General features: G+C 48.3%; 2 protein-coding genes and 1 long non-coding RNA gene across 3 annotated transcripts in view; 2 read left to right on the top strand and 1 right to left on the bottom strand.

Moving 5' to 3' along the window:
• The window catches only part of LOC147095714 (uncharacterized), a 16946-nt gene extending 15993 nt beyond the window's left edge, over positions 1-953 (top strand). The window contains exon 3 of the long non-coding RNA XR_015074818.1: positions 849-953. This is a non-coding gene — a long non-coding RNA (uncharacterized LOC147095714). The remainder of the gene's footprint in view (positions 1-848) is intronic.
• A 13410-nt stretch (positions 954-14363) lies between these two features.
• On the top strand, positions 14364-25716 carry LOC147095713 (zinc-binding protein A33-like). Its single transcript, XM_085973698.1, has 3 exons — positions 14364-14450; positions 14559-14680; positions 25172-25716. The coding sequence occupies exons 2-3, from the start codon at positions 14659-14661 to the stop codon at positions 25714-25716; spliced, it is 567 nt and encodes a 188-aa protein (XP_085829824.1). The 5' UTR covers positions 14364-14450; positions 14559-14658.
• Positions 25717-36770: 11054 nt separating this feature from the next.
• Positions 36771-57070, bottom strand: LOC147095712 (major histocompatibility complex class I-related protein 1-like). Its single transcript, XM_085973697.1, has 5 exons — positions 57031-57070; positions 56081-56344; positions 53621-53896; positions 52322-52594; positions 36771-36940 (listed from the first exon to the last, which is right to left on the bottom strand). Exons 1-5 carry the CDS (start codon positions 57068-57070, stop codon positions 36771-36773), a joined length of 1023 nt encoding a protein of 340 aa, XP_085829823.1.
• Positions 57071-71714: the final 14644 nt, after the last annotated feature.

Below are 71714 nucleotides of genomic sequence, written 5' to 3'. Positions count from 1 at the left end.
ATATCTCGCTTCTCTCAGTTTCTCACCTTACCACTCAGATATCACAAGAATAAATGTGATCATGGCTGGGATGCTAACATGTCCACTTCATTGACGTTTCCCAGGCACTGAGCACATGAGTTGCCCTGAAGCGAAACATCACATTGGCCACGAAAGGAGAAAATTCATTTCTCCGCAGTGGAAAAATGTGCGCTGCCAACCCAGTGTGCAATTCATTTGCCAGAAGAACAACTGCCATGGAAGGAGTTCTGCGAAGATTCACAAGGCTGATCCCTGGGATGGCAGGAATGACGTATGAGGAGAGATTGGGTCGATTGGGCTTATACTCGCTGGAGTTTAGAAGAATGAGACGGGATCTCATCGAAACTTATAAAATTCTGACAGGTCTGGACAAACTAGGTGCAGGTAGAATGTTCCTGATGGAAGGAGAGTCCAGAACCAGGGGTCATAGTCTAAGGATAAGGGGTAAGCCATTTAGGACAGAGATGAAGAATTTCTTCACCCAGAGAGTGGTGAACCTATGGAATTCTCTACCACAGAAGGCGGTTGAGGCCAAGTCTTTAAATATATTCAAGAAGGAGTTCGATATATTTCTTAGAGCTAAAGGTATCAAGGGATATGGGGAGAAAGCAGGGACAGGGTACTGAGTTTGGATGATCAGCCATGATCTCATCAAATGGCGGAGCAGGCTTGAGGCACCGAATGGCCTACTCCTGCTCCTATCTTCTATGTTTCTATGTAACAGTAGCGCACTGGTAACGCAAATTTTTTTTTTTATCGAATAGTGAGAGCGACGTCTTGCCCAAACTAATTACCTCACTGTTGGTCTTTTGATTTATTTATTTTAGGGTGGAATTGGTGAACTAGAAAGCGACATTTCCATGACAGCCTTTGTTACCATAGCACTGATGCATTCCCTGCCTGCCTTTCAGCAAGATCCTGATCAAGAGCAACAAGTGGTAAGTCTCAATCATATGTGTTTATCCAAGCATTGTGTTTGTATGTTTGTCGCAGAGGTGACGATGAAGTGAATGGAAATTAAAAATCGGGAGAGAGATAAAACGGGCTGCAGACTCGCTATCGCCAGTTTCACACCATCGCTTAAAGTGAAAATTACCCCCAGAGACACAGGGTAAAATTCAACTCCGAGTGGGGCACAGAACGGGCGATAGTGGCTCTACCGCCTATTATAAATTCCGTCTGATTTTCCTTATCATTGACATCAGGTCCAGTGAACCATTTCAATATTTTAGAAACTTAGGGCTGGATTTTGTCAGCCCTGCGGAGGCAGGTGTGGAGGCGGGACTGCCGGGAAAATGGCAGAATCCTGGGGCAGGTGCCCAACCCGCCTCCGTGCCATCTTGCCGGGAGGCGGGTAGCCGTCCCGGGCCGAGTCCCATCTCCTTGGAGGTGGGAAGGGATTACAGCCACTGAACTGCCTGTTAACAGGTAGTTAACAGGCAGAAAATAGGACTATCCCCATTTTACCTACACAAGTGCGGGCTTCCCGAAGGCTCCGAAACCTGCCAGGGTCACCGAGACAAGTAGTGGGTCTGCGGGGTGAAAAAGAGCGCTGTGGAGGTAGGTGATGGGTGCAAGTGTGGAGAGGTGAGTAGGTGAGGTAAGTGGAAAGTGTTCGAAAAAGTTTACTTACCTTAGTCTCTCCCTGCAGGCTTCAATCGGTGGGGATGCGGAGAGTCTCGCATTCTCCAATGCAGCAACCATCTAATTTCTGCAAAAGAAAGAGGTTTGATGAGGTCTTGAATACAATAACTCATCAAACTACAGAGAATGTCAGTGTTTGACAGCTTCACAGAGCTGTCAAATGATGACAATTCATCTGTCAGTAATTTTTGACAGATGAAACTTCATACGCTGACGTTCCTATGTCTGTATTTATATACATAAATAATCAATAACACCATAAATTGTTACACAAATTGCAAACAGCGAATTCTCTGTGATAACAGGCTATGATGCCAGAACCCAGTTTGTTATATTTTCTGTGTGACAAACGGGATCAAACTACGATTCCAGATCTCAGGCTGAATTTCTTTTCTGCACTCATTCATAAAAGAAAAATGAGATTAAACCTCTTGTAGAAGTCACTGAGATGCCTTTTTCGTGAAACATAAACCTATTTCACAATTAAAACGTCCCCTCTTACTACGAACTGTACAGAACTGAAAAGGACTTGAATATAATTCTTCAAATCATCACACTACCTGCACATTTCCCACTAACTATAATAAAATGTATGTAATCTGTGTATATAACACGTGTGAGACTTGTGTCACACACTTGTCACTAATGAAGATTTCTGGGTGGTGTAGATGTAAACAATTGAACCCAGTGCTATCACTTTTGTGTACAGCGTGACACCAGCAATGTTTCGTTACCAACCTGACTCTGTGCCTTTGAGAAGGTTTCTCGGGTGACTCCTGTGAGAGAGTGATCCGAAGGTTTTAGGGGGAGAAATTCGGTATCACCCCGTTTGGGGTGCAATTATTGGCCAGGCGCAAAGTTTAGCGCCTGGCGCTAATTATCGCCACCGACTGTGAACTTGGCTTCTATCGCCCCTGGAAGTGATTGGCGCACTAAATCAGGCGCTACACACCTCTCTTAAGGTGCTAACACCGAGGAGTGAGGCGCTACCTCAGAGCGCTGGCGAAGCTCATGTGATGTCAGTCAGCAATGGAACACAGACACACTGGCGCCGGCCAGTTCTTAAAGGGGAGGGTCGATCTTGCTCTCCATCCACATCCTGCTCATTGCAGCCTTGAATCTCGGCCTGGAGAGACCGGTTCATCAAATCTGCTGGAAAGAACAATGGAGAGGCCCAGGGAAAGAGCTCAGAGTGCAGCCCCCATAGTCTCTTTTAAATCGATGCAAGGAAGGTCAAATCAAAATGAACCTACAAAGTGCTGCTCAGTACCCAAAACTCCTTCACACAGCGTTGAATCTCTCCAGAAGCCTCTCTCTCTCTCTCTGTCTCAGAATGCGTGGTGCATAAATGTCAGCAACAAAAAAAGGCAGGAAGTGGTTGCCTTTAAATTGCGCTCCCCCAGTCCCTTCCCGACTACAAAACGCTCCCCTCAACCTGTCGTTGCTAGTGGCAGGCGGTAAGGCAGGGGGCGCCACTCAATATCCGGTCCGGGGCGCTACCAGGGCGTTGCACGCTTGACTGAAGGCACAATCTGCGGGCGCAGGAGATCGTGGCGGTAGTGTTTAGCGCCGCCGCAAAATGTCTGGTCAATATCGCGAGCGGCGCAAACATCATTCCCCCTGGGCGCTAGTTGCTTTGCGCCCCATTACTGCCCTCTTAGGGTGCTAACGGGAGGCACAAAGCAACCAAATTTTTCCCCCAAAAGGTACAATGTGTTATTCTTTAATTTGGGGAAATGCCTTCTTATCGCCAAACATTTTAATTATGTATTGAACTTAACGAGCTCTTTACCCTAATGAAACTTCAGGCACAAACAATGACTTTGTAATGAGTACAATCACTTATTAAATACTGGAAAATCAACACTAGAATCAAACAACATCTTTGTTTCATGCACGATTTAGAATTGCTTTAATACCGATTTTAAAAATGCACCTTCTGACTTCCCAAAATGCATACCCTTTTGGAAAACAAAAGTCTATCTTAGACAAATGCCTAAACGACATTTTATATGCACTTACGGTTTTTCTCAGACTTGTCGAGACCCTCTAGATATCTTGCTTGACATCGACTCCATCCCTCTCCCTGGCAAATGTCTGATGCTGAACCAGACCGTTTGCAATCTTGGTGTCCTATTTGACCCCGAGGTGAGCTTCCAACCACATATCTGTGCCATCACTAAGACCGCCCATTTCCACCTCAGTAACATCGCCCAACTCCGCCCGTTCCTCAGCACACCTGTTACTGAAACCCTCATCCATGCCTTTGTTACCTCTAGACTCGACTACTCCGATGCTCTTCTAGCCGGCCTCCCACGTTCCACCCTCCATAAACTTGAGCTCATCCAAAACTCTGCTGCCCTTGTCCTAACTCGCACCAAGTCCCATTCGCCCCTCAACCCCTGTGCTCGCTGACCTACATTGGCTCTCAGTTCAGCAAAGCCTCGATTCTAAAATTCCCATCCTTGTTTTCAAATCCCTCCAAGGCCTCGCCCCTCCCTATCTCTGTAATCTCCTCCAGCCCTACAACCCTGCAAGAACTCTGCACTCCTCCATTTCTGGCCTCTTGCACATCCCCTGTTTTAATCGCTCCACCATTGGCTTTCTGCTGCCTGAGGTATACTCTGGAATTCGCTCCCTAAACGCCGCCTCTCTACCTCGCTCTTCTCATTTAAGACGATCCTAAAAACCTACCCCTTTGACCAAGCTTTTGGTCATCTGTCCTAATATCTGCTTATGTGGCTCGGTGTCAAATATTGCCTGATTACGCTCCTGGTAAGCACCTTGGGATGTTTTACTACGTAAAGGTGCTATATAAGTGAAAGCTGCTGGTGTTGTTGAGTCGTGATTCACCACACGGTTTTCTCTTGTAGTCACGTTGGCCGTCCCAGACGTAATCTGTAAGGCTGCATCCATGCAGAATGCAGTGAGGTAGCTCGGAGCAGCAAGGAAGCGAACCCTTCCTTTACATGGTTGGGTTTGTCGTCTTTTCCCATTCAAGTTGTGAGGAGGATGCAAAGAGGCTTCAAGGGGATATAGACAGGCTAAGTGAATGGGCAAGAACATGGCAAATGGAATATAATGTGGAGAAATGTGAAGTTATCCACTTTGGTAGCAAAAATAGAAAAGCAGAGTATTTTTTAAATGGTGAGAGATTGGGAAATGTTGGTGTTCAGAGGGACCTGGGTGTCCTTGTACACGAATCATTGAAAGTTAACATGCAGGTACAGCAAGCAACTAGGAAAGCAAATGGTATATTGGCCTGTATTACAAGAGGATTTGAGTATAAAGTAAAGACGTCGTACTGCAATTATATCGGGCCCTGGTGAGACCACACCTGGAGTATTGTGTACAGTTTTGGTCTCCTTACCTAAGGAAGGATATACTTGCCATAGGGGGAGTGCAACGAAGGTTCACCAGACTGGTTCCTGGGATGGGGGGATTGTTCTATGAGGAGAGATTGAGTATTCTAGGCCTATATTCTCTAGAGTTTAGAAGAATTCGAGGTAATCTCATTGAAACATACAAAATTCTAACAGGGCTTGACAGGGTAGATGCAGGGAGGATGTTTCCCCTGGCTGGGAGTCTAGAACCAGGAGTTATAGTCTCAGAATAAGGGGACTGCCATTTAGGACTGAGATGAGGAGAAATGTCTTCACTCAGAGGGTGGTGAATCTTTGGAATTCTCTACACCAGAGGCTCAGTGGTTGAGTATATTCAAGACAGAGATCGATAGATTTTTGAATATTAAGGGAATCAAGGGATATGGGGATAGTGCAGGAAAGTGGAGATGAGGCAGAAGATCAGCCATGATCTTATTGAATGGCGGAGCAGGCTCGAGGGGCCGAATGTCCTACTCCTGCTCCTATTTATGTTCTTATTTTGAACTACACCTCTGAGAGGGGGTTTCTTGCCAGCTGTGGTTGCTTCTTCAAGTACAAACCCAGGAATGATTGACACTCCATTTGTCTTCTTTCAGTGTCTTTCCTGCAGCCAAATTAAATAAGCCACCAACCGATCTGGAGCCAGGTTGTGTGGCAAGTTGCTATGGCGATCCATTCTTCTCTGTGTGGTCTTTACCAAGGTGTCACATAATAGCCCTATTTTCCTTCAGCCTGCTGGGGCCGAATTTCCGTTAATTAAACTTGCCTTCAATCATTTATATTTTTCCGGCAAGATGTCGTGAGATAAATATGAAATAATGGTTGTTGTAGCAAGTTTTTCTAGATTGACAGAGGCCCGCCACAACCTCTGAGACTTGTCTCAGATTCAGAAAAATTACAGGATTCTCTCTCATTTTACGTTTCTTTGTGACATCGGTGTGACAGATGCTGTCCAACGTTTTATATAAATTGGCAGATCTCCCGCGCCATTGCTCATTGTAAATGAGACTTTTTTCATTCGTTCGCGGGATGTGGGCGCTGCTGGCAAGCCCAGCATTTATTGCCCATCCCTAATTGCCCTTGAGAAGGTGGTGGTGAGCCACCTTCTTGAACTGCTGCAGTCCGTGTGGCGAAGGTACTCCCACAGTGCTGTTAGGGAGGGAGTTCCAGGATTTTGACAGCGACGATGAAGGAATGGCGATATATTTCCAAGTCAGGATGGTGTGTGACTTGGAGGGGAACTTGGAGGTGGTGGTGTTCCCATGCGCCTGCTGCCCTTGTCCTTCTAGGTGGAAGAGGTCGCGGGTTTGGGAGGTGCTGCCGAAGAAGCCTTGGCGAGTTGCTGCAGTGCATCTTGTAGATGGTTCCCACTGTAGCCACGGTACACCAGTGGTGGAGGGAGTGAATGTTTAAGGTGGTGGATGGGGTGCCAAACAAACGGGCTGCTTTGTCCTGGATGGTGTCGAGCTTCTTGAGTGTTGTTGGAGCTGCACTCATCCAGGCAGGTGGAGAGTATTCCATCACACTCCTTACTTGTGACTTGTAGATGGTGGAAAGGCTTTGGGGAGTCAGGAGGTGAGACACTCGCCGCATTGGAGCATTCACAATGCTGAGAGGGTCGTGGATAACATGTTTGATGAGGAGGTCACACCGCAGGTAAGGGCGGCACAGGCAGAAGGGAAATGGGTGACCATCAGGCAGAGCAGTAGAGGCAGGCAGGTAGTGCAGGGGACCCCTGTGGCCATCCCCCTCTCAAACAGGTATACCGATTTGGATACTGTTGAGGGGGATGACTTACCAGAGGAAGGCAGCAGCAGCCGCCAACTTCCCAGCACCAGGGGTGCTTCTGCTGCTCAGGAAGGGAGGAAAAAGTGTGGGAGAGCAATAGTGGTAGGGGATTCTATCGTAAGGGGAACAGATAGGCGTTTCTGTGGCCGTAGACGTGACTCGAGGATGGTTTGTTGCCTCCCTGGTGCCAGGGTCAAGGATGTCACTGAACGGCTGCAGGGCATTCTGAAGGGGGAGGGTGAACAGTCAGAGGTCGTGGTTCACATTGGGACCAATGACATGGGTAGGAAGAGAGATGAGGTCCTGCAGCAAGAATTTAGGGAGCTAGGTAGCAGATTAAAGAGCAGGACCTCAAAGGTTGTAATCTCTGGAATACTCCCGGTGCCACGTGCTAGTTAGTATAGGAATAGAAGGATAGAGCAGATGAATGCGCGGCTAAAGAGTTGGTGCAGGAGGGAGGGCTTTAGTTTCCTGGATCACTGGGCCTGCTTCTGGGGAAGGTGGGACTTGTACAAGGCGGACGGGTTGCACCTGAACCAGAGCGGGACAAATATCCTTGCGGGGAGGTTTGCTAGCACTGTTCGGGGGGGTTTAAACTAAAATGGCAGGGGGCTGGGAACCTGAGCAGGGAGACAGAGGAAAGGGAAACAGGGATAAAAGCAAAAGATAGGAAGGAGAAAAACAAAAGTGGCAGTCAGAGAAATCAACGGTTTAAATCAAACGTGGCCACAGTAAATAATAATTCGAATAGGTCTAAGAGCGTTAAAAAAACAAGCCTGAAGGCTTTGTGTCTTAATGCGAGGAGCATTTGTAATAAGGTGGACAAATTGGCTGCACAAATAGAGGTAAACGAATATGATTTGGTTGGGATTACGGAAATGTGGCTCAAGGTTGGCCAAGACTGGGAACTCAACATCCAGGGGTATTCGATATTCAGGAAAGATAGGCAAAAAGGAAAGGGAGGTGGGGTAGCATTACTGGTTAAAGAAGGGATTAATACAATTGTAATGAAGGATATTAGCTCTGATGATGTGAAATCTGTATGGGTAGAATTGAGAAATACTAAGGGGAAAAGAACATTAGTGGGAGTGGTATATAGACCTCCCAACAGTAAGGCGGAGGTTGGGGATGGCATAAAAAGGGAAATTAAAGAAGCATGCAATAAGGGCACAGCAGTCATCATGGGTGACTTTAATCTACATATAGATTGGGCCAACCAAATTAGTAACAATACTGTGGAGGAGGAATTCCTGGAGTGTTTACGGGATGGCTTCCTGGACCAATATGTCGAGGAACCAACCAGAGATCAGGCCATCTTAGACTGGGTATTATGTAACGAGAAAGGATTAATTAGCAATCTTGCTGTACGAGGCCCCTTGGGTCTGAGCGATCATAATACGATCGAATTCTTCATTAAGATGGAGAATGAAGTAGTTGACTCAGAGACTAGGGTCCTCAATTTAAATAAAGGAAACTACGATGGTCTGAGGAGCGAGTTGGGTAGGATTGATTGGGGAATGGCACTCAAAGGGTTGACGGTGGATAGGCAATGACAAACATTCAAAGACTGAAAGGATGAGCTACAGAATTTGTTCATCCCAGTTTGGCATAAACATAAAACAAAAAAGGTGACTCAACCGTGGCTAACAAGGGAAATTAGGGATAGCATAAGATCCAAGGAGACGACATATAAATTGGCCAGAAAAAGCAATAATCCTGAGGATTGGGAGCAGTTTAGGATTCAACAAAGGAGGACAAAGGGATTAATTAAGAAAGGGAAAATAGAATATGAGAGTAAGCTATCAGGGAACATAAAAACTGACTGTAAAAGCTTTTATAGATATGTGAAGAGAAAAAGATTGGTGAAGTCAAGCGTAGGTTCCTTGCAGTTAGAATCAGGGGAATTTATAATGGGAAACAAAGAAATGGCATCCCCAACTAAATTCATACTTTGGCTCTGTCTTCAAAAAGGAGGACACAAATAACCTCCCAGAGATGCCGGGGAACATAGGGCCTGATGAAAAGGTGGAACTGAAAGAAATCAGTATTTGTAGGGAAATGGTGTTAGGAAAATTGATGGGACTGAAGGCCGATAAATCCCCAGGGCCTGATAATCTACATCCCAGGGTACTTAAGGAAGTGGCCCTAGAAATAGTAGATGCATTGCTGGTCATCTTCCAGAACTCGATAGACTCTGGAACAGTACCCATGGATTGGAGGGTAGCTAATGTTACCCCACTATTCAAAAAACGTGGTAGAGAAAAAGCGGGGAATTATAGACCGGTAAGCCTGATATCGGTAGTAGGGAAAATGCTAGAATCTATTATAAAAGATATAATAGCAGAGCACTTGGTAAGCAGTGACAGGATCGGACAAAGTCAACATGGATTTACAAAAGGTAAATCATGCTTGACTAATCTACTGGAATTTTTTGAGGATGTAACTGGTAAAATAGATAAGGGAGAACCAGTGGATGTGGTGTATTTGGACTTTCAGAAGGCTTTCGATAAGGTCCCACATAAGAGATTAGCGTGCAAAATTAAGGCACATGGGATTGGGGGCAAGGTATTGACTTGGATAGAGAACTGGTTGGCGGACAGAAGGCAGAGAGTTGGAATAAATGGGTCGTTTTCCGAGTGGCAGGCAGTGACTAGTGGGGTACCGCAAGGATCGGTCCTAGGACCCCAGCTGTTCACAATATATATTAATGATCTGGACGAGGGAATTGGATGTAATATCTCCAAATTTGCAGATGACACAAAGCTGGGTGGGAGGGTAAGCTGTGAGGAGGATGTCGAGAAACTCCAGTACGATTTGGACAGATTGGGTGATTGGGCAGAAACATGGCAAATGCACTATAATGTGGATAAATGTGAGGTTATCCACTTTGGTGGCAAAAAGAGGAAGGCAGATTATTATTTGAATGGCAATAGATTGGGAGAAGGGGAAGTGCAGAGAGACCTGGGTGTTCTTGTACACCAGTCGCTGAAGGTAAGCATGCAGGTGCAGCAGGCAATTAAGAAGGCAAATGCTATGTTGGCCTTCGTAGCAAGAGGGTTCGAGTACAGGAACAAGGATGTCTTGCTACAGTTGTACAGGGCCTTGGTGAGACCGCACCTTGAGTATTGTGTGCAGTTTTGGTCGCCTTACCTGAGGAAGGACGTTCTTGCCATGGAAGGAGTGCAGTGAAGATTCACCAGGCTGATACCTGGGATGGCAGGAATGATGTATGAGGAGAGATTGTGTCGATTGGGCTTATACTCACTGGAGTTTAGAAGATTGAGAGGGGATCTCATCGAAACCTATAAAATTCTGTCAGGCCTGGACAGACTAGATGCAGGAAGGATGTTTATGATGGCTGGGGAGTCCCGAACCAGGGGTCATAGTCTAAGGATAAGGGGTAAGCCATTTAGGACTGAAATGAGGAGGAATTTCTTCACCCAGAGAGTGGTGAACCTGTGGAATTCTCTGCCACAGAGGGCGGTGGAGGCCAGTTCATCTATTTATCTATCTATATATATAAAACGGTATGTCTCTCTGTCTGTCTTTCTGTCTCTCTGTCCGGCTATACAATCGAAAGGTATAGAGCGTACCTACACGTGTGTTACATCCAAAGAAAGCTTACGATTCCAGAACGGTCGTAAGCATATTTACGTTTCGGTGAGACAAAAATTGTGCCCGCGGTATCTGAAAAACGCTCAAAATTCCGCTCATTATCTGCTCATTAGCATTGAGTGACATCGAGGTCGACCAATCGTACGGTCGAGCGACCCGACGGTCGTCCAATTGGTGCGTGTGTGGGCGGGCCTTATCGTTCTGAACCGAGGTGAGTCGCCGCCATCTTGATTCCAAACTTTTCATTTCTTTTTCTCGTTTTCTGCGACTTAAAAAAAAAAGTTGCTTTTAAAACACTGTGGGCTAGATTTTCAGTATAGACAGTTTTGGGGCGCTAACCTTAGCGCCCGCCCGAAGTTAGCGTCCACCCCAAAGTAGTGCCCCGTTGCCGGAAATTCAGTGGCTTCGCCCTAAGAGGTTGGTGGAATGCTAAAAGAGGCGTTCCACTACTATCTTTAGGCGCTAAGCCGGCGGTGCAGAGCGCAACACCCGAGCTCGGGCGCAGCGCACGGCAGACACTCTGGTGCCAGTGAGCTCTTAAAGGGGAAGGGTGCATGTGTTTTTTTCAAAGGCAGGAGGAGGAGGAGGAGGAGGAGGAGGAGGAGGTGGTGGTGGTGGTGGTGGTGGCCGGAAATATAAATACACCGTTCACAACAACACACTGGATCCTTCCACACAACACATGCAGACTGCCTTTTATAGTGCAGGAGGGGTGCCCTTTAATTTGCGCTCCCCAGGGTGTGTTGCGTTCCATTTTACAAACGCTCTGGATGCCAGCCGCACAATGGGGCGGTCCGACTGAAGTTTGGATTCGGGGCGGCCAAAGGGCGTTGCACGAGGATGTGACGTCATTTTCTGCGCGCGCATCCGGGCGGCCGCTAAACTTTGCGCCGGCGCTAACGGGCAACTTAATTTGGGGCGGGGTGCAAACTGCGCTGCGCCCGGGCGCTACACGCATAGCGCCCGAAAATCACTTCTCTTAAGGCGCTAACTGCTGACGCAAGCAACTGAAAATCTAGCCCTATGTGTTTGCCTGGTGTGTAGATCAGTTCAAAGTCATATCTTTGCAGCTTCAGCATGAGTCGTTGAATCCTTGGAGACATCTCATTCAGATTTTTTTTTTATGATGGCAACCAGTGGGCAGTGGTCTGTCTCAACTGTGAAGGTGGGAAGTCCATATATGTAGCCATGGAACTTTTCTAGTCCAACTACCAAGCCTAGACATTCCTTTTCAATCTGGGCGTATCGACACTCAGAATCAGTCATAGACCTGGAGGCATAGGCAACAGGCTTCCAATCTTCACCCTCTGCTTGTAGCAAGACCACGCCAAGGCCATCTTTTCATGCATCCATTGACACTTTGATTCTCTTTGTTGGTTCAAAGAAGGTGAGTACAGGTGTGGTTGTCAGCACTATTTGAGGTTCATCCACTCTTGTTCATGTCTTTCTGTCCATGCGAACTCATTTGTTTTATGTAGCAGGTCTTGCAGACAGGCTGTCTTGGCTGACAAGTTAGGAATGAACTTTCCAATGAAGTTTATCATCCCCCTGATGCGTAGCACTCCTTTTTTGTCAGTGGGTCGGGGCATTTTAAGTATGGCGTTTACTTTTTCCATATCTGGCTCTATTCCTTTACCAGATAGATTATCTCCTAGGAAAGTGACTTCCTGGACGCCAAACTGACACTTGGCTTTGTTGAGCTTCAGTCCATTCCGGCGTATGCTCTGTAGCACTTTAGTCAGTCTCTCATTGTGTTCTTTCAGTGTGGAGCCCCAGATGATGATGTCATCAACATAGACCCGAACTCCTTCCAGACCTTCAATTATGTGTTCCATTGGTCTATGAAAGATTTCAGATGCAGATATTATCCTGAAAGGCATTCTGAGGAAACAATACCTGCCAAATGGCGTGTTGAAGGTACAGTATTTGGTGCTCTCTTCATCCAGTTTTAGTTGCCAAAATCCTTGTGAGGCATCGAGCTTTGTGAAGTATCTGGCACCTGACATTTCACTGGTGATTTCTTCTCGCTTGGGAATCTGGTAGTGTTCACGTTTTATGTTTGCATTGAAGTCCTTTGGATCCATGCATACTCTTAGATCATTGTTCTTTTTCTTTACACATATCATGGAGTTAACCCAGTCTGTTGGCTCTTCAACTTTCCTGATGACTCCTAGTGTGGTCATTCTGTCCAGTTCTTTCTTGAGCCAGTCACGCAGGTGTATCCTTTTCTATATTGTCACATGACACCATTCCTACAAAAAATGTCTCGCTTAAATCAGTGTCCTCAATCACATTGACTTTTTGCCCTTTCTTTGTTTTTACTTTTGAAAAGCATTGTTTGGCAAAGTGATTCTTTCCATTACATTTTGTGCACATTTTCCCAAACGCTGGGCATTGTCTTGACTGGTGCTGGTAACCACAGCATTTACAATTAAAAGTTCCATCCTCCGATTGCTTTGCATTTCTGTTCTGCCCACGTTTCTTCCCCTTGTAGGACACGGCACCGACAGCAGCACAGTCACTCATTACAGTCGCATCATTATTAATTTCACTGAAAGTCTTTGCGTGCTGCTGAGCTAGCTCATTGGCATGGCATATTTTCACAGCATCCTCCAATGTTAGTTCGGTTTCTCTCAACAAACGTTTCCTGACCTTTTTTTTATCATGAATACCAAACACAATCTGGTCATGAATCATGGATGATTTCAGTTCAGAGAAATTACATGTCTGTGCTTTCAGTTTCAGATCGGTCACAAAGCTATCAAAAGTCTCATTTTGCTGCTGTGTCCGTGAACGGAACACGTACCTCTCATAGGTCTCGTTCTTTTTGGGAGAACAATGTGTATCAAACTTCTTTAGCACATCGTCCATTTTTTCTCTGTCCTCCTCTTGATCAAATACAAACGTACTAAATACCTCTATCGCCTGCGGGCCTGCAACCGTGAGCAGTAACGCTATTTTCCTTGCATCTGGCTTCATACCGAACCCGATGGCAGCAATGTAGAGTTTGAATTGTTGTTTGAAAGTCCGCCAATTGCAGTCGACATTCCCCGTGAGTTTCAAACCCTCCGGTGGCTTCAAATTCTCCATGTCGCGTTTCACAATATTCAGCAGATATTACCAATCCTGGTACCATGTTATGTTCATAAATAAATAGACGTTTTCATTATGAACAGCTAGCTTGAGCTAGTCATTTATTCAGCCATGTGGACTAGTGTACAGGCATCCATCTTGACTACTGCCTTGTGGGTAGCCCCTTACTAAACATACAGCTCCACCTAGTGCACCATTCTAGAATGACATGTTACTGATCATTACAGAGTGGTAGGTAAGTGCCGGTTATTTTTGATACAGGTCAGTCTGTTTATCACATGAGCAGCTGATTTGAAGTCGCTACAGAGGTGGAGGCAGTTAAACCAAGTCTCTCTTGTGATCATTCTGTGGGGTCGAAATGGGCCTTGGGGCCTTAGCACAAAATGGCCGCTATCAGATCTGCCGCCTTTTCTACTTCCCGCCTGATACTCCATTCCATTGACTGCAAGACAACTGAATATTGGGCGGAGCATATAACAGGCAGCTGGTGCAATACCGCCCTTTCTACAATAGAACAAACATGTCTATGTGCATAATTGGCTTCATCTTCCCCCTCCCTCATAGTATAGGCAGCCCGCCAGTATGTTGCGCAGGTGGCCACTTTTCGTATGTGAGAATCGGGAAGCTATCACAGCTGAGCCTCATCCTTTAATCAACCTCTCTGCAGCCCAGGGCACTGAGCCCCATTGCTCTCTCAGCAGAGATCAGCTGACTGAGCAGGGTGATGAGCTCTCTGGGTCATTGTGGCTGTGTACGACACCGGGTGATGCCTGGAACTATTGGCCATCGGGGAGATGTGATTTTCACTTCAATGCAAAAGGCAGATTGTGTGTGGTAAAATGGTTCACTAATTGTTAACTGTTGTTTTATTGATTGTACGCAGGAGCTGAATGGACTGAAGCAGAGGTGAGTGTGCATTTTAAACCATGTCTTGCACATTCATACACCATCTATTTATTTTTAAACCCTCCATTTAATGATTCAGACAAACCTGTTAATGAACCACTTCCACAGGTTCCAGGAAAAGAGTGTAAACGACAGAGATTGTGTGGTGAGCAGCAGTCTGGAGTTGGGTGTGTTTAGGGGACCCTTACAATACACAGCCTGGAAAGAAATGCAACAAATCCTCTCTCCCGGTAAGCACCAAAAGATTTACTGTAATCCTCTCTCCCGGTAAACACCAATAGATTTACCCTAATACTCTCTCCCGGTGAGCACCGATAGTTTTACCATAATCCTCTATCCTGGTGAGCACCAATAGATTTACCGTAATACTCTCTCCCGGTGAGCACTGATAGTTTTACCATAATCCTCTATCCCGGTGAGCACTGATAATTTTACCATAATACTTTCTCCCAGTAAACACCGATAGATTTACTGTAATCCTCTCTCCCAGTAAACACCGATAGACTTACCGCAATCCTCTTTCCTAGTGAGCTCCTATAGTTTTACCGTAATCATCTCTCCTGGTAAACACCAATAGATTTACCATAATCCTCTCTCCCAGGGAGCACTGATACATTTACCACAATCCTCCCTCCCGGTAAACACCGATAGATTTCCCGTAATCCCCTCTCCCGGTAAACATCGATAGATATATCGTAATCCTCTCTCCCGGTGAGCACCAATAGGTTTACCACAATCCTCTCTCCCAGTGAGCACCGATAGATTTACCATAATCCTCTCTCCTGGTGAGCATCGATAGATTTACCACAATCCACTCTCCCAGTGAGCACTGATAGATTTACCATAATCCTCGCTCCTGGTGAGCACCGATAGATTTACCACAATCCACTCTCCCAGTGAGCACTGATAGATTTACCATAATCCTCGCTCCTGGTGAGCACCGATAGCTTTACTGTAATCCTCTCCCCCGGTGAGCACCAATAGATTTACCATAATCATCTCTCCCGGTGATCACTGATAGATTTACCATAATCTTCTCTTCTGGTGAGCACCGATGGATTTACCATAATCCTCTCTCCCGGTGAGCACTGATAGATTTACCATAATCACCTCTCCCAGTGAGCACCGATAGATTTACCGTAATCCTCACTCCTGGTGAGCACCGATAGATTTAATGTAATCCTCTCTCCCGGTAAACATCGATAGATTTACCATAATCCCCTCTCCCAGTGATCACCGATCGATTTATCATAATCGTCTCTCCCGGTGAGCACCGATAGACTTACCGTAATCATCTCTCCCGGTGAGCTCCGATAGATTTACCGTAATCCTCTCTCCTGGTGCACTCCGATAGATTTACTGTAATCCTCTCTCCCGATGAGCATCAATAGATTTACCGTAATCCTCTCTCCTAGTGAGCACCGATAGATATACCGTAATCATCTCTCCCGGTGCGCTCTGATAGATTTACCATAATCATCTCTCCCGGTGAGCACCGATAGATTTACTGTAATCATCTGTCAGGGTGCGCTCCGATAGATTTACCGTAATCATCTCTCCCGGTGCGCTCTGATAGATTTACCGTAATCATCTCTCCCGGTGCGCTCTGATAGATTTACCATAATCATCTCTCCCGGTGCACTCTGATAGATTTACCATAATCATCTCTCCCGGTGTGCTCTGATAGATTTACCATAATCATCTCTCCCGGTGAGCACCGATAGATTTACCGTAATCCTCTATCCCGGTAAACACCGATAGATTTACCGTAATCCTCTATCCTGGTGTGCTCTGATAGATTTACTGTAATCATCTCTCCTGGTGAGCACCGATAGATTTATCATAATCATCTCTCCCGGTGCGCTACGATAGATTTACCGTAATCCTCACTCCTGGTGAGCACCGATAGATTTACTGTAATCCTCTCTCCTGGTAAACATCGATAGATTTACTGTAATCCTCTCTCCCGGTAAACATCGATAGATTTACCGTAATCCTCTATCCCGGTAAATACCGATAGATTTACCATAATCATCTCTCCTGGTGCGCTCTGATAGATTTACCATAATCATCACTCCCGGTGTGCTCTGATAGATTTACGGTAATCATCTCTCCCGGTGCGCTACGATAGATTTACTGTAATCCTCACTCCTGGTGAGCACTGATAGATTTACTGTAATCCTCTCTCCTGGTAAACATCGATCGATTTACTGTAATCCTCTCTCCCGGTAAACATCGATAGATTTACTGTAATCCTCTCTCCCAGTGAGCACAGATAGATTTACCATAATCCTCACTCCTGGTGCGCTCCAATAGATTTACCATAATCATCTGTCATGGTGCGCTCTGATAGATTTACCGTAATCATCTCTCCCGGTGAGCACCAATAGATTTACCGTAATCCTCTATCCCGGTAAACACCAATAGATTTACCATAATCCTCTATCCCGGTGTGCTCTGATAGATTTACCGTAATCATCTCTTCCGGTGAGCACCGATAGATTTACCGTAATCCTCTATCCTGGTGTGCTCTGATAGATTTACCGTAATCATCTCTCCTGGTGAGCACCAATAGATTTGTCATAGTCATCTCTCCCGGTGCGCTATGATAGATTTACCGTAATCCTCACTCCTGGTGAGCATCAATAGATTTACCGTAATCCTCTATCCCGGTAAACACCGATAGTTTTACCATAATCCTCTATCCCGGTGTGCTCTGATAGATTTACCGTAGTCATCTCTTCCGGTGAGCACTGATAGATTTACCGTAATCCTCTATCCTGGTGTGCTCTGATAGATTTACCGTAATCATCTCTCCTGGTGAGCACCGATAGATTTACCGTAATCCTCTATCCTGGTGTGCTCTGATAGATTTACCGTAATCATCCCTCCTGGTGAGCACCGATTGATTTATCATAGTCATCTCTCCCGGTGCGCTACGATAGATTTACCGTAATCCTCACTCCTGGTGAGCACCAATAGATTTACCGTAATCCTCTATCCCGGTAAACACCGATAGATTTACCATAATCCTCTATCCCGGTGTGCTCTGATAGATTTACCGTAATCATCTCTTCCGGTGAGCACCGATAGATTTACCGTAATCCTCTATCCTGGTGTGCTCTGATAGATTTACCGTAATCATCTCTCCTGGTGAGCGCCGATAGATTTATCATCATCATGTCTCCCGGTGCGCTGCGATAGGTTTACCATAATCCTCACTCCTGGTGAGCACCGATAGATTTACTGTAATCCACTCTCCCGGTAAACATCGATAGATTTACTGTAATCCTCTCTCCTGGTGAGCACCAATAGATTTGTCATAGTCATCTCTCCCGGTAAACATCGATAGACTTACCATAATCCTCACTCCTGGTGAGCACCGATAGATTTACTGTAATCCTCTCTCCTGGTAAACATCGATAGATTTACTGTAATCCTCTCTCCCAGTGAGCACTGATAGATATACCGTAATCCTCTCTCCCGGTAAACATCGATAGATTTACTGTAATCCTCTCTCCCAGTGAGCACTGATAGATATACCGTAATCCTCTCTCCCGGTAAGCACTGATAGATTTATCGTAATCCTCTCTCCTGGTGTGCTCCGATAGATTTATCATAATCATCTCTCCCGGTGCGCTACGATAGATTTACTGTAATCCTCTCTCCCGGTGAGCACCGATAGATTTACCGTAATCCTCTCTCATGGTAAACAGCGATAGATTGACCATGTGAGCTTTTTATAGAAACATAGAAGATAGGAGCAGGAGTAGGCCATTCGGCTCCTCGAGCCTGCTCCGCCATTTAATGAGATCATGGCTGATCATCCAAACTCAGTACCCCATCCCTGCCTTCTCCCCATTACCCTTGATCCCTTTAGCCTTAAGAAATATATCCAACTCCTTCTTGAATATATTTAATGAATTGGCCTCCACCGCCTTCTGTGGTAGAGAATTCCACAGATTCACCATGATGTTACCGGTGCTGTCTGTAGCTGCCCTGATGGTGCCGTGACTTTAATAAATAGGAAGTCGTGCCCCACAGACCAGGAAAGTTTCATGTTCCATCCTTGATCTGTTTGAATCAGCCACAATGTCCATTAGACACAAATATCTATTGTTTCAGTATTCATAGAGGAGCCGGGAGTGTCTGGCGCAGCTACAGTGGCAATGGGAAGTACTGTGAGCAGTCTCCAGATTTCTCCCTACGCCCTGCGATGTGATATTCACTTCACACACCTCAGACAGTTGAAATGTTGAGTGGACACTGTTGGGATTCAAACCCGGGAATTCCGAACCCTTGGTCCAGTCTCAAACAGCTGAGAGACCTGAAGCTCAGAAGGAACACAGACCTGTTGAGCTCAGTTTTTCGAAGCCCTCAGCCATTGGCATGGCCTTGCACGCAGCGTGCAGTTAATGGGAACGAGGTAGGGTGCACTGCCCACAACTCTTGCTCCATTGACATTAATGAATGGACAAGGGCGAGCAGTGGACCAGACATTTTCTGATAATCTGACACTGCCGGTGAGGCTCGTCAGTGGAGCAGGGACTCTGAACATTCCACTCCACTTTTCAATGCCACAAACCATCTAGAAATGCACACACCAGGATCAAAGCTCAATCACACACCAGGATCAAAGCTCAATCAAACACACCAGCATCAAACCTCAATCACACACACCAGTATCAAACCTCAATCACACACACCAGTGTCAAAGCTCAATCACACACCAGCATCAAACCTCAATCACACACACCAGGATCAAAGCTCAATCACACACACCAGGATCAAAGCTCAATCACACACACCAGTGTCAAAGCTCAATCACACACCAGCATCAAACCTCAATCACACACACCAGGATCAAAGCTCAATCACACACATCAGGATCAAACCTCAATCACACACACCAGTGTCAAAGCTCAATCACACACACCAGGATCAAAGCTCAATCACACATCCCTGGATCAAAGCTCAATCACACACCAGGATCAAAGCTCAATCACACACCAGCATCAAACCTCAATCACACACACCAGCATCAAACCTCAATCACACACATCAGGATCAAACCTCAATCACACACACCAGTGTCAAAGCTCAATCACACACACCAGGATCAAAGCTCAATCACACATCCCTGGATCAAAGCTCAATCACACACATCAGGATCAAAGCTCAATCACACATCCCTGGATCAAAGCTCAATCACACACATCAGGATCAAAGCTCAATCACACACCAGCAGCAAAGCACAATCACACACACCAGGATCAAAGCTCAATCACACACCAGCAGCAAAGCACAATCACACACACCAGGATCAAAGCACAATCACACACACCAGCATCAAACCTCAATCACACACACCAGCATCAAACCTCAATCACACACACCAGCATCAAACCTCAATCACACACACCAGGATCAAAGCTCAATCACACACACCAGCATCAAACCTCAATCACACACACCAGGATCAAAGCTCAATCACACACACCAGGATCAAAGCTCAATCACACACACCAGGATCAAAGCTCAATCACACACACCAGCATCAAACCTCAATCACACACACCAGTATCAAACCTCAATCACACACACCAGTGTCAAAGCTCAATCACACACCAGCATCAAACCTCAATCACACACACCAGCATCAAACCTCAATCACACACATCAGGATCAAACCTCAATCACACACACCAGTGTCAAAGCTCAATCACACACACCAGGATCAAAGCTCAATCACACATCCCTGGATCAAAGCTCAATCACACACATCAGGATCAAAGCTCAATCACACACCAGCAGCAAAGCACAATCACACACACCAGGATCAAAGCACAATCACACACACCAGCATCAAACCTCAATCACACACACCAGCATCAAACCTCAATCACACACACCAGCATCAAACCTCAATCACACACACCAGGATCAAAGCTCAATCACACACACCAGCATCAAAGCTCAATCACACACACCAGGATCAAAGCTCAATCACACACACCAGCATCAAAGCTCAATCACACACACCAGGATCAAAGCTCAATCACACACACCAGCATCAAACCTCAATCACACACACCAGCATCAAAGCTCAATCACACACCAGGATCAAAGCTCAATCACACACACCAGGATCAAAGCTCAATCACACACACCAGGATCAAAGCTCAATCACACACACCAGGATCAAAGCTCAATCACACAGCCCTGGATCAAAGCTCAATCACACACACCAGGATCAAAGCTCAATCACACACACCAGCATCAAAGCTCAATCACACACCAGGATCAAAGCTCAATCACACACACCAGGATCAAAGCTCAATCACACACACCAGCATCAAAGCTCAATCACACACACCAGGATCAAAGCTCAATCACACACACCAGGATCAAAGCTCAATCACACACACCAGGATCAAAGCTCAATCACACACACCAGGATCAAAGCTCAATCACACACACCAGGATCAAAGCGCAATCACACACCAGCATCAAAGCTCAATCACACACCAGGATCAAAGCTCAATCACACACACCAGCAGCAAAGCTCACACACACCAGGATCAAACCTCAATCATGCACACCAGGATCAAAGCTCAATCACACACACCAGCATCAAAGCTCAATCACACACACCAGCATCAAAGCTCAATCCCGATACTGAATCCCATTCCCCATTCAGACCCTACCGATTCCCATTCCCCATTCAGACCCTACCGATTCCCATTCCCCAATGAATTCCTATTCCCTATTCAATTTCAGAGCAATTTTTGTGCTGTGGGCCCACATTTAGCAACGACTGCATTGAGACGGCCCTGAACTCACCTGATGTCAAACCTTTACAGACCATTCATAGACACATAGAAACATCAAAGATAGGAGCAGGAGTAGGCCATTCAGCCCTTCGAGCCTGCTCCGCCATTCAATGAGATCATGGCTGATCATTCAAATTCAGTACCCTGTCCCTGCCTTCTCCCCATATCCCTTGATCCCTTTAGCCTTAAGAAATATATCCAACTCTTTCTTGAATATATTTAATGAACTGGCCTCCACCGCCCTCTGTGGCAGAGAATTCCACAGGTTCACCACTCTCTGGGTGAAGAAATTCCGCCTCATTTCAGTCCTAAATGGCTTACCCCTTATCCTTAGACAATGACCCCTGGTTAAGAACATAAGAACATAAGAACATAAGAAATAGGAGCAGGAGTAGGCCAATCGGCCCCTCGAGCCTGCTCCGCCATTCAATAAGATCATGGCTGACCTGATCCTAACCGCCAATCCACGGTTCTGGACTCCCCGGCCATCAGAAACATCCTTCCTGCATCTAGTCTGTCCAGGCCTGACAGAATTTTATAGGTTTCGATGAGATCCCCTCTCAATCTTCTAACCTCCAGTAAGTATAAGCCCAATCAACACAATCTCTCCTCATACGTCATTCCTGCCATCCCAGGTACCAGCCTGGTGAATTTTCGCTGCACTCCTTCCATGGCAAGAACGTCCTTCCTCAGGTAAGGCGACCAAAACTGCACACAGTACTCAAGGTGCAGTCTCACCAAGGCCCTGGACAACTGTAGCAAGACATCCTTGTTCCTGTACTCGAACCCTCTTGCTACGAAGGCCAACATACCATTTGCCTTCGTAACCGCCTGCTGCACCTGCATGCTTATATTCAGTGACTGGTGCACAATAACACCCAGGTCTCTTTGCACTTCCCCTTCTCCCAATCTATTGCCATTCAAATAATAATCTGCCTTCCTCTTTTTGCCACCAAAGTGGATAACCTCACATTTATCCACATTATAGTGCATTTGCCATGTTTCTGCCCAATAACCCAACCTGTCCAAGTCGTACTGGAGTTTCACGACATCCTCCTCACAGCATACCCTCCCACCCAGCTTTGTGTCGTCTGCAAATTTGGAGATATTACATCCAATTCCCTCGTTCAGATCATTAATATATATTGTGAACAGCTGGGGTCCTAGGACCGATCCTTGCGGTACCCCACTAGTCACTGCCTGCCACTCGGAAAATGACCCGTTTATTCCAACTCTTTGCTTTCTGTCCGCCAACCAGTTCTCTATCCAAGTCAATACCTTGCCCCCAATCCCATGTGCCTTAATTTTGCACGCTAATCTCTTATGTGGGACCTTATCGAAAGCCTTCTGAAAGTCCAAATACACCACATCCACTGGTTCTCCCCTATCTATTTTACCAGTTACATCCTCAAAAAATTCCAGGAGATTAGTCAAGCATGATTTACCTTTTGTAAATCCATGTTGACTCTCTCCGATCCTGTCACTGCTTTCCAAGTGCTCTGCTATGACATCTTTTATAATGGACTCTAGCATTTTCCCCACTACCGATGTCAGGCTTACCGGTCTATAATTCCCCGCTTTTTCTCTACCACCTTTTTTGAATAGTGCAGTAACATTAGCTACCCTCCAATCCATGGGTACTGTTCCAGAGTCTATCGAGTTCTGAAAGATGACCAGCAATGCATCTATTATTTCTAGGGCCACTTCCTTAAGTACCCTGGGATGTAGATTATCAGGCCCTGGGGATTTATCGGCCTTCGCTCCCATCAATTTTCCTAACACCATTTCCCTACAATACTGATTTCTTTCAGTTCCACCCTTTCTTCAGACCCTATGTTCCCCAGCATCTCTGGGAGGTTATTTGTGTCCTCCTTTGTGAAGACAGAACCAAAATATGTATTTAGTTGGTCTGCCATTTCTTTGTTCCCCATTATAAATTCCCCTGATTCTGACTGCAAGGGACCTACGCTTGACTTCACCAATCTTTTTCTCTTCACATATCTATAAAAGCTTTTACAGTCTGTTTTTATGTTCCCTGCAAGCTTACTGTCATATTCTATTTTCCCTTTCTTAATTAATCCCTTTGTCCTCCTTTGTTGAATCCTAAACTGCTCCCAATCCTCAGAATTATTGCTTTTTCTGGCCAATTTATATGTCCTCTCCTTGGATCTTATGCTATCCCTAATTTCCCTTGTTAGCCACGGTTGAGTCACCTTTTTTGTTTTATTTTTATGCCAAACTGGGATGAACAAATTCTGTAGCTCATCCATTCGGTCTTTGAATGTTTGCCATTGCCTATCCACCGTCAACCCTTTGAGTGCCATTCCCCAATCAATCCTACCCAACTCGCTCCTCAGACCATCGTAGTTTCCTTTATTTAAATTGAGGACCCTAGTCTCTGAGTCAACTACTTCATTCTCCATGTTAATGAAGAATTCGATCATATTATCATCGCTCCGACCCAAGGGGCCTCGTAAAACAAGATTGCTAATTAATCCTTTCTCGTTACATAATACCCAGTCTAAGATGGCCTGATCTCTGGTTGGTTCCCCAACATATTGGTCCAGGAAACCATCCCGTAAACACTCCAGGAATTCCTCCTCCACAGTATTGTTACTAATTTGGTTGGCCCAATCTATATGTAGATTAAAGTCACCCATGATTACTGCTGTGCCCTTATTGCACACTTCTTTAATTTCCCTTTTAATGCCATCCCCAACCTCCGCCTTACTGTTTGGAGGTCTATATACCACTCCCACTAATGTTTTTTTCCCCTTGGTATTTCTCAATTCTACCCAACAGATTCCACATCATCAGAGCTAATATCCTTCATTACAATTGTGTTAATCCCTTCTTTAACCAGCAATGCTACCCCACCTCCCTTTCCTTTTTGCCTATCTTTCCTGAATATCGAATACCCCTGCATTGTTTTGAACTCGGGTCCGGTATTTGAAAGACAAATTTTCTTAGAAGCCTCCCCAGTTATTAATAGAAGAATCTTTCTGTATCTTTACACACAGAGGAAAATATGCCCCAATTCATTTGATTTGCTTCCTGGACCCTCTCTGTGCTGCGGCATGTATAACCACTCTGCGGTCAGTGTCTGGTCTCAGATCGAATCAGTCTCAGGCTGGGGAGAGACAGACATTGAGCCTCGGTTCCTGGTCCTGATCACTCACCAGTATGGACACCAGGTGAGGCCCACTTCAAGGCTGAGCTGTGACACCTCCTGCAGTCAAATAATAGCTTGCCAACACTCCCTGTGCAGGCTGATATATGAAGGTCGGCCATGTGGGAATGATACTGAAGGCACTAGGGCTCCATGGAACCAGAACGGAGAAGGGAATCAATACCCTTGTATCGGGAGAAGAGAAAATATTGATAAAAAATTTAAAATGCCCCTGCGACATTGTGGAGGGTGAGTCATTTTGTAACAAGAGGGGTGTCAGCAACAAAATGTGAGGTGAAATGTGTCACAAGAAGGATGTGCTTATTGTATGCAAAGCCTTTAACACCTTCTTGATATATCGCCATGGATTTCAGTATTTTCATGCTCCAGTTATATTACTTAGAATATACAGCACAAAAACAGGCCATTCGGCCCAACTAGTACATGCCGACATTTATGCTCTACTCAAGCCTCCTCCCGTCTTTCCTCATCTAACTCTATCAGCATAACCCTCTATTCCCTTCTCCCTCATATGCTTGTCCAGCCTCCCATTAAATGCATCTATACTATTCGCTTCAACCACTCCCTGTGGTAGCGAGTTCCATATTCTCACCACTCTCTGGGTAAAGAAGTTTCCTCTAAATCTCCGATTGGATTTCTTGGTGACTATCTTATATTCATTGCATGCTTATAATGTTCTCCCTGTTTGTTGTTAAAAGTGCCGGCCTCGCTCACCCTGGATCCCAGAACCGCGCAGCCCAGGCTCGTACTGTCCGAGGACCTGACCGCGGTGCACATCGGTGACCGGAGGAGAAATCTGCCGAACGGCGGAGAGAGGTTCGAGCCCTGCACCTGTGTCCTGAGCAGCCAGGGGTTCACCTCAGGGAAACACTACTGGGAGGTGGTGGTGGCCAACAAGACCGACTGGGACTTGGGGCTGGCCCAGGAGACAGCCAGTAGGAAGGGGCAGATCACGCTGATGCCCTCGATTGGGTACTGGACCATATGTCAGAGGTACGAGCACACCTATGGGGCCCTGACTTCCCCCTCCACTGTCCTCAAGCTAACCGCCAAGCCCAGGAAGATTGGAGTCTACCTGGACTACGAGGGAGGACAGGTGTCATTTTACAACTCAGATGACATGTCCCATCTCTACACTTTCACCGACACCTTCAAAGGCAAACTGTTCCCTTTCTTTAACCCCTCGATGAACAAAAGTAAGAGAAACGTGGAACCTCTCAAACTGTGCCATTTAAAACTGTGATGAGTTAATTGGGCCAAATCTTGCTCAAAGAATAATAGCAATATAGTAATCTCGGATGTAATGCTTAAGTTATCCACCAGAGGGAGACAAATGTTAAAGGTTCATTTACCAGTGTTTTAAGGTAATGTTGCATTGTGGGAATGACTCATAGGATCATCCATCTTGGATGCATCGTGCAGTAGAATTAGAAGTGCATGCCTGTAGCTTGTAAGAGCTCTGTTCTCTCCTTATTCTGTGTAAATTAAAAGTAAAGTTTTGAGTTCCTGAAGTCTCACTTATATCAATTAATTGGACCTTACTACTCGGATATAACAGGCGAGTTCATGACACATGCCGTTACTAATGTGCAAATCAACCAGCAAGCCCAGGGGATTAAGAGATACGCCGTCAGTTGCGGATCTCCAGAATTTGCGGGTCGATTTACTCCGCCCTGCAGTTTGCTTCACACAAACGGTATCTCGCCCTTAGCCTCCCCGTTATTTTTTAATGACTTGCTGGATTTGAACATTAATTGCCCGTTAAGCGCACCGCAGAAAGTTAGGGCTGGAATTTAACAACATAAGTATCTTTTTAACCACGTGATAATTGTTAATGCTCAAATGCCGATCAAGCTCTCCGGCCCAGAAAGGAAACTATTGAAACTGTTGAGTCTCATTCCTGCATGTAGTAAATTCTTCCTAGAGATTTTTAAAATTAAAAATGTTTTTAATTTTTAAATGTTTATCCTACTTTTCCTTTCTGTCTCTTTTTCTCTCTCTTAATCCAATCTTTCTTTCCCTCTTTTTTATTTCTCTCTCTGCACTTGATTTGACTCTAATTCACCCCATTTCCTTCTCTGTCGTTCCTCTGTCTCTTTCTCAACCCTTAAATCTCATTGGTTCAGGAGATAAGACATCGTTCACTAAAATCCCAGATGCCCTGTTGCCCTCCCCGCGCCATTACCTGCTTGCACTTCCAGCAAGTTATGGCGCAAATTATACTCGAGCTGAAGTGTGCTGGAAAAAGTCTAACTAACGGCGCATTCCAGCAAGATTTGGTCCATTACAGCAGCCCCTCGACATTCTATATCTGTACAAACATTAGCATGCCTTATAGAACTATTTAGATTCAGTAAAACATAGAATACCATGAAATAAGCATTACCGTGAATAAACATTTTAATATGCAATAAACACTGATAAACACCAAACTGCTGTGTTTCATTCAATCGCCTCCTGTAACCTGTTAACTGCACACGAGGCAATATCCAATATTGAGTTATTGTTAAGCCTTTTCAAAACGCATCTCTGTAACCGATGTGTTCATCACCTTGCCTTGCGTCAAAGGCTCAGTGTCATACCTTTCTTGCTCCGTAAAGTGCCAGGAGATGTCTGTTTTCTATATTATAGGTGCTATTTCAATGCAAATTGCGGTGGTCATTTTTTCCCAGATTTCTCCTCTCCCCCGCACTTGTGATGTGATTCCACAGGTACAGTCCCCACCCCTCGCACCAGCTCCGTGTATCGGCCTATGTCGGGCAAATATTGCTGACCATTTCCCATTGCCATAGGCGTCGATTGCAAAAGCGCCGCTTAAACCGTATTAAGTGGGCCAGCTCTTTCGGGCAGTTCAAGCAGATGTTCTCACCTCTGCGATTACCTGTCAATCTCTTTTCAGGCAGCCCTTTCGCCTTTAGTCACCCCACCTTACCCCCTCCTGCCCCCGCCCCGTGACCTTCAGAACTCCTGTGATTGCTGTTCACAAACATTTACCTGCTGTAGAGGTGAAACTGGCTGAAGGTAAAACTGGCCAGAGTTAAAACTGGCCAGAGTTAAAACTGGCCAAAGGTGAAAATGGCCAAAGGTCAAACTGACCAGAGGTGAACCTGACCGAAGATGAAACTGACCGAAGGTGAAATTGATCGAAGGTGAAACTGACCAGTGGTGAACCTGACCAAAGGTGAACCTGACCAGAGGTGAACCTGACCGAAGGTGAACCTGACCGATGGTGAAACTGGCCGAAGGTGAAATTGATCGGTGGTGAAACTGACCGAAGGTGAAACTGACCCGAGGTGAACCTGACCGAAGGTGAAACTGACCAGAAGTGAAATTGATCGAAGGTGTAACTGACCAAAGGTGAAACTGACCGAAGGTGAACCTGACCGAAGATGAAACTGACCAGTGGTGAACCTGACCGAAGGTGAAACTGGCCGAAGGTGAAATTCAAAATCAAAATCAAATCAAATCAACTTTTATTGTCATTGTTAGTGCACAAGTGCAGTACAACGAAATGTAGGCTTGCGGCTCCCGAGAGTGTACATTTGGATTAAGACATTTAAACATTCAACATACATTTGGCTTGTAGTATATTAACATAAATATGACCATAATAAAGTGCATTGGCAGATGTGCAGGCTTTAGAGTTTATTTGTGGAGTTCAGTAGGGTGACAGCCCTGGGAAAGAAGCTGTTCCTAAATCTGGTCGTACGGGTGCGAATGCATCTGTAGCGTCTCCCAGATGGTAGGAGGGCAAACAGACTGTGGCTGGGGTGGGTAGGGTCTTTGATGATGGACCGTGACCTCCGTAGACAGCGTTTCTGGTATATGTGCTCTATGGTCGGTAGCCGGGTGCCGGTAATGCGTTGGGCAGTTTTGACTACCCGCTGCAGGGCTTTCCGGTCATAGTAGCTACAGCTGCCATACCATACTGTGATACATTTTGTCAGGATGCTCTCTATAGTGCAGCGGTAAAAGTTAGAGAGGATCAGGGGTGACAGATTACATCCCTTCAGCCTCCTTAAGAAATATAGGCGCTGCTGGGCCTTCTTCACCAGAGAGGAGGTGTTGAGGGACCAGGAGAGGTCTTCCGTGATGTGGGCTCCGAGGAACTTAAAGCTGTCCACCCTTTCCACCACAGCCCCATTGATGTGGATGGGGGTGTGACTACCGCCTTTGGACTTCCTGAAGTCCACAATGATTTCTTTTGTTTTCTTGGTGTTAAGGGCCAGGCTGTTATCGGCGCACCACTTCACGAGATGCTGGACCTCCTCCCTGTAGGCTGACTCATCGTTGTTGGTGATCTGGCCTACTACCGTGGTGTCATCCGCAAACTTGATGATGGTGTTGGAACCATGAACAGCCACACAGTCGTGGGTGAAGAGGGAGTAGAGGAGGGGGCTCAGCACACATCCTTGTGGGGCCCCCGTGTTCAGGGTCGGGGGGGAGGTGTGGTTACCTAATTTGACAGACTGGGGTCTGTTTGTTAGGAAGTCCAGGGTCCAGTTGCAGAGGGAAGTGTTCAGGCCAAGAGTTTGGAGTTTGGTGGCCAGCTTGTTGGGGACGATAGTGTTGAATGTTGAGCTGTAGTCTATAAACAGCATTCTGATGTAGGTCTCACCATCTAGGTGATTCAGGGCCGAGTGTAGAGCAGTTGTAATTGCATCCTCCGTTGATCTGCTTGCACGATAGGCAAACTGGTGTTGGTCAAGGGAGGCAGGAACACTGGCTTTGATGTGGGCTAAGACCAGTCTCTCGAAACACTTCATTATGATGGGTGTGAGTGCGACAGGTCGATAGTTGTTCAGGCACATCACAGCCGTTTGTTTTGGCACAGGAATAATGGTAGCGGTCTTGAAGCATGTAGGGACTACTGCCTGGGCCAATGACAGATTGAAGATGGCGGTGAAGACATCAGCCAGCTGATCAACAGTGATCGAAGGTGAAACTGACCAGTGGCAAAACTGAACAAAGGTGAAACTGACCAAAGGTGAAATTGATCGAAGGTGAAACTGACCAGTGGGGAACCTGACCGAAGGTGAAACTGGCCGAAGGTAAAGCTGATTGAAGGTGAAACTGACCAGTGGTGAAACTGACCAGGAGAGCTGCGTATTTCAGCATGAACTCCGGAACCTCTTTAGCATAATGCTTCCCGCACTCAAGGTAGGAGATAGGAGGTATGCAGAGTAAACTCTCACCGGGAGTGATGAATGTTACATTAATTAGCTATTTTATAAACTTCACCAGAAAATGCGCCCGTGCAGCAATGGCGAGAGTTGAATACAGGATCACACACACAGCATCGCAATGGTCAATGGCAAACTCAAAATTGATGCTTTCGTCAGTGTTAAATCTGAAATTGAGTGGCGTGAGTTTACAAGATATCGTACAACAACAACATCATCAACTTGTATTTATATGGTGCCATTAAAGTAATAAAACGTCCCAAGGCGTTTCACAGGAGTGCTCATCAAGCCACCTAGCCAGTTGAGACAGCTCGGTGTTCAGTTTTAGCAAAGTGCTGAGTAATCAGTAACCAATATCTGGTACATCAGTAGCTGACGTTCTCAATCAGAATGGTATCGCTCGACACCAGTCTCCCAATCCCGTGGATTAGCAGCTGGTTGAACCCCAAGCACGCCACAACTTGCCAAACAGCAAAACCACCTCATTCAGGAGTTAAACTGGGTGGAGACACAATTTCCGCACAACAGCTGCAGGTGAACTGTACAAGGTGTGAAATGCATGGGGATTAAGGAGCTGTATTGTCAAGGGAGGGGGGTCAGAAGATTGGTGTCACATGACACTATTTGGCCCCAGAACATCAGGGTCCTGAAATCCCAGGGGGAATCTCCAGGTCACAACAACAGCTTGTATTTATACAGTGCCTTTAACGCAGTAAAACATCCCAAAGTGCTTCACAGGAGCGTTATCAAACTGAAATTTGACACCGAGCCACATCAGGAGAAATTAGGACAGGCGACCAAAAACTTCAACAAAGAGGTAGGTTTTAAGGAGCGTCTTATAGGAGGAGAGAGAGGTCACGAAGTGGAGGGGTTGAGGGAGGGAATTCCAGAGCTTGGGACCTTGGCAGCTGAAGGCACAGCCGGCAATGGTGGGGCGATGATAATCGGGGATGCGCAAGAGCAATCTCTACCCCTTTGTCTGTTAAGCAGCCATTTTCTGTTTAAAAAGACACAAACCACCTCATGCAGCAACAGTCTGAACTCGCTCAACTGGAAGAAAGAAATGATATGCGGAAACACGGGCAGATTCCCAACTTGCCGCCCCGGGCGTTATTGAAAGCACTCAATTTACATTCCCGCTGATTTCAAGGGTGCGGCACCAGCACTGAGGCTGTGATAATCAATGCTCAGCTCTGTGGGGCTGGACAGGTGGTTCGGACGGGCGATGGACGGTTACCAAACCAGATGCTTTATGGAGTGCTGGTGGAAGTCAGTAAGGGGCGGGAACGAAGGCGCTACAGGGACACACTGATGACTCACTGGAAGAGTACAGCATGGCCATTGACTCTTGGGGAACCCTGGCCATCGACAGATGACAATGGTGTGCTGGGTGGAGAGGAGTGCTGAAGGGCTTTGAGTTACAAGGCCGTGCCACTGTGGAGGCAAGACACGAGAGGCAACATCAGAGGATCAACAGGAGAACTCTCCCCGGGAGATCGGAGTTATGTGAGGCTTGTGGTAGGCAATGTCTATCACGCATCAGCCTGCGTAAGCATCAACATGCCGCCCACCATCAACCCATGGCCCCCTTCTTTGTTGGCACCATCAGTCTCCAGTACGAGGGTCACACTCCGAAAATGGCATCTGGTGAAAACGATGGTCTCGGACTTCCCCAGCTCCAAGTTGAAGGAAGTTTTGTCTCACTCATGACTTAGATTCATAGAGTCATATCGGCACAGAAGGAGGCCATTCTGCCCATCGAGTCCGTGCTGGCTCTCTGTAGAGCAATCCAGTCAGTCCCATTCCCCGCTCTATCCCTTTAACCCTGCAAATTTATTTCCCTCATGTGCCTATCCAGTCTCCCCTTGAAAACATTGAGGCCTAGAAATTCAGTGGGCTGCACCACCCGTTAGTGCCCAAAGAGGGCACTTAGTGGGTTTTACGCCACTGGCCATGGTTCCCGCTAAATTTAGCGGGACACTAATGGCGGCGCTAGCTGTTAGCGCTGCGCCGCTACCGATGATGTCATCAGTGTGCGCAGCGCCCTGCTACCACCCCGATCGCGAAATTTGGTAGCGCCCCCTGCTTTAACGCCGGTCGCAATTTGCGACCGGCTCAGGGGGGCCTACCTGCGGCGGTAGAGGCGCTGAGGTGCGGGACAGCAATTTTTTTTGCTGGTCGCCTGCCAGCATCTCTCCGCACCACCGTCTCCGGCCTGCTAAGCACCCCCCCACCCACCCCGCAGAGTGCCGGCTGTGTCCCAAGAGCCCAGCACTTCGCCTTGGTGCCGGGCTCTTTTGCCGGCACTCGCGCTCTTCGAGCGTGCTGCAGCAGGCCCCTCCCCTTTAAGAAGGGGAGGAAGGCCTGCAGTACTGCAGCGCGCCGTGCCGCAGCGTGTGGCACTACGGCACGTTGCGCTGCGAACTTCAGTTGCAGTGCCCCGAGAGGGATGCGGGGCGCCTCGAGTAGCGCCGTGCTTCCCTCTGGGGTGCGCAAACTGAATTTGCGGTGGGCGGCCGCGATGTCTTCCGGGGCGCTACTTTCTAGGCCTGAGTGTCTCCGCTTCCACCACTTCCGTCGGCAGCGAGTTCCAGGTCATCACCACTCGCTGTGTAAAAAAGTTTTTCCTCACGTCTCCCCTGTATCTCTTGCCCAAAACCTTAAATCTGTGCCCCCTAGTCCTTGTACCATCAATTAGTGGGAACAGCCTTTCCCTGTCTAGCCTAATCAAACCCGTCATTATCTTGTACGCCTCTATCAAATCACCCCTCAACCTCCTTTGCTCTAATGAAAACAAATCCAGCTTCTCCAACCTGTCCTTGTAGCTAAGATCCCCCAATCCCCAGAACCATTCTGGTAAATCTCCTCTGCACCCTCTCAAGGGCCTTCACATCCTTCCTAAAGTGTGGTGACTTGGCGTCAGACGGGCAGTCAGAAAGCACCATGTGGTCATGGGGCTGAGCAAGCTGGTGGGCAGATAGAGCTGGGTGTCCCCAGCATACACGTGGAAACTAACCCAGTGCGGGTGATGTCATCGAAGGGGGTCAGCACGTAGATGAAGAAGAGGAGGGAGCTAAGGGCAGGAGTCTCCAGGGGTAATGGTGAAACAGCTCCAATTGGGTCTTCAGCTTACTGAGGATTGAACTCCACTCTAGACGTTCAGCTGGAGCACTGGGAGATTATAACTAAGCAGAGGCATTCCTCCCATACAAACAACAGCCAGTCTCCAGCTCTGTCTCGCTGTAGCTAACAGCTCCTGCTTCTCCATTTCTAGATAAGTTTATAGGGCATCTTATTCCCACTGAGCGGATGATCAAGAATTCAAGAAAGATATTCTAGTAGAAGGGCAAAACTCTGATTGGAAAATGTTGTAAGCAGCAGGTTTCCCACCCTAAGCACAGTCAGAGTCAAAGAGACAGACGCTGCCCACAGAGAATGGATCTCAGTAGACATTTCCACACATGGAAAGCCAACAATGTCACTCCCACTGCTCAGTTACTCCTGACTTCTGTTTACTCCTTCTACACTGTCCCATCAAACACTCCCAGGGCAGGTACAGCACGGGTTACATACAGAGTAAAGCTCCCTCTACACTGTCCCATCAAACACTCCCAGGTCAGGTACAGCACGGGTTACATACAGAGTAAAGCTCCCTCTACACTGTCCCATCAAACACTCCCAGGTCAGGTACAGCACGGGTTAGATACAGAGTAAAGCTCCCTCTACACTGTCCCATCAAACACTCCCAGGTCAGGTACAGCACGGGTTACATACAGAGTAAAGCTCCCTCTACACTGTCCCATCAAACACTCCCAGGGCAGGTACAGCACGGGTTAGATACAGAGTAAAGCTCCCTCTACACTATCCCATCAAACACTCCCAGGGCAGGTACAGCACAGGTTAGATACAGAGTAAAGCTCCCTCTACACTGTCCCATCAAACACTCCCAGGTCAGGTACAGCACGGGTTAGATAGAGAGTAAAGCTCCCTCTACACTGTCCCATCAAACACTCCCAGGGCAGGTACAGCACGGGTTAGATACAGAGTAAAGCTCCCTCTACACTGCCCATCAGACACTCCCAGGGCAGGTACAGCACGGGTTAGATACAGAGTAAAGCTCCCTCTACACTGTCCCATCAAACACTCCCAGACCAGGTACAGCATGGGTTAGGTACAGAGTAAAGCTCCCTGTACACTGTCCCATCAAACACTCCCAGGGCAGGTACGGCACAGGTTAGATACAGAGTAAAGCTCCCTCTACACTGTCCCATCAAACACCCCCAGACCAGGTACAGCATGGGTTAGATACAGAGTAAAGCTCCCTCTACACTGTCCCATCAAACACTCCCAGGGCAGGTACAGCACGGGATTGATACAGAGTAAAGCTCCCTCTACACTGTCCCATCAAACACTCCCAGACCAGGTACAGCATGGGTTAGGTACAGAGTAAAGCTCCCTCTACCCTGCCCCATCAAACACTCCCAGGGCAGGTACAGCACGGGTTAGATACAAAGTAAAGCTGCCTCTACACTGTCCCATCAAACACTCCCAGGGCAGGTACAGCACGGGTTCGATACAAAGTAAAGCTCCCTCTACATTGTCCCATCAAACAGTCCCAGGTCAGGTACAGCATGGGTTAGATACAGAGTAAAGCTCCCTCTACACTGTCCCATCAAACACTCCCAGGGCAGGTACAGCACGGGTTAGATACAGAGTAAAGCTCCCTCTACACTGTTCCATTAAACACTCCCAGGTCAGGTACAGCACGGGTTAGATACAGAGTAAAGCTCCCTCTACACTGTTCCATCAAACACTCCCAGTGCAGATACAGCATGGGTTAGGTACAGAGTAAAGCTCCCTCTACACTGTCCCATCAAACACTCCCAGGGCAGGTACGGCACAGGTTAGATACAGAGTAAAGCTCCCTCTACACTGTCCCATCAAACACTCCCAGAGCAGGTACAGCATGGGTTAGGTACAGAGTAAAGCTCCCTCTACCCTGCCCCATCAAACACTCCCAGGGCAGGTACAGCACGGGTTAGATACAAAGTAAAGCTCCCTCTACACTGTCCCATCAAATACTCCCAGGGCAGGTACAGCACGGGTTCGATACAGAGTAAAGCTCCCTCTACATTGTCCCATCAAACACTCCCAGGTCAGGTACAGCATGGGTTAGATACAGAGTAAAGCTCCCTCTACACTGTCCCATCAAACACTCCCAGGGCAGGTACAGCACGGGTTAGATACAGAGTAAAGCTCCCTCTACACTGTCCCATCAAACACTCCCAGGTCAGGTACAGCACGGGTTAGATACAGAGTAAAGCTCCCTCTACACTGTTCCATCAAACACTCCCAGGGCAGGTACAACATGGGTTAGATAGAGAGTAAAGCTCCCTCTACACTGTTCCATCAAACACTCCCAGGGCAGGTACAGCATGGGTTAGATACAGAGTAAAGCTCCCTCTGCACTGTTCCATCAAACACTCCCAGGGCAGGTACAGCACGGGTTAGATACAGAGTAAAGCACCCTCTACACTGTCCCATCAAACACTCCCAGGGCAGGTACAGCACTGATTAGATACAGAGTAAAGCTCCCTCTACACTGTTCCATCAAACACTCCCAGGGCAGATACAGCACGGGTTAGATACAGAGTAAAGCTCCCTCTACACTGTCCCATCAAACACTCCCAGGGCTGGTATAGCATGGGTTAGATACAGAGTAAAGCTCCCTCCACACTGTCCCATCAAACACTCCCAAGGCAGGTACAGCACGGGTTAGATACAGAGTAAAGCTCCCTCTACACTGTCCCATCAAACACTCCCAGGGCAGGTACAGCATGGGTTAGATACAGAGTAAAGCTCCCTCTACATTGTCCCATCAAACACTCCCAGGGCAGGTACAGCACGGGTTAGATACAGAGTAAAGCTCCCTCTACACTGTTCCATCAAACACTCCCAGGACAGGTACAGCACGTGTTAGATACAGAGTAAAGCTCCCTCTACACTGTCCCATCAAACACTCCCAGGGCAGGTACAGCACTGATTAGAGACAGTGTACATCTCCCTCTACACTGCCCATCAGACACTCCCAGGGCAGGTACAGCACGGGTTAGATACAGAGTAAAGCTCCCTCTACATTGTCCCTTCAAACACTCCCAGGTCAGGTACAGCATGGGTTAGATACAGAGTAAAGCTCCCTCTACACTGTCCCATCAAACACTCCCAGGGCAGGTACAGCACGGGTTAGATACAGAGTAAAGCTCCCTCTACACTGTTCCATCAAACACTCCCAGGGCAGGTACAGCACGGGTTAGATACAGAGTAAAGCTCCCTCTACACTGTTCCATCAAACACTCCCAGGGCAGGTACAGCACGGGTTAGATACAGAGTAAAGCTCCCTCTACACTGTTCCATCAAACACTCCCAGGGCAGGTACAGCACGGGTTAGATACAGAGTAAAGCTCCCTCTGCACTGTTCCATCAAACACTCCCAGGGCAGATACAGCACGGGTTAGATACAGAGTAAAGCTCCCTCTACACTGTCCCATCAAACACTCCCAGGGCAGGTACAGCATGTGTTAGTTACAGAGTAAAGCTCCCTCCACACTGTCCCATCAAACACTCCCAAGGCAGGTACAGCACGGGTTAGATACAGAGTAAAGCTCCCTCTACACTGTCCCATGAAACACTCCCAGGGCAGGTACAGCATGGGTTAGATACAGAGTAAAGCTCCCTCTACATTGTCCCATGAAACACTCCCATGGCAGGTACAGCACGGGTTAGATACAGAGTAAAGCTCCCTCTACACTGTTCCATCAAACACTCCCAGGGCAGGTACAGCACGGGTTAGATACAGAGTAAAGCTCTCTCTATACTGTCCCATCAAACATTTGAAAAAGGAGCACATGGTTTGTTCTAGAGGGTCCTGGCACATACCGCAATTAATAGTTCAGAACTTCAGGAGAATATGTGAGGAGAATGGAAGAAAATAAATCATTCGCGGAATTAACTACTGAAAATGGAAATTGTCAGACTGCAGTTAGGAACCTGCTGGTCTTTGTTGGTCACTGCTGGTCTCTCTTGGTTGCTGCAGATCTCTGTTGTTATTTGCTGGTCACTGCTGGTCTTTGCCAGTCTCTGCTGGTCTCTGCTGGTTATTGCTGGTCTCGCCATTTTGCCTCTTCCTCCAGAGGCCAATTCCAGTGATGATGCCGAGAAGAGTGAATGAGACGGCTGCTGCTACAATCATAATCCCGACCTTCGTGCTTCCGTGTGACGCCCTCTCTGCTGACACGTAGTTTAAAATGATACTGATCAATAACAATTTCCTAATGATTTCATTATGTATTTCATTAAATGCAAACTAGCACTGTACATGCCTGATAGTAAATAAAGAAAGTCTTAGAGTTATGTAGCGCCTTTCACAAACTCAGTTTAGCTTGGGATTGATACAGGGTTATGGAGAGAGTGGGGCAGTGGGATTAGTGCGGGTTTGATACAAGGCTATGGAGAGAGCGGGACAGTGGGATTAGTGTGGGATTGATACAGGGTTATGGAGAGAGTGGGGCAGTGGGATTAGTGTGGGTTTGATACATGGCTATGGAGAGAGCGGGACAGTGGGATTAGTGTGGGATTGATACAGGACTATGGGGACTATGGGGAGAGAGCAAGGCAGTGGGATTAATACCGGTCTCGCCGTTTTGCCTCTTCCTCCAGAGGCCGTATATATATACATTAATTAATGATCTGGACAAGAGAACTAGATGTAATATCTCCAAATTTGCAGAAGACACAAAGCTGGGTGGGCGTGTGTGCTGTGAGGAGGATGCCGAGAAACTCCAGGATGATTTGGATAGGTTGGGTGATTGGGCAAAAGCATGGCAGATGCAATATAACGTGGATAAATGTGAGGTTATCCACTTTGGTGGCAAAAACAGGAAGGCAGGTTATTATCTGAATGGCAATAGATTGGGAGAAGGGGAAGTGCAACGAGACCTGGTTGTCCTTGTGCACCAGTCGCTGAAGGTAAGCATGCAGGTGCAGCAGGTGGTTAAGAAGGCAAATGGTATGTTGGCCTTCGTAGCGAGAGGGTTTGAGTACAGGAACAAGGATGTCTTGCTGCAGTTGTACAGGGCCTTGGTGAGACCACATCTTGAGTATTGTGTGCAGTTTTGGTCACCTTATCTGAGGAAGGATGTTCTTGCCATGGAAGGTGTAAAGTCTGTGGTTTGTGCAGTTAATTACGACACAGACTTCAGGAGTAACATACAACAGGACTTTACTATTCGAAGGTCAGGGCGAATCTGCCCAATAAGTCATGCCACAGCACTTATATACCGGTGTGGTCACCGTCGGTATTACCGTATACAGAAGCCAAACAAGTAGTGCCACACCTAAAATAGTTCTCTTAAAGGTGAACGGTTACATACATAGTCTCTTAAAGGTAGACGGTTACATACACTACAATCCTCCCTTTTTAGCTTACAGCATACGTATTTCCCATTAAACATACAGTATAACATATATACAACTTTATGCAAGACAGTTCACAGATTCAGTCTCTCTGGAGGTTTCCGGACTCTGTCCGGATAACGCCTCAGTGGTGTCGTCATTCCTGGCGGGGTAGTAGGTGCTTCTGACAAAGTCGATTCAGCTTGAAAGACAGTGTCAGGTTCCTCTGATTCCAGTATTACCAGATCGGAGGTAGGTGTTCTGGGTATCTCGGTTTCAACAGTAACCGGGTAAGGTGGTGAAGTAGGTTGGCCAGTTGTGGCTGACCCTATGATCTGGTCAACATGGCGCCTTATTATACTGTCCCCAAGATCCACCGTATACATCAACGGCCCTAGCCTTTTTCCAATAGTTCCAGGCTGCCATTTCTCGGTACGGTAGTCCCGGGCCAAAACTTGTTGACCTATCTGAAAAGATCTAGTGGCCCTTTCATTCATGCCCTGGAATTGCCGGTTCTCTACGTCCCTTCTGACGTTTGGCTTGAGCAAATCCAGCCGGCATCTTAGTCGTCTATTAAAAAACATCATGGCGGGAGTTTGATTTGTGACCGCATGTGTTGCATTCCTGTACGCCAACAAGAAGCTATCCACCTTATGTTGTAGATTAATGTCTTCATTACCCATGGCCTTGATGGCCTTCTTGAAGGTCTGGACAAACCTTTCAGCCAATCCATTGGAGGCGGGATGGTATGGGGCTGACGTGTAGTGCTTAACCCCATTGCTCTTTAAGAATTTCTTGAATTCATCGGACACAAATTGTGGTCCATTATCAGAACAGATCTGTTCCGGCAGGCCATTCCTAGCAAACATAGTCCTTAACACTGTGATGGTTTTCTCCGTGGTGGTGGTGGTCATCTTTATTACCTCCGGCCACTTGGAGTGTGCATCCACCGCTATTAGGAACATTGAGTCCATAAATGGACCAGCAAAGTCGATGTGTACCCTTTGCCAAGGAGATGAGGGCCACTCCCATGGATGCAGCGGAGCCTGTGGTGGCGCGTTCTGAACCTTCTGACATCCTAGGCAGTTCTTAGTGATTTCTTCGATGTCTACATCGATGCCTGGCCACCATGCAAACGCTCTTGCTAGGTTCTTCATCTTCACTCCACCCAGATGTCCCTCGTGCAGCTCCTTTAACACCTTCTTTTGAAGTTTGGGTGGAATCACCACTCTAGATCCACACATCAGGGTTCCTCTACACACTGACAGCTGTTCTTTCCTCTGTGAAAATGCTTGCAGTGTTGGTTCGCCCTGTGCTGGCCATCCCTCCACCGTTAAATCATAGACTCGTGAAAGAGTCGGGTCATTTCTTGTTTCATTTTTGATCATCGAATTTGTTATTGGTAGACACTCCACTATGGATGAGTGGAACATCTCTACCGGGTCCAATGTAGTCGCTTCTTCTACTATCGGCAATGGCAAGCGCGATAATCCATCAGCATTTCCATGCTGTTTGGGCCTTTTGTATTCGATGTCATATTGGTGTGCCCCAAGTAACACGGACCACCTTTGTAACCTTTGTGCTGTCATGGTGGAAACGGCCTTGTTTGGGTTGAATATGGACACCAACGGCTGGTGGTCTATCAGTAATGTGAACTTCTTACCTTGCAGGTAATGTTTGAATTTCTTCACGCCCCACACAAGGCTGAGGGCCTCCCTATCTATTTGAGCATAATTTCGCTCCGCGGAGGTCAATGATCGGGACGCGAATGCCACTGGCCTTTCCGAGCCATTTGGTAACTTGTGTGAAAGTACTGCTCCAATTCCATAAGGGGAAGCGTCACAAGCTAGACGAAGGGGTAACGTTGGGTTGAAATGAGCCAACACTTCTTCAGAGGTAATCAACTCCTTGCTTCTGCGAAAAGCCTTTTTACATTCCTCACTCCACTTCCATGGTATTTCTTTCCGCAACAGAGCATTCAGCGGATGCAGCACCGTGGATAGATTTGGCAGAAACTTGTGATAATAATTAATCAACCCCAAGAATGATCTTAACTGTGATACGTTTTCTGGAGCGGGGGCCTTCACGACAGCTTCTATCTTGTCAGGTGACTTGTGCAGCCCCTCTCGGTCAATGACATGACCGCAGTACGAGATCCGTTTTTGGAAAAACTCACACTTCTTGCGATTAACTCGAAGGCCATATTCCTTCAACCTGGTGAGCACCAGTTTCAAATTTGTGAGGTGTTCTTCCTCGTCTTCTCCCGTAATTAGGATATCGTCTAAGTAGCACTGCGTGCTTGGAATTCCTTGTAATACCTGCTCCATGGCCCTCTGCCAAATTGCTGGAGCCGAAGCTACCCCAAAAACCAGTCTATTATAACGATACAATCCTCTGTGTGTGTTGATGGTGAGGTACTGGCATGACTCTTCCTCGACTTCCATTTGTAAGTATGCCTGAGCCAGGCCTATCTTGGTGAAGTGTTTCCCTCCAGCCAACGAAGCAAAGATATCTTCAATCCGCGGAAGCGGGTATTGTACCGTGTGAAGCACCGGATTCACTGTGATCTTGAAGTCTCCGCAGATGCGGACCTTCCCCGGTCCCCCTGGCTTATTACTTGGTGAAGACTTCATGACGGGAACAATGGGTGTGGCCCACTCACTCCAGTCCACTTTTGACAGTACCCCTGATCGTTCAAGTTCTTCCAGTTCTGCCTCCACAGCTGGTCGTATCGCATAAGGTACCGATCTGGCTTTGAAAAATTTTGGGCTTGCATGTTCTGCAATCTTAACCTTTGCTTTAATTCCTCGCAGTGTTCCCAGTCCTTGCCGGAATACCTCTTTAGCTTCGTCCAATATTCTGGACAACCGTTCAGGCTTGACATCTTCCTTTCCGGAATCCACCGTCATGGTGTTTAGTGAATGCCAGTCTATCTTTATTTTCCGGATCCACTCCCGTCCCAGAAGTGGTGGACCTCCCTTGGGCCGCACATACAGGTCCATCCTTTGGTAATCTTTATCCTTGTATCTCACCTTGACTTCTATCTTTCCGATGGGGAATACTTTGTGCCCCGTGTATGTCTGTAGTACTAGTTCCGTATCCCGTAGTGGAATATGCTTGAATAACTTTTTATAGTCATGCTTATTCATGACCGTCAGCGCCGATCCGGTGTCCACTTCCATTTTCACTTGGACTTTTGCAATCTGTAGTGTGATCCAGATAGTTTGTCGGTCAGCTTCATTACTCACATTGTGAATTCTCAAACTATCCAGTCCTTTGCAGTTGGAGTGTGAGCCCGACTTCTGTTCCTCCGGACTCTTCCTAGTCACCTCATGTACCTTTCTGTACCACTTTTATGGTGACTCATTATTGTTGGTCTCCTTTCCTGACCGGCATACCTTAGCTATGTGACCAAGCTTGCCACATTTCCTACATTCTTGGTTTTTAAACCAGCATTGGTTCTGGTCGTGTGTTGTCTTTCCACAACGATAGCATTTCGTTGTACCCGAAGTAATTTGTTGTACCCTGAGTGCCGCTGCCTTTAGTTGCATTTCCGCAGTTCCTTTCACTGCGGCTTCGCTTGATGCTGCGATAAGGACAGCCTTATCAAGTGGAAGATCGTTCTCTTCAAGCAGTCGTTTTTGTGTTTCTTCCTTCAACATTCCGCACACGAATTTGTCTCTCAGTGCCTCTTCCAGGTTGTCCCTAAACTGACAGTCTTTCACTAGCCTCCGCAGTTCAACCAAGTATTCTGCGTTGCTTTCGTCTTTCCATTGCGTTCTCGCATAGAATTTGAATCGTTCAGCCAACATCAACGGTGTAGGGTTCAAGTGGTCCTTCAGGACAGCCACAATATCATCGAAAGTCTGATCCGCTGGTTTAGCTGGTGCTAGTAGATGCTTCAAGAGCCCGTATGTCTTTGCGCCCATCGAGTTCAGCAAGGTTATAGCTTTGTCATCTTCTTCTATTTTACTGGCCTCACAATAGATCTCAATGCATTCCACGTACGTGGCCCAGTCTTCTACCTCGGAATTAAAATCATTGATGTTACCACGCTTAGGCATCTTCCTCTCTTTGGGAACAACACAAGTATTTCTTTAAATTATTATTTCTTTTTTTTTTCTAAGATGGCGGTTTTCCCGCGAAAATGGTGGTTTCTCGCTCTTATCATCTCTCCCCGCCCACTTCAATGGCGGTTTCCCGCTTCTGTCTTCTTCCCCGCCTAATGGCGGCTTCCCGCGTTTCTTCCCTGGCGGGAGGGGTACACTTTCCCCACGGGCGACGGCCGCTGGCTTTCAGGTTCACAGACTGCGCGTCGGCTTCAAGGCTTTCCCTTTTTTTTTTTTTATTTTATGGCAGGGCGACCGGCTCTGGGTACCCAGTTGACAGCGAACAGGTTCAGCCGCTGGGCTGGCTCTCGCACAGTTCCCCTTGCTCGGCTCTGTCTCTCTCCCGCTCGCTCGGCTCTACCGGCGCTGGGCACACCCCGTTGACGGAGGACAGTTCAGCCGCTGGACTGGCTCTCGCACAGTTCCCCTTGCTCGGCTCTGCCTCTCTCCCGCTCGCTCGGCTCTACTGGTGCTGGTTGCACCCCGTTGACGGAGTACAGTTCAGCCGCTGGACTGGCTCTCACGCAGTCTCTCTTGGTCGGCTCTGCCTCTCCCGCTCGCTCGGACCCCAATCGCGCCTCCCAGCCCTCTCGCAGTCCGGTGCTTCTCTCCCCGGCTGCGGCTGAGTTTCTCTCTTCCCGCGCCTACACTCCCGGTCGCAGCGCTTCGTGGCTTCGGTCACCGCCCGGCTTTTCCCGCCGGTCGCGGTCTCTCACGACGCCGTTGGACCCGACTTTTTGTCCGGCTCCTTTTCCCCCTCGACCGTGGTCGAGTGCCCAGCCCTTATCCTCCGGCTATTCTTTTCACTTTCCCTTACTCACAGTCACCGTGGCAGAAGGGACAGTCAGTGCCTGTTGCTGATGGAAGTTTTTGTCGCTAAAGTCTTCCTCCTTTCTATTGCTGCAGCCTTGAGTTTTCTCCCAGCCGAATGACGAGGGCGGTTGCCTCTTTTCGACGCTCTTTCGTTGCTTGAAAATATTGTTGCCGCAGGGTACGATCGGACTCGTCGCCACTGTAAAGTCTGTGGGTTGTGCAGTTAATTACGACACAGACTTCAGGAGTAACATACAACAGGACTTTACTATTCGAAGGTCAGGGCGAATCTGCCCAATAAGTCATGCCACAGCACTTATATACCGGTGTGGTCACCGTCGGTATTACCGTATACAGAAGCCAAACAAGTAGTGCCACACCTAAAATAGTTCTCTTAAAGGTGAATGGTTACATACATAGGCCTAGAAATTGAGTTTTGGCGCAGCCAGGGCTTTAGCGCCGGAAGTTAGTGCCGGAGCTAAGTCGCGCTGGTCGGGCCCAAAATTCAATAGTTCTGCGCCCAAACGGCTGCCGGCGCTGCTGAGAGCTGTTTGCGCCTGAAAACTGGCGCTACGCGCTGAATATCGGCGCTATTCCGGCGCTGCGGCGCCCGCTGCGGTGCGGCAGGTTCGGGAAGTGCAGGCCTCCTCCTTCCCTTAAGGAGGAGCTGCCTGCACCCGGCCGCGGCCCGCGAAAATCTTTTTAAAAATGAGCCCGGCACCTCGGACAAGTGCCGGGCTTGCTTCTGTTCCGGGGGGGGGGAAGTCCGGGGAGGGAGCTGCGGCCAGGCGGCCGGCGGGAAAGCGGCCGGCCGCCGCGGGGCCTTTAATGCGCCGGCGCAAAGTCATGTAAGACTCTGTTGCCAGAGTCTTAGTTGCGGCTGCCACGGGCGAGGCGGCCGCAACTGAATTTCGGCGCTGGGGCCCGTCGGCATGGCAACCGGGACGCTGCGCACACCAATGACGTCATCGGTGCCGGCGCAGCGCTACCGGTCTACCGCGGCGGAAGGGCCCCAGGCAATTTCGGCGCCGGCGCCAATTGCAGCGCTAGGCCCTCTAGCGCCGCAAAATCGGCGCTAAGGGCACTGAATTTCTAGGCCATAGTCTCTTAAAGGTAGACGGTTACATACACTACAGAAGGAGTTCAGCGATGATTCACTAGGCTGATACCTGGGATGGCAGGAATGAGGTATGAGGAGAGATTGGGACGATTGGGCTTGTACTCGCTGGAGTTTAGAAGAATGAGAGGGGATCTTATTGAAACTTATAAAATTCTGACAGGACTGGACAGGCTAGATGCAGGAAGGATGTTCCCGATGGTCGGGAGTCCAGAACCAGGGGTCACAGTCTAAGGATAAGGGGTAGGCCATTTAGGACAGAGATGAGGAGGAATTTCTTCACCCAGAGAGTGGTGAACCTGTGGAATTCTCTACCACAGAAGGCAGTAGAGGCCAATTCATTAAATATATTTAAGAAGGAGTTGGATATATTTCTTAAGGCTAAAGGGATCAAGGGGTATGGGGAGAAAGCAGGGACCGGGTACTGAATTTGGATGATCAGCCATGATCGCATTGAATGGCGGAGCAGGCTCGAGGGGCCGAATGGCCTACTCCTGCTCCTATGTTTCTATGTTAATACAGGACTATGGGGAGAATGTAGTAGTAGGCTTAGTTTGCAATTGATACAGGACTATGGAGAGAGCGAGGCAGTGGGATTGATGAAGGACTACGGAGAGAGTGGGGCAGTGGGATTAGTGTGGGATTGATACAGGACTATGGGGAGAGAGCGAGGCAGTGGGATTAATACAGGAGTATGGGGAGAATGTAACAGTAGGATTAGTTTGCAATTGATACAGGACTATGGGGAGAATGGGGCAGTGGGATTAGTTTGGGATTGATACAGGGCAATAGAGAGAGCGGGGCAGTGGGATTAGTGTGGGCTTGATACAGGACTATGGGGAGACAGTGGGGCAGTGGGATTAGTGTGGGATTGATACAGGGCTATGGAGAGAGTGGGGCAGTGGGATTAGTGTGGGATTGATGCAGGGCTATGGAGAGAGTGGGGCAGTGGAATTAGTGTGGGATTAATGCAGGGCTATGGAGAGAGTGGGGCAGTGGGATTGATACAGGGCAATGGGGAGAAAGCAGGGCAGTGGGATTAGTTTGGGATTGATACAGGGCTATGGAGAGAGTGGGGCAGTGGGATTAGTGTGGGATTGATGCAGAACAAGGAGCACGGACACAATGGGCCAAATGGCCTCCTTCTGTGGAGTAACCCTCTCTGTGCCACCATTCTAACATGCCCTGTTGTATATTCTCTATTTAAGAACAAGGCTGGCTGGCCAGTTCAAACCCCCGACTCAGGGCAGGCCCGGGGTTGAACCTGGGACCCTCTGGTCTGTATGCCTTAGTTCCAGATTGGGCAGTCCACTTACTAATTGTGCTATATGGGCAATTGATAGGGCTTATCCTCAGTGTAACACAGTGAAACATTTACAAGGGAGGTAAGAATAAGCTTTTGAAAGAAGGAAAGGAGAAAGAAAGGTTTGTATTTATATGGAGCCTTTCATGACCTCAGGACATCCCAAAGCACTTTACAATCAATGAAGTACTTTTGAAGTGCAGTCCCTCTTGTAATGTAGGAAACACAGCAGCTAATTTTGCGCACAGCAAGATCGCACAAACAGCAATGTAATAATGAGCAGATAATCTGTTTTAGTGCTGTTGGCTGAGGGATAAACATGGGCCCAGGACACCAGGGAGAACACCCCTGCTCTTTTTCGAATAGTGTCATGGGTCTTTTACATCCATCTGTTCAGCTCACCAAATTGCTTCAATCCTCACCTCCCAAGAGCTCATGGCCAGGTTAATCAGTTGTCTAACCATCAGCTAGTGACTATGGCTCGGTTTGAGGTCTGTGGAGCCTCTTTGGGTCGAGGTGGCTCCTAGTGGTGGAAGCTGGTTACCAAGTGGCAGACTCGGTAACCCGATAACTGAACCAGGGTGTCCATCGCGCTCCAGGCTCTGTTGGTTATCGACCAGCCATCCTGGTCACTGATCCAAGAGTAGACCTGTCACAGGGGTGTGGCCATTCTTCCCAATCAGACCAAGAGCTTAACTGGTGAGATTGCCCTGGCTGGCCAAGCAATAGGAAGCTTACCAGTGCTCAATGTTGGTAGACTGTGTGGCTTTAGCTGGTTAAACTCCACCAGTGTTCCTGCACAGACCTGGGGCTCCCTAAGCCTTAGCTCTGTCAACCACACTTCTGGTCTCATGTTATAAAAATTAAATACATATTTTGGTTCTGTCTTCACAAAGGAGGACACAAATAACCTCCCAGAGATGTCGAGGAACATAGGGTCTGATGAAAGGGAGGAACTGAAAGAAATCAGTATTTGTAGGGAAATGGTGTTAGGGAAATTGATGGGATTGAAGGCAGATAAATCCCCAGGGCCTGATAAGCTACATCCTAGGGTACTTAAGGAAGTGGCCCTAGAAATAGTAGATGCATTGCTGGTCATCTTCCAACATTCGACGGAATCTGGAACAGTACCCATGGATTGGAGGGTAGCTAATGTTACCCCACTATTCAAAAAAGGTGGTAGAGAGAAAACGGGGAATTACAGACCGGTAAGCCTGACATCAGTAGTGGGGAAAATGCTAGAGTCCATTATAAAAGATGTAATAGCAGAGCACTTGGAAAACAGTGACAGGATCGGACAAAGTCAACATGGATTTACAAAAGGTAAATCGTGCTTGACTAATCTACTGGAATTTTTTGAGGATGTAACTGGTAAAATAGATAAGGGAGAACCAGTGGATGTGGTGTATTTGGACTTTCAGAAGGCTTTCGATAAGGTCCCACATAAGAGATTAGCATGTAAAGTTAAGGCACATGGGATTGGGGGCAAGGTATTGACTTGGATAGAGAACTGGTTGGCAGACAGAAAGCAAAGAGTTGGAATAAACGGGTCTTTTTCCGAGTGGCAGGCAGTGACTAGTGGGGTACCGCAGGGATCGGTCCTTGGACCCCAGCTATTCACAATATATATTAATGATCTAGACAAGGGAACTAGATGTAATATCTCCAAACTTGCAGATGACACAAAGCTGGCTGGGCATGTGTGCTGTGAGGAGGATACCGAGAAACTCCAGGATGATTTGGACAGGTTGGGTGATTGGGCAGAAGCATGGCAGATGCAATATAACGTGGATAAATGTGAGGTGGCAAAAACAGGAAGGCAGATTATTATCTGAATGGCAATAGATTGGGAGAAGGGGAAGTGCAACGAGACCTGGGTGTCCTTGTGCACCAGTCGTTGAAGGTAAGCATGCAGGTGCAGCAGGCGGTTAAGAAGGCAAATGGTATGTTGGCCTTCGTAGCGAGGGGGTTTGAGTACAGGAACAAGGATGTCTTGCTGCAGTTGTACAGGGCCTTGGTGAGACCACATCTTGAGTATTGTGTGCAGTTTTGGTCACCTTATCTGAGGAAGGATGTTCTTGCCAAGGAAGGACTTCAGCGAAGATTCACCAGGCTGATACCTGGGATAGCAGGAATGACGCATATGGGGAGATTGGGTCGATTGGGCTTTTACTCGCTGGAGTTTAGAAGAATGAGAGGGGATCTCATTGAAACTTATAAAATTCTGACAGGACTGGACAGACTAGATGCAGGAAGGATGTTCCTGATGGCGGGGGAGTCCAGAACCAGGGGTCACAGTCTAAGGATAAGGGGTAAGCCATTTAGGACAGAAATGAGGAGGAATTTCTTCACCCAGAGAGTGGTGAACCTGTGGAATTCTCTACCACAGAAGGCAATAGATGCCAATTCATTAAATATATTCAAGAAGGAGTTGGATATATTTCTTAAGGCTAAAGGGATCAAGGGATATGGGGAGAAAGCAGGGACCGGGTACTGAATTTGGATGATCAGCCATGATCGCATTGAATGGCGGAGCAGGCTCGAGGGGCTGAATGGCCTACTCCTGCTCCTATCTTCTATGTTTCTATGTTTCTATATATTATAGAGGCACTGGAGAAGGTGCAAAAAAAGATTTACTAGAATGATATCAGAACTGAGAGGTTATACCAATCAGGAAAGGCTGAACAGGCTGGGGCTCTTTTCTCTATGAAAGAGAAGACTGAGGGGTGACCTGATAGAGGTCTTTAAAATTTTGAAGGGTTTTGATAGGGTAGAAGTAGATAAGATGTTTCCACTTGTGGGGGAGTCCAGAACTTGAGGCCATGAATATAAGATAGTCACTAATAAATCCAACAAGGAATTCAGGAGAAACGTCTTTACCCAGAGAGTGGTGAGAATGTGGAACTCGCTACCACATGGAGCGGTTGAGGCGAATCGCATAGATGCATTTAAGGGGAAGTAGGATAAACACATGAGCGAGAAGGGAATAGAAGGATATGTTGATAGGCTGAGAGTGGGAGGAGGCTCGTGTGGAACATAAACACCGGCAGAGACCAGTTGGGCCGAATGGCCTGTTTCTGTGCTGTACATTCTATGTCATTCTATGTAACCAGCACCAAATCTCTCTGGACTTGGGTAAGTGACAGCTGTCCTTGCAGGGAAAGACTGCAGACTCCATATTTGGCACAGATACTCACCCCGTGTGGATTTCTCAGTCACTTACTTTGGAGACGAGGTTTGGTGTCAGTCACCTGATTGGCCAAATATAATCTGAAGGCACTGACTCCCTGTTGTGAAGTGATTCAAAGGTGCTGGCCGCCCTCCAGTGACTTATCCAAGTGGCCTACAATGCTGCACTGTCGGATGGGCAGTACTGAGGGAGTGCGGCACTGTCGGAGGGGCGGTACTGAGGGGGCGCTGCACTGTCGGAGGGGCGGTATTGAGGGAGTGCGGCACTGTCGGAGGGGCGGTACTGAGGGGGTGCTGCACTGTCGGAGGGGCGGTACTGAGGGAGTGCGGCACTGTCGGAGGGGCGGTACTGAGGGGGCGCTGCACTGTCGGATGGGCGGTACTGAGGGAGTGCGGCACTGTCGGAGGGGCGGCACTGAGGGGGCGCTGCACTGTTGGAGGGGCTGTACTGAGGGGGCGCTGCACTGTCGGAGGGGCAGTACTGAGGGGGCGCTGCACTGTCGGAGGGGCAGTACTGAGGGGGCGCTGCACTGTCGGAGGGGCAGTACTGAGGGGGCGCTGCACTGTCGGAGGGGCGGTACTGAGGGGGCGCTGCACTGTCGGAGGGGCGGTACTGAGGGAGGGCTGCACTCTCGGAGGGTCAGTGCTGAGGGAGTACTGCACTGTCGGAGGGGCAGTACTGAGGGAGGGCTGCACTGTTGGAGGGGCCGTACTGAGGGAGCGCTGCACTGTCGGAGGTGCAGTATTGAGGGAGCGCTGCACTGTCGGAGGTGCAGTACTGAGGGAACGCTGCACTGTCGGAGGGGCAGTACTGAGTGAGCACTGCACTGTTGGAGAGGCAGTACTGAGGGAGCGCTGCACTGTCGGAGGGGCAGTACTGAGGGAGCGCTGCACTGTCGGAGGTGCAGTACTGAGGGAACGCTGCACTGTCGGAGAGGCAGTACTGGGGGAGCGCTGCACTGTCGGAGGGGCAGTACTGAGGGAGTGCTGCACTGTCGGAGAGGCAGTACTGAGGGAGCGCTGCACTGTCGGAGGGGCAGTACTGAGGGAGTGCTGCACTGTCGGAGGGGCAGTACTGAGGGAGCGCTGCACTATCGGAGGTGCAGTACTGAGGGAGCGCTGCACTGTCGGAGAGGCAGTACTGAGGGAGCGCTGCACTGTCGGAGAGGCAGTATTGAGTGTGCGCTGCACTGTCGGTGATGAGAACTTTCGGATGAGACGTTAAACTGAGGCCGTCTGCCCTCTCAGGTGGACATAAAATATCCCATGGCACTATTTCTAAAAGGAGCTTGAGAGTTCTCCCCATGTCGTGGCCAATACTCATTCCTCAACCAATATCACTAAAACAAATTATCTGATCATTATGTCATTGCTGTTTGTGGCATCTTGCTACGCATTAAATTGGCTGCAGTGTTGCCTACATTATAACAGTGACTACACTTCAGAAGTGAACTCCTGAGACTGTGAAAGGCGATATATGAATGCAATTGTTTATTTCTTTCTTTAACAGCCAGACATGAGGTGAGGAAAATCCCTGTGGTGGAGAGCTTTGAGAACCATAGGTCTTAAAGTCCGTGGGGGGAAAAATTCGGTTGCTTTGCACCTCCCGTTAGCTCCCTAGGGCACTAACGGGGCGCAAAGCAACTAGCACCCAGGCGCGGCGATGTTTACGCCGCTCGTGAAATTGACCAGACATTTTGCGGCGGCGCTAAACACTACCGCCACGATCTCCTGCGCCTGCAGATCGTGATGTCAGTTGAGCATGCAACGCCCCGGTAGCGCCCTGGACCAGATATTGAGTGGCGCCCCCTGTCTTTCCGCCTGCCGCTAGCAACGGCAGGTAGAGGGGAGCGTTTTGCAGTTGGGAAGGGACTAAATGAGCGCTATTTAAAGGCGACCGCTTCCTGCCTTTTTTTGTCAGCGACATTTTTGCAGCACACATTCTGAGAGAGAGAGAAAGAGTGAGAGAGACTTCTGGAGAGATTCAACGCTGTGTGAAGGAGTTTTGGGTACTGAGCAGCACTTTGCAGGTTCATTTTGATTTGACCTTCCTTGTATCGATTTAGAAGAGACTATGGGGGCTGCACTCTGAGCTCTTTCCCTGGGCCTCTCCATTGTTCTTTCCAGCAGATTTGATGTACAGGTCTCTCCAGGCCGAGATTCAAGGCTGCATTGAGCAGGATGTGGATGGAGAGCAAGATCGACCCTCCCCTTTAAGAACTGGCCGGCGCCAGTGTGTCTGTGTTCCATTGCTGACTGACATCACATGAGCTTCGCCAGCGCTCTGAGGTAGCGCCTTGCTCCTCAGCGTTAGCGCCTTAAGAGAGATGTGTAGCGCCTGATTTAGCGCTCCAATCACCTCCAGGGGCGTTAGAAGCCAAGTTTGCAGTCGGGGGCGATAATTATTGCCAGGCGCTAAACTTTGCGCCCGGCCGATAAGTGCACCCCAAATGGGGCGATACCGAATTTCTCTCCCACTTGTCCTTCCCAAGCCTGCTACACTCACCACATCTCATGTCTCAAATTAGTCACACACTGTATCCCAAAAATGTTATTTTTTGAATGAAATCTCTCCAATTTGCATTTGAAGGAATCAACACTATCAGATTCCACCATCTCCCTGGGGAGCCTCTTCCACAGACTGATCGCTCGCTCACTCAAATATTGTTTCCGCAGGACTCTTTTGAATTTATTCCCTCTTCAAGCACAGGCCATGTCCTCTCGTTCTGCTGTTGTGGACCAGGTGAAACAGCTGGACATGGTCTACATTGTAGCACCCAAGCAAATCATAAGAACATAAGAAATCGCAGCAGGAGTAGGCCCCTCGAGCCTGCTCCGCCATTCAATAAGATCATGGCTGAACATTTACATCAACTCCACTTTCCCGCCCGATCTCCGTATCCCTTGAATCCCTTAGTGCCCAAAAATCTATCGATCTCAGCCTTGAATACACTCGAAGACTCAGCATCCACAGCCCTCTGGGGCAGAGAACTCCAAAGATTCACAACCCTCTGAGTGAAGAAATTCCTCCTCATCTCGGTCTTAAATGGCCCACCCCTTATCCTGAGACTATGCCCCCTAGTTCTAGACACTCCAGCCAGGGGAAACAACCTCTCAGCATCGACCCTGTCAATCCCTCTCAGAATCTTGTATGTTTCAATGAGATCACCTCTCATTCTTCTAAACTCCAGAGAGTATCGGCCCATTCTACACAACCTCTCATCATAGGACAGCCCTCTCATCCCAGGAATCAATCTAGGGAACCTTTGTTTCACCCGCTCTCAGGCAAGTATATCCTTCTCAGGTAAGGAAACCAAAACTGTACACAGTACTCCAGGTGTGGTCTCACCAAAGCCCTATATAATTGCAGCAAGGTTTCTTATACTCCAATCCCCTTGCAATAATTCCAACATACCATTTGCCTTCCTAATTGCTTGCTATACCTGCATGCTAACTTTCTGTGATTTGTGTACAAGGACCCCCAAATCCTTCTGAACACCAACATTTGCTAGTCTCTCGCCTTTAAAAAAAATAATGGCAGCATGTGTGACCATGACAGGTGAGACCAGCTACCTCGGACCCAGGGAATTCCTGCTCCAAGTGGGCGGACTGAGTGAGCATCCCGAGGCACAGGGGGTGGGGGGGGGGGGAGAAGCACGCGGCCCTCTCCACCTGCCACTTACCCCAGGGTACGTCGACCCCCTGCAGGAGGCTGGCGTGCTCGATGCGACAGGAGTATCTCTCCCCGTCGTCTCCACTTAGCTCAATCGTTTTCATCACCTGAAACGTCGCATCCTGGTTGGGCAGCACATCGCTGGATTCAACGTCGGGGACCTCCTCGCCGTTCCTCAGCCACGTCACATCGATAGGCCGTGGGTAAAAGCCCGTCACAAGGCAGGAGAGCCTCAGCACTCGCTCCCTGTCACTCCGATCCCCAATCAGCGCCTCAGGGGCGGCTGAGAGAGTGAAACAAAGACTGAAATCAGTGACGAGTTGTGATGAAAGGTCAGCGACCTGAAACGTTAAATCTCTTTCTCTCTACACAGATGCTGCTGAGTATTTCCAGCCTTTTCTCCTTTTAGTTCAGAGTTACAGCATCAGCAGTATTTTTCTTTTGTATTCGTGAGAAGCTCTCCATTTGTTCTTTTATCTTTTTCCCCACCCACCATCAACTTTCTCCGCTGAAGGCAGGTGACTGATGCGGAGATACAGCACAAGGAAAGAGAGGGCTGAGGGGTGACCTAATAGAGGGCGTTAAAATTAGGAAGGGGTTTGATAGGGTCGACGTGGAGAAGATGTTTCCACCAGTGGGCAAGACCAGAACTAGGGGCCGTCAATATAAGACAGTCACTAATAAATCCAATCGGGAATTCAGGAGAAACTTCTTTACTCAGAGAGTGGTGAGAGTGTGGAACTCGCTACCACAGGGAGTGGTTGAGGCAAATAACAGAGATACTTTTAAGGGGAAGCTGGATAAACACATGAGGGAGAAAGAAATAGAAGGATACGCTGAATTGGGGTGGGAGGAGGCTTGTGTGAAGCATAATCTCTGGCGTAGACCAGTTGAGCCGAATAGCACATTCTACGTAATTCTATGTAAAGCCACACTCTTGTACCGCACACAAGTACCCAGTGTTCACGGGTGAGCCTACACAGTGAGGAAGCTATTCAACCAATGGGGTATTACAGCTTACTCTAATCCTATCGCCCGATGTCAACGTGCACGCACTTTCCAGCCAAGGTGACAGGGTAAGTAATTGGATTTAGGTCACCTGCCTGAATTCCTACCCCCACCCCCGCCCCTGCCCCGCCCACCTGCCCCGAAGCAAGGGGTACTGAAGCCAGTTGCAGCGCCACTTTACTGCTACCCTGTCCAAGAACAGCTGGCTCAGGACAGACCCGGGAATAAAAACCTGGTCTGTACCACCCGAGCCATCGGGAGCGCTCCCCCCCGCCCTCCAGTCACCGTTCCCACAACGCACCTATCCTCAGTAGTGCTCCTCGCCCACACTCGAGGTATATCAGCAGCCATTCGATGCAGTCCTTCTCCAACAGAGCCTTGAAGTACTTGTTCATGAAGGTGTTGGCATTCCACCGGTCTGCTAACGCCTGGAACTCTGGGTTCAGCGCCATCCAACTCGTTGTGTCCTTGTCAAAAACATAAGCATCCTCCCGCTCATATCCCAACTTTATAAACCCATCCGTGGAATTACCACCGTTCACTTCACAGCCACACATTCCCTGGACAAAGAAAACACCTGGGGGGGAAATTAATACTCAAATCAATTTACAATGTGAAAAGGATTCGATCAGCTAGGTCCAATAACTTGTATTTATACAGCGCCTTTAACGCAGTAAATTGTCCCAAGGCGCTTCACAGGAGCGATTATCAAACAACATTTGACACTGAGCTACATGAGTAGATATTAGGGCAGGTGACCAAAAGCTTGGTCAAAGAGGTAGGTTTTCAGGAGCATCTTAAAGGAGGAAAGAGAGGCGGCGAGGCGGAGAGGATTAGGGAGGGAGTTTCAAAGAAACAATATCCTCTGGTGGGGGTATCAAGAGCAGGGTGGCATTATCTTAAAGTTAGAGCTTGGCCACCCAGGAGTGAAATCAGGAAGCACTTTTTCACATCGAGGGTGGTAGAAATCTGGAGCTCTCTCTCCAAAAGTCTGTGGGTGCTGGGGGTCAATTGGAGCTTTCAAGGCTGAGACAGATCGATTTGTGTTCAGTGAGGGTATCGAGGATATGGAGCAAAGGCGGGGAAATGGAGTTGAGGTACAGATCAGCCATGATCTCGGTGAATGGAGGAGCAGACTCGAGGGGCTGAATGGCCTCCTCCAGTTCCTGGGTTGTGAGCCAGTTGTGTTACGTTGAGGTTCCATTCATGACCCGCTCTGCTGAACTTTAACCTTAGCAGTAGGTCAGGTGCCAGGAGGAACATCTTTTCACAGAGAGTCATGGATCTCGCGAATAAGTTGCCAGGATGTGCAGTGAGTGTGGATTGGCTGCAAGTGTTGGAAAGGGAGCTGGCCGATATCTTGAGTTATAGAGGGTGTGTGGGGTTAACGGGCACCAGTGATGACACCCACTGTTGTCTCCTGCACCTTCCTCAGTTCCCTGCGGGGGACACAGAGGAATTTTGCAGAGATTTTGTTTTCCTAAATTGACTGCATTGTCAGAGGGACAGTACTGAGGGAGTGCTGCACTGTCGGAGGGGCAGTACTGAGGGAATGCTGCACTGTTGGAGGGGTGGCATTGAGAGAGTGCTGCACTGTCAGGGGGGCAGTACTGAGGGAGTGCTGCACTGTCGGAGGGGCAGTACTGAGGGAGTGCTGCACTGTTGGAGGGGTGGCATTGAGAGAGTGCTGCACTGTCAGGGGGGCAGTACTGAGGGAGTGCTGCACTGTCGGAGGGGCAGTACTGAGGGAGTGCTGCACTGTCAGAGGGGCAGTACTGAGGGAGTGCTGCACTGTCAGAGGGGCAGTACTGAGGGAATGCTGCACTGTTGGAGGGGTGGCATTGAGAGAGTGCTGCACTGTCATGGGGGCAGTACTGAGGGAGTGCTGCACTGTCAGAGGGGCAGTACTGAGGGAGTGCTGCACTGTCAGAGGGGCAGTACTGAGGGAATGCTGCACTGTCGGAGGGGCAGCGCTGAGGGAGTGCTGCACTGTCGGAGGGGTGGCATTGAGAGAGTGCTGCACTGTCGGAGGGGCAGTGCTGAGCGAGTGCTGCACTGTTGGAGGGGCAGTACTGAGGGAGTGCTGCAGTTTTGGAGGGGCAGTACTGAAGGAGCTCTACACTGTCGGAGGGGTAGTACTGAAGGAGATCTGCTCTGTCGGAGGGGCAGTACTGAAGGAGATCTGCTCTGTTGGAGGGACAGTACTGAGGGAGCGCTGCACTGTTGGAGGGGCAGTACTGAGGAAGTGCTGCACTGTCCGAGGGGCAGTACTGAGGGAGTGCTGCACTGTCGGAGGGACAGTGCTGAGGGAGCGCTGCACTGTTGGAGGGGCATTACTGAGGGAGTGCCGCACTGTAGGAGGGGCAGTACTGAGAGAGTGCGGCACTGTTGGAGGGGCAGTACTGAGGGAGTGCTGCACTGTCGGAGATGCCGTCTTTTAGATGCGGCCTTCATTCAAGGCCCCATCTGTCTGTTCAGTTAAACACTAATAAAACCCACCAGCGATTGGTCCCAGTTTCATGGCCAACATTTCTCCCTCAATGCACACCAACAACAGCAGTTGAACAAATCACTCAACTCATTGCTATCTGCTGTGCACCAAATGGCTGCCGTGCTACTCCTAGAAAGCGACAATGACCAGCAAATTCCTCGTCAGTTATTGGGTGTGAAATGGTTCGGGCCGTTTCTGAGAGACAGCATAAAGCTCTGTACTGATACTAATCCCTTCCTACTGTCACAGGGTCTCTGTGAGGACACTTACTTGAAGCACCATGGTGCTGTCGGTAAAACATCTCAGCGTTTCCTCTGACGAGGCCATGGAAGCCGGCCATTGTGATAGTCATCGCGTCCCAGTGATCCCTCTGGAAGGAGTCGGCCATCCACTGCTGCCTGGGCACAGTCCGCGGCAGGGTGCTGTCGAAATACGCTATCTGATAGTCATCTAGCATCGCCACCAAACTGTACTCGGGCAGCTCGGCCAGGCCATGGTTCAGTAGGTAGTAAAATGCAAGAGTGTGAAAATCTGCTGGATCACAAGCAGATGCCAGTCTCAAATATGCTGGCGATTGTAAAGTAACTCAATGTGGAAATAACACCGGTTAATGCTAAACCTCGTTAGAACATAAAAACATAAGAAATAGGAGCAGGAGTAGGCCAAACGGCCCCTCGAACCTGCTCCACCATTCAATAAGATCATGGCTGATCTTCTACCTCAACTCCACTTTCCCGCCCAACAACCTATCGATCTCAGTCTTGAATATACTCATCGACTGAGCATCCACAGCTCTCTCGGGTAGAGAATTCCAAAGATCACAGTTGGAATATTGTGTCCAATGAGGGACACCGTTTGTTAAGAGGGATGTCAAGGTCATGGAGAAGGTGTGGAAGAGATTTGCTCGGCCGATTCCCGGGTGTGAGCGGCTTGTTTTATGAGGACAGATCGGGATTCTTCTCACTGGAACAGAGAAGGTCAAGGGGATCTGATAGAGGGGCCCAAACTATCAGGGGTTTGGTAAAGTACAGAGAATCAACGCTTCTCATTGTTTGGTGAGTCAGTAACCGGAGGGCATAAATTAACATCATCACCACAAGAGCAAAGGGAGCGATTTGGAGCGGTTATTATAATGGAGAGGGATGTTGGGCTATGGAGGCCGGGATTTTCTGCCTCCACTCGGAGCGGACACCAGCAGCCCACATTGGAAAATTCCTCACCCGTGATTCTCCCACCACAGCTTGGTGCTAAATCAGTCATATCTACAACACAGTCAGTACTTTTGCCTCTGGCACCAGTTGAAGTATTGAAGAGTCGCAGCTAATTCTCCCCCATAATCAGACACACGGGCCGATTTTCCTGCAGGTGTGGGGAATTGTCGGGTTCCCCGAATGTCGGGGTTCCCACACGAATGTAAATGGGTCTGCCAGATTGATGCAATTTTCCCTCAATTGGCCAATTCATTTCCAGCGTGTGGGAACCCTTGCTAATTGACTATTTCCAGTCAGAAAGTCGCACAGTATGATGTCATCATTCGTGGTGCTTTTAAGGTCCACAGCAAGCATTGCAACCTCTGCAGGCTTCCCAACGAACCATACAGGATGGCAGAGGAGCCTGCAGCAGCTGTGGCCAGTGCCAGACCCCGAGCTGCAGGCATTATTGGATGGGGTGAGGACCCACAGGGAGGTCCTCTTCCCTAGGTCAGGGAGGAAGAGGCCTCCCACTGAGACCAAGGCTGCATGAATGCAGGTGTCAGCAGATGTCAACTCGCTGGGAGTCACCAGAAGAACCTGGATACAGTGTCGGAAACAATTCCATGACCTTCACCGTACAGGAAAAGTAAGTATGAAGTTTCCATCACCCTCAACCTGATCCCCATTGCCTTTCCCCAACAGCACTCAGCTTTAGCACTCTCTTCCTCCACATCCCACTTCACAGTCACATCCATGCACTCTTACCCATTCCCTCTCTCTCTATGCTCACATTCACATAACTATTCCACCATGCAGCCCTCACACTCCCTCTCATTCTGATGCTTTGAACACAACTGACAACACACAGGGAGGGCCCTTGTTCTTGCAGCCTCACACCATCTTTGTCTCCCTCTAAGTATCTATGCTATGCAATCTCTGCACTCACTCCTTCATTCTCACTCAAACTCCACTTGTCTCCCTCATTGCAGGAAAAGAGAGCTCACAACAACAGAGAGCGAGCCAGGACTGGAGGAGGCCCACCCTCAATAGCCCCCCTGACCCCCTGGGAGGAAGGAGTGCTGGAAATTGTCGGGGCTGATGTGGCTGCAGAAGCTGGGGAAGGAGAGACAGGGGCAGTCCCGCAAGCTGGTGACAGAATAGTTTTCCATCTCTCTCATTGACATAGCATGAGTCGCTGTTATGATTCTGAAGCTACATCATTTGGACTTATGAACATCTGCAAAATCCAATGCGCATGTAACCTTGGCATCACATCTCTAACTCTTTCCTTTACTCCCCCACAGGACCATCCAGAGCCCCCGTCGCCACTGCGGAGGAGGAAGAGGCTGAGCAGCCAGACTCCTCAGAAGAAGCTCCAACCTATGAGGGCACAGCGTCAGCAGAATTCAGCGCACCCAGCACCAGCGCGGACACTCACACCTCGGTGGGACCTTTGCGAGATAGAGTAGTGTTGTCACCTGGTGTATCACAGCTCACAAGTGAGCATCAGCAGATGGTGGAGACAGGGACAGCAGCGGAGAGTCCTCGTCGGAGGGCGCAAGACTCTGCCAGTTCAGCTCAGCTCAGCTGCATGTTGACCCTCTGCCTCTGGGTCCATCTGCAAGAGAAGAGGTGATGGATCTCCATGCACAGATGCAGGAGTCTCTGGCAAGTTTTGTCTCCAGGGTCGCTGCGAGTGTGGAGCGAATGGAGGAGGCCATAGCGAACATGAGCAGAGCCTTTGTGGAGTCATTGGTGCATGAACGCATCACCATGGAAAGGAGGGCAACTTCCGTGAAAAGGATGGCTACAGTAGAGGAGAAAATGGCTACGGCCATGGAGGAGCTAAGTCGCCAGAGTGTTGAAAACATGGTGAGTGTTCAGAATAGACTGACATCTCTGGGGGAGCGATGGTCAGCTATTGAACAGAGAAACCAAACCTTCATGGCAGGCCCTCTGAGTAGGACTGCCATTGTAGAAACGGGTCCCCATGACCCACCTGATGTGCAGCAAGCTGCTCTCAAGCCACTTGCAGGCACTGAGGGGGACCTGACCCATGAGAGGGAGGTTGGTGGCAAACCTCAAGGAAGTGGGGGCTCCTCTCCAAGTGCTCACACTTCCATGCCACTGCAGAGCCCTCGGTCAGAGCCCTGCCGGAGTCCACACCCAACGGAGATAGAGGTCTCAACCACTGCACAGCCGCAGGAGCAGCAGACTGCTGGCGAAACATCACAGGCTCGCCATCCCAGAGGACGCCCACCAAAGGTGTCGAGACAGGAGCAGCAGGAAAGTGAGCAAGGGGCCTCCACATCTGCTGAAGCCACAGGGGAAGCACTACGTAGGAGTATGCGTAAGTGGAAAATAAAGCACTAATAGTCACAAGGGTAGTCACTTGGGTGAAATGTTGTGTTTATTTGAAAAATGCCATCAGCTGGTTATTGTAAATAAAATTTCTGATGGCAACTTCTTCAGTTGTGGCATGTGTCATTTCGCGAATGGGGCTGGAGGCGCTCTAATGCCAAGAGGGGAAGGAAAAAAAGGCCTCCCATGCTTCTGGTAGGTGCCTCAGTTGAGGAAGCGCTGAGTGAGGGTGGTGAGAGGGGCTTATCAGGAGCTCACACTGGAGAAGTGTGTGAGGCTCCAACCTTCCACAGCTGTGCCTAAGCCTGGAACAAGTTGCCCCAAGCCTGAAACAACAAGGTCCTGCGACCTACAAATGATGTCTGATTAAATCTCTTCTTTCCTGATTGACCTGCAGCTGATAGTCAGCAATCCGATATTGTTAACGCCAGGTTTCATCAGCGGGATTCCCACCAGGCGTGCTTAACGTGGGAAAAGGCTGAAAATAGCAAGGGCCCCTTAAAATGGCAATATATATGCCAATTATTGGTGATTAAGGTGCCTGAAGACCACTCCCGTCTGCTGCGTGTGGGACTGATTCAGGTTGGACAGAAACGTCTGGGTGAAAATCGGACGGGTCGGGGAATCAGCCGCGGGGGGGGGGTCGTGACCTCTATTTTTGCAATTTTCCCCCCCCACACGCCTGAAAGCCCGCCTGATGGCTCCAGAAAAATCGGCCCCACAGAGTTCACGTTGGCCTTGAATCATTCAGAGACTATAATAAACGGGCAGTGTTTGCTGAGAAATAAAAGTCATTCTTGGGTCCGAGCAGCACATTGGACAGTGCCAAAGTCCATGGTGTTTCTGTGAGGTGCAGGTGGGACCGAAGGGCAGAGCTCAAATCTGCTTCCACTTCAGTGTCACCCTGCTGAAGTAGCACAAGAAGGTTCGGAAAGGATTTACATTATACAGCGCCTTTCACAACCTCAGGACGTCCCAAAGCTTCACAGCCAATGAAGTACTTTTGAAGAGTAGTCACTGGCGTAATGTAGGAAGCATCATTCACTATGTGAAGTAGTTTGATACCGGGGCTGAACGAGTTAAAATATGAGGACAGGTTGCTTAGACGAGGTTTGTATTCCCTCAAGTATAGTAATTAAGGGGTGCTGTCATTCAGATAGTTGAGAGGGTAGATAGAGAGAAACTTTCCTCTGGTGGGGGGAGTCCAGAACAAGGGGACATAATCTTGAATTTAGAGCCAGGCTGTTCCGGGGTGTTGTCAGGAAGCACTTCTTCACACAAAGGGTTGTGGAAATCTGGAAACCTCTCCCCAAAAACATTGTTGAGGCCAAGGGGTCAACTGAACATTTAAAAACTGAGGTTGGTAGATTTTTGTTAGGCAAGGTTATGAAGAGTTATGGAACGAAGACGGGTAGATGGAGTTAAGATAAAGGCCAGCCATGGTCTAATTTAATGGTGGAACAGGCCCAAGGGGCTGAATGGCCTCCTCCTCCTGTTCCTATGAGATGCTTTGACTGTGTACAGCAGCGTACATTACTACAGCTCTCCCCATGTACAGAGAGATGCCTCAGAGCAGTGAGCAGGAGGGAGAGCCGGAAGAGAGTTTAAGCGGAGCAAATAACACAGTCAGACAGAAGGAGCTACAGGAGCCTTCTGGAGGGAGGGACGGGAGAAGGTGGACATGCTGAGGGAGAGTGCTACGGAGGGCTGGGGCATGAGAGACTGAAGGAGTGGCTACCAGTGGTTGTACAGAGGCAGCGGAGGGGGAAATGTAGGCTGGAGTGGGAGGAGTGGAAGCGGCATGTAGGGACATGAGACTGGAGGAGATTGCAGAGGTGGGAAGGGTGGAGGCCAGGGAGGGCTTTCAAGGTGAAGAAATAAACCTTAAAGTCAGTTCTGTGGAGCTGGAGGAGCCAAAGGGGTTTGGCAAGGACAATGGATGGGGGTGTGAGGGAAGAGGTAGAACACATCGACCAGAGCACAATATCTGTAAGGTTCAAACGTGTTTGTGGTCCAGTAATATTGGGGCAGATTTTCACCTCCACCACCTGAGTGTGCAGCATCAACTGGGAGGAGCACAGGTGAGCAAAACCTGGAGAGGAGGATCACACATCAGTAACAGAACCTGAGCCATTTCCTTCTATTGAAATCCACCTCCCCCCACCACCTCCGACCAGATTTCGTTTCTGTCCCTCAGCCCAGGTGATACTCAACGTCCAGGAGTTCAGACGACAATCTAGCCCGTTACGTGAAAGGGAAAAATGGAATCTTACTTCAATATCAGCCAAGGGAAAGGCTCAAGTGTTGATAATGTTTTTTACTCCCTTCTCCATCCCTTTATCCTCCCTTCCCTTTCCCATTCCCCACCCTTTTCAGGTACAGCTCTAATACTTCACACCCAAATGGCTATTATTTGTGTCTGGGCCTTGGCAATAATGGTCAGTCCATAAGAAATCTGCCCCGAACAAAGACTTTCCAAACATATCTGTAACCCAACTTGTACGGGGTTTTCTCTCTCTAGAGATTCGCAGATCGCAGAGGTTTTTCTCTCTCTCAGAGGCCTCTCTCTCTCTCTCTCTCTCTCACTTTTGCACAGTAAAACCCTGAGTGGTTCGACCCACTCGCCCCTTAGATTCTAGACACTGGTCTTAGGTGCAGGAACTTCAATGTAGAGAATACTCTTACAGACCAGGTTTAATGAAAATGAAATGAAATTTTATTGCATAAGGAAAAACAAATGAAATGCAAGCAAATAAGAGGGTACATGGGAGGGAAAAACAAATCATAACGATACAGTACTAGCTACAATGGATACAGGCATATTATACTTTACAAGAGTCATCAAGAAATGGGGAAACACACGGAACATCGAGGGACAACAACTCATGTTAATTATACCAAAAATGCCCACCCCCTTAATCCTATCTAGATCTGATTGTGAAGGGCCAGAAACATGCTCACCAGCCCAATTGGAAACGTATAGAGTTTTGAAGTCTTGCGTTTTGATCCTTTCAGGCGTCCTGTCTCCACGTGGTTCATGGAGCCCCAGCCAGCTGCGCCACACCTCTCTCCTGAGGTGGAGGTCAGAGGCGGCTGGACGCTGGCTGGCCTGGATGTCGGCGGGGTCGGGGATCGTCTGCTCGACCCCGGTTAGAGGAGCCTCGGGCTGGCCCCCATTTCAAAAGGTTTCTTCTGTAGGTTTTTATTGTCTCTTCAACGGTCCGGGGTTGGTCGATGACCTCCCGACGATTACCCCGGGCCAGGATCCAGACTACCTTCTTGATGGCTGCCTTGTTTTCTTCTTCTTCCTCTCCGATGATGGGGCCACGCTGATCTCTTCAAAGCAGCACCGCTCTGTCAAGTTCAAGAAGCTACGTGTCTTCTTTTTCCCTTTTCTTTTCTTCTCTACCCCGGGTGTCTCCCAGTTATACTTCTCAATCGAGACCTTATCTCCCGCTAAATCTGGTTAGTCTTTTGTTTTAATTTGGCGGGCTGGTTGCACAACGGGGTAGTTATTATATTTAAAGTACATTCGGGATGGCCGGTAAAGGGCCATCTCTGGTCTGGAATGACCTTCATTGTTTTTAATGTCCTGTTGATGTCCTTAACAGGTCCTTGGTGCTCTTCTCATGTATGTGTAGCTATTTTCCTTTGTCTGGGTAAACATTTAGATGGCCTTTATCTACAGGCCGATCTGGTTGGATCTGCATCCAATTTTTATGTATATGTGTTCATGTCTGGTTTCGTTTTCTCAGAAACAGCTTCCAGAACTTACTGTGGGTTGAATCCACAAAGCTGTCTGAGGACTGCAGGAACAATTTTAAAATGTCCCAATAAGTTGGTCACGGGGTCTGGTGGCCATTTTGAATGCCCCTTTTTCTGGGCTTCTTTTAAAACAGTCTTTAAAATCATGGCCTCTTCTGCCATTCGACCCTAATAATACAATATTCAATTTTGCGAATCTTACAGTCCCCCCTGATGATACTATAACTTGCTTGAAGTATCATAATTCTGGGTGAGCAAAATTTTCTGACTCTCCATAATCAAACCATCCCCTGCATTTAGCTATCCATGATCCCACAACACATGCATTTCCCATTTCAGAAAACCTACAGTGTACATAAAGCATCTATGGATGGCATCAGGTGAGTTGGTAGCTTTCATTACTCTTGTAATAACGCAACTGGCTGTTCCACACCTCTCGCACCAAGTCCAATTCACCCCTCACCCCTTGAGCTCGCTGACCTACGCTGGCTTCTGGTCCAGCAATGCCTCGATTTTTAAAAATTGTCATCCTAGTCCCCAAATCCCTCCATGGCTCTTGCCCCCTTCCTATATCTGTAACCTGCTCCAACCCTACAATTCTCATCCTACTGTTAAATTCCCTTCATGACTTTTTTGCCTCCCAGGCTCTATAACCTTCTCCAGCCTTACAATTCTCATCTTGGTGTTGGAGCATTGGAGCATTCACATCCCGACGATGTGTTCGGCGAGTCGGGCAGAGGAGCGCAGCGCAACGAGCAGCAGCAGCAGACTCAACGACAACCGTGTGGCGAATATAACTGTCGGCACAGCGACGACACTGGAGTTCAGTGCTCAGGTAACATTGCGCTAACCCGGTGAGAATGGGCACCGGCAGATCCCTCAGTCAGGCAGTATTCGGTGAGTGAGTGAGTCCCGGATTGTGCGGAATTTGCTGAACGCAACCAGTGTGGTACTGAACCCCACAGATGCACGCAGCAGGAAAGGCCTCGGCGCCATCCCGGGCTTGTGCTGAGTTAGCTGATCTCATCTGGTGTGGTACTGAGCCCCACACACACACAGCAGGAAAGGCCCAGGCTGCAGTCGGCCTGTGTGGAGTTGGCCAATCTCACCCAGTGTGGTACTAAACCCCTACACACACACACACACACACAGCAGGAAAGGCCCAGGCTGCAGTCGGCCTGTGTGGAGTTGGCCAATCTCACCTGGTGGTATTGAGCCCCCCACATACACACATACAGCAGAAATGGCCCAGACTCCCGTTCCGGCCTGTGCGGAGTAGGCCGACCTCACCTGGTGGTACTGAGCCCCCCACGCTCTCACAGCAGGAAAGACCCAGGCTCCATCCCCGGCCTGTGCTGAGTTAGCTGATCTTACCTGGTGTGGTACTGAGCCACCCCACATACAGAGCAGAAAAGGCCCAGGCTCCATCCCCGCCTGTGCTAAGTTAGTTGATCCCAACCAGGGTGGGCGGTAGTGGGGCTACATTCAGTGCCTCCTGGGTCGGAGAGCGGGGAAATTCGGCAAGGGTCCTTGCTCATGATCACTGTCCAGTGACCTGCGCTGGAAAGTGTTCAGGTGTGTGAGTGTGCAGATGTGCTTGTGTATCTCTGAGTGTGTGTGTCTGTCATGGGTGTGAAAATGTGGCGTTGTATCTGTGTGGGTGAGTGTGCAAATGTACTTGTGTATGTGTGGTCAAATATGTGTGTGGTCAAATGTGTTTGCTTGTGCGTGCAGATGTGCATGTGTGTCTGTGTGTGCAGTTATGCATGTGTCGGTGTGTGCAGATGCACTTCTGTGTGTGGGTGTGTCAATGTGCTTATGTGTCTGAATGTGTGTAGATGTGTTTGTGTATCTGTGTGCAGTTGTGTGGGTGTGTCGGTGTGTGCAGATGTACTTGTGTGTGTGGGTGTGTCGATGTGCTTATGTGTCTGAATGTGTGCAGATGTGTTTGTGTATCTGTGTGCAGTTGTGTGGGTGTGTCGGTGTGTGCAGATGCACTTCTGTGTGTGGGTGTGTCGATGTACATGTGTGTCTGTGTGTGCAGTTATGCATGTGTCGGTGTGTGCAGATGCACTTCTGTGTGTGGGTGTGTCGATGTGCTTATGTGTCTGAATGTGTGCAGATGTGTTTGTGTATCTGTGTGCAGTTGTGTGGGTGTGTCGGTGTGTGCAGATGTACTTGTGTGTGTGCAGATATGCGTGCGTGTCTGTGGGTATGTGCAGATGTGCGTGTGGGTATGTGCAGGTGTGTCTGCGTGTGTGTGTCTGGGTGTGCAAATGTGGCTTTGTGTCTTTGTGGGTGTGTGCGCAAATGTGCTTGTGTGTGTGTGCAAATGTGCTTGTGTGCCTATGTGTATGGGTTTGATATATTCACTTCTTTCCTACCTCAGCCTCCGCACCGAGCGACTTCTCATCCTCAGTGATTTCAACCTCCATCTCAACTCATCATGCTCTCTCTCCTCTGAGTTAACTAGCCTCCTATCCTCCCTTCATCTCTCCCTCCCTATAAACTCCCCAACCCATATTCATGGCTACCCTCTCGACCTCGCCATCTCTCAAGGCCTCGCTACTCCCATTGTGTCAATCGCAGATAAGGCCATCTCTGACCACTTTCTCGTATCGCTCTCCACCCACATCCCCCTTTCTGCAGCTATCGGTCTGCTCAACCACACCCTCACCACCACCTTTGATGCCCTAGTCCCTATTAAAACCATTACTCTCTCTCACCCTGGCTGTTCCCCCGGTACAGCCCTCATCTTCACTCCCTTAAGTCCAAGGGACGCAGACTTGAACGGATATGGCGGACAACTGATTTAGCCATTTACTGCCAGATCTGGTTGGACCACATAAAGCATTATCGGGTCCTGTTCTTGTCTGCCAAAATTGCTCACGATTCCAGAATCATTCTGGAATGCAAAGATAAACCCTGGCTTCTATTCTCTACTGCTAGCTGTCTACTTAAACACCTCTCCCTGTCACCTCCACTCTCACCTCCGACAAGTGTGAGGAGCTCATGGACTTCTTTGTTTCTAAGATTGAGACCATCTGTTCCGCTGCCTCTGTCACTTCTGTTCCTTCCCCTAGCCCACTTGGCCAAACTTCCTCTAAGGATCCCCCCTGCCCTAGCCCTGAACACACATCTTTCTCCAGTTTCTCTCCGATCTCCCCTCCTGACCTCTCTGCGCTCATCTTGTCCATGAGATCCACTTCCTGCTCCCTCGACTCTATTCCCACCAAACTGCTGACCACCCAACTTCCTTTTCTGGGTCCCATGTTAGCTGACATTGTTAACGGTTCTCTCTGCTCAGGTACTGTCCCTCCCTCCCTGAAATCTGCCGTCATCACCCCTCTCCTCAAAAAAACAAGACTTGACCCCTCCGTCCTTGCAAACTACCGCCCCATCTCCAACCTCCCTTTCCTCTCCAAAGTCCTTGAACGTGCTGTCGCCTCCCAAATCCGTGTCGATCTTTCCCACAACTCCATGTTTGAATCCCTCCAATCAGGTTTCCGACATTGCCACAGTACCGAAACGGCTCTCATCAAAGTCACAAAGGACATCCTTTGTGACTGTGACAAAGGTAAACTATCCCTCCTCATCCTTCTCAACTTGTCTGCGGCCTTTGACACGCCATCCTTCTCCAATGCCTCTCCACCATCGTCCAGCTGGGTGAAACATAGAAACATAGAAGATAGGAGCAGGAGTAGGCCATTCAGCCCCTCGAACCTGTTCCACCATTTAATGAGATCATGGCTGATCATCCAAATTCAGTACCCTGTCCCTGCTTTCTCCCCATAACCCTTGATCCCTTTAGCCTTAAGAAATATATCTAACTCCTTCTTGAATATATTTAATAAGTTGGCCTCAACTGCCTCCTGTGGTAGAGAATTCCACAAGTTCACCACTCTCTGGGTGAAGAAATTCCTCCTCATCTCAGTCCTAAATGGCTTTCCCCTTATCCTTAGAGACTGCACTCACCTGGTTCCATTCTTATCTATCTAATCGTAGCCAGAGAATCACCTGCAAAGGCTTCTCTTCCCGCTACTGCATCGTCACCTCTGGTGTCCCCCAAGGATCTATCCTTGGCCCCTTCCTATTTCTTATCTACATGCTGCCCCTTGGCGACATCATCCGAAAACACAGCGTCAGTTTCCATATGTATGCTGACGACACCCAGCTCTACCTCACTACCTCTTCTCTCGACCCCTCCACAGTCTCTAAATTGTCAGACTGCTTGTCCGACATACAGTACTGGATGAGCAGAAATTTTCTCCAATTAAATATTGGGAAGACCGAAGCCATTGTCTTCGGGCCCCGCCACATACTCCGTTCCCTAGCCACTGACTCCATCCCTCTCCCTAACATCTGTCTGAGGCTGAACCACACTGTTCGCAACCTTGGTGTCATATTTGACCCTGAAATGAGCTTCCGACCACATATCCGCGACATTACTAACATCGTAACGTTGCCCGTCTCCGCCCCCGCATCAGGTCATCCGCTGCTGAAACCCTCATCCATGCCTTTGTTACCTCTAGGCTTGACTTGAAGGGATAATTACAAGTCCTAGCCCTTTCGGGCTACCCCAGATCAGACATATTCCCCAGATGTTCACCCTCAACTTAAGTTAGAGATAGCCGAATTCTACAAGACGCTTAAATTGGTCTAAAGGTTCAGGCTATCTCTCCCTAAAGGAAAGGAATGACTGAAAATGCTACCGTCCTCCAGATAGCATTTTTAATACATTTAACTAGACTGTAACCTTCCGGATATTTTAAGTCCGGAATACCCCCCAGAATTCTGCAATTCCTTACAAAAGAGTGTACAGAAATTGGGTTCACGAATTTATACAGATTTACTCTTTGAGACAATTCTAAAAATATATCGTTTTATTTAAGAGCCGACATTCAGTTAACAGCTGTTGAATCAGTCGCAACATTAACAATTCAAAATACAGATAGCTTACATTTCTTATTTCTCAGTGATCCTTATTCTCAAATCTTTACTTCGTTACATTTCTACATTTCTTACTTATTTCTAAATCCAGAATATCCACCAAAATCAATTACTTTTATTACCCGAGACTCATAGTTAAAAATTTACAGATGGTCTGTGAAGTTGAGAAATGCTTGGCCCATTCAGCGAGTTCTGACTTTCTGTTTGAAAAGCTCTTATTTTTATACCCTTTTTGCAGTGGTTTATTCTTTGAAGTTCTCTGCTGATGTCAGCTAATTGTCTTATTCATTCCCTCTTTTGAATGCTTTCTATCTTACTGTCAATTCAACTATTGCATGCATAATTATGTCTCTACCTTTTAGGTGTTTCAAAAACCATCATAAAAACAATATGACAGCTATGGTTTCTGTTTGATGCCATTCTTACAATATTCTTTCATTCAATTCTTAATATTGGCTGTATTGGTTTTTAGCAGACATTGTGACTCCGTGGTGTTCCAAGTTCAATACAAAAACAATGTAATTGCTTGGTGTATCTATTGAAGTCATATCTTCAAAGTGTTCTTGTTGGTATCATATTTACTATGTATATATTAAAGACACTTCAAATAGAGTGGTTCATGCATTTCTGGCTATCTCAATTGGTTGCATATTTAATCGTGTTTCCTGTCTTCCAAGTTTAACATAAAAACTATTTGACCAGCAGGTGTTTTTTTTACTTGATGCCATCTTGTCAAAGGCACATGCCTCTTTTAATGTTTGTGTTTCTGTATTACATGTTAGTTCTTAGCACTTTAAACTGGGCCTTCCATTGTGTTCCCTCCAAACTCTAGACCTTTCGGAAGTGCCAAACTGCCATTTCAATAGGGTAATTGTTTTAGTATATTTAACTAATTCCCATTTCAAAGCTTGTTTGTTTTTTACAACTTTGTTAAACAACTGATCTTTATCTCAGAAGCCTGTATTTCTGTTTACAGCCTGTGTCTCCGAGGCTTTAGATTTTTAATCCCAGTATATCATGTATTAATAATATCAGTATTCTGTTCATATTATGGTGTATCTTTCTGAAACATGGCGTATTCCCTCACAGACTATTCTAGAGCACACCTGGCTGGCCTCCTACATTCTACCCTTTGTAAACTTGAGGTCATCCAAAACTCGGCTGCCCGTGTCCTAAATCACACCCATCACCCCTTTGCTTGCTGACCTACATTAACTCCTGGTTAAGCAACGCCTCGATTTCAAAATTCTCATCCGTGCTTTCAAATCCCTCCATGGCCTCGCCCCTCCCTATCTATGAAATCTCCACCAGACCCACGACCGCACCCCCCCTCCCTCCCCCTCGCCCCCCCCCACGTGATAGCTGCGCTCCTCTAATTCTGCCATCTTGAGCATCCCTGATTATAATCGCTCAACCATTGGTTTCCGTGTCTTCCGTTGCCTAGGCCCTAAGCTCTGGAATTCCCTCCCTAAACCTCACCGCCTCTCTACCTCACTTTTCTCCTTTAAGACGCTCCTTAAAACCTACCTCTTTGACCAAGCTATTGGTCACCTACCCTAATTTCTCCTTATGTGGCTCGGTGTCAAATTTCTTGTCTTATAATACAGGAAACTTTGGATTATCTGGAGGTTAACTGTCCAGAATGCTCGAGCCACCGGCAAAAATCAGGAGCCGTTTTGTTAGGGTTTTTTTCTTTTCGTTGCTTTTTCTCAACAGTCAAGCTCTGCAAGGTCTTGCTGAAGCTGTTGCTAAGCTACAGAGATGCTACAGAGACACTTGCGAGGTACGGCCGACTGTTTAGAAGCTGTGCGTTTGTTGCCAGATACGGAGCTCAAAATCTCCGTATGTTTCAACGTTAGCGCTGGTGTGTCCGGCAGTTCTGAGGGAATGGCAACAGCTCGGTCCCGTCGGTGCCGGATAGCACAAAGTTTCCTGTACTCCTGCGAAGCCTTTGGGACGTTTTATTACGTTAAAGGCGCTATGTAAATACAAGTTGTTGTTGTTGATGTGCAGATGTGTGTGTGCATCTGTGTGTGTGCAGTTGTGCGTGTGTGTCTGTGGGTGTGCATATGTGCTTGTGTATGCGTGTGTGCGCAGCTGTGTGTGCAGATGTGCATATGTGCGCAGATATGCATGTGTGCATGTATTTGTGTGCAGATGTGCAAGTGTGTCTGTGGGTGTGTGCAGATGTGCTTGTGTGTATGTGCTTGTGTGTCTGAAATAGCTTGTGTGTATGTGCTTGTGTGTCTGTGTGCAGATGTGCTTGTGTGTCTGTGCAGATGTGCTTGTGTGTCTGTGTGCAGATGTGCTTGTGTGTGTGTGCAGATGTGCCTGTGTGTGTCTGGGTGTGTGCAGATGTGTCTGGGTGTGTCTGGGTGTGTGCAGATGTGCTTGTGTGTATGTGTGTGTGTGCTTGTGTGTCTGGGTGTGTGCAGATGTGCTTGTGTGTCTGTGCGAGCGCCGATGTGCTTGTGTGTGTGCGCCGATGTGCTTGTGTGTGTGCGCCGATGTGTTTGTGTGTGTGCGCTGATGTGCTTGTGTGTGCAGATGTACTTGTGTGTGTGTGCAGATGGGCTTGTGTGTGTGCGCAGATGTGCTTGTGTGTGCGCGCAGATGTGCTTGTGTGTGCGCACAGATGTGCTTGTGTGTGCGCGCAGATGTGCTTGTGTGTGCGCGCAGATGTGCTTGTGTGTGCGCGCAGATGTGCTTGTGTGTGCGCGCAGATGTGCTTGTGTGTGCGCGCAGATGTGCTTGTGTGTGTGCGTGTGCGCGTGCAGATATGCTTGTGTGTGTGCGTGCAGGTGTGCTTGTGTGTGTGCAGATGTGCTTGTGTGTGAGCTGAAGCAGGCACAAGATCAGGTTCCTTACTCGGTCAAATACCAGGTAATGGGGACAGTGAGGATTCATAGACCGGGAGCTGGAATGGCAGGGCAGAGTTCTGGACACCCCATTATAGGAGGGGTATTCGAGCCCGGGAATGGGAGGGCAGAGTTCTGGACACCCCATTATAGGAGGGGTATTCGAGCCTGGGAATGGGAGGGTAGAGTTCAGGACACCCCATTATAGGGGTATTCAATCCCGGGAATGGGCGGGTAGATTTCTGGACACCCCATTATAGGAGGGGTATTCAATCCCGGGAATGGGAGGGTAGAGTTCTGGACACCCCATTATAGGAGATGTATTCGAGCCTGGGAATGGGAGGGTAGAGTTCAGCACACCCCATTATAGGAGGGCTATTCAATCCCGGGAATGGGCGGGTAGAGTTCTGGACACCCCATTATAGGAGGGGGATTCAATCCCGGGACTGGGAGGGTAGAGTTCTGGACACCCCATTATAGGAGGGGTATTCAATCCCGGGAATGGGAGGGTAGAGTTCTGGACACCCCATTATAGGAGGGGGATTCAATCCCGGGACTGGGAGGGTAGAGTTCTGGACACCGCTTTATAGGAGGGGTATTCAATCCCGGGAATAGGAGGGTAGAGTTCAGGACACCCCATTATAGGTGTATTCAATCCCGGGAATGGGCGGGTAGATTTCTGGACACCCCATTATAGGAGGGGTATTCAATCCCAGGAATGGGAGGGTAGAGTTCTGGACACCCCATTATAGGAGGGGTATTCAATCCCGGGAATGG

This window comes from Somniosus microcephalus, unplaced genomic scaffold (assembly GCF_052327205.1).
Source record: "Somniosus microcephalus isolate GS21.2 unplaced genomic scaffold, FLI_Smic_1.0 unresolved_chr1, whole genome shotgun sequence".
Lineage (NCBI taxonomy): Eukaryota > Metazoa > Chordata > Chondrichthyes > Squaliformes > Somniosidae > Somniosus > Somniosus microcephalus.
The sequence above is the reverse complement of the archived record's forward strand: the minus strand, read 5'-3'. Positions and strand labels throughout refer to the sequence as shown.

What these genes read in the sequence shown, in the direction of transcription:
- LOC147095713 (XM_085973698.1), top strand. Translation starts at nt 14,659, where the DNA reads ATGCAACAAATCCTCTCTCCCG. An exon ending in GCAACAAATCCTCTCTCCCG is followed by an intron (nt 14,681 to 25,171) that starts GTAAGCACCAAA and finishes TGTTGTTAAAAG; the next exon opens with TGCCGGCCTCGCTCACCCTG.
- LOC147095712 (XM_085973697.1), bottom strand. Translation starts at nt 57,070, where the DNA reads ATGACTGATTTAGCACCAAGCTGTGGTGGGAGAATCACGG. An exon ending in CTGTGGTGGGAGAATCACGG is followed by an intron (nt 56,345 to 57,030) that starts GTGAGGAATTTT and finishes CTTGTGATCCAG; the next exon opens with CAGATTTTCACACTCTTGCA. An exon ending in AGGAGCACTACTGAGGATAG is followed by an intron (nt 52,595 to 53,620) that starts GTGCGTTGTGGG and finishes TCACTCTCTCAG; the next exon opens with CCGCCCCTGAGGCGCTGATT.